The sequence below is a fragment of the Carya illinoinensis genome, chromosome 5, assembly GCF_018687715.1.
Source record: "Carya illinoinensis cultivar Pawnee chromosome 5, C.illinoinensisPawnee_v1, whole genome shotgun sequence".
NCBI classification, from domain to species: domain Eukaryota; kingdom Viridiplantae; phylum Streptophyta; class Magnoliopsida; order Fagales; family Juglandaceae; genus Carya; species Carya illinoinensis.
The window spans coordinates 48410725-48482813 of record NC_056756.1 but is presented as its reverse complement, the minus strand read 5'-3'; the positions used below and the strand labels follow the sequence as shown (position 1 = coordinate 48482813).

Here is a 72089-nt window from a genome sequence, read left to right as displayed (position 1 = left end):
ATGGCAAATGGTCCTACATAATATGAATTTAATGCTTGTGTATGATCAATAGAAAAGTAAAGAATATAAATGCAAAAAATTCAAAATATGGTAAATTAATACAAATTATGAACAATGTAGGATTTATTTCTCTTGCTTACTAGACTATTTCAATTATTTCAAACTAATATATTTTTAAAAGAACGCAACTGTACACCACATTATGGACATAAAAAATGTGATTAATTTTTTAATAAGTTTTTTATTCAAATTAATTCTTTAATTAGTAGAAGTGTTTGCTTAATTATGAGATAAATTATTGTCAGCTTCATGAGTATTTTTGATGAGTAGTATAGAGAGAGTAAGTTAGTTTTCACTCTTGTCCATTTTATTGCCTGTTTCTTTTCAACAATCAATAGTATTATTTCAATTAAGTTTTACCTATTAGACTTAACTTGTTTTAAATTTATTGGATTTCTCATTGAATTTACTTTATGATTTTTAAGTTATGAAATTTATTTTGATGTGTTTTCTTGGCATTAATTATTATTTTATATTTAAATTGCTCTTTACTTTAAATTAATTTAATATTAGACTTTAATTATTTTATTTTATTAATATTGAGTTTTAATGTTTTTATCTGGATCTTATTTATTTATTTTTATTGTGCATTTTTTTTTGTTAGACTCTTATATTTTTGGACTGAGCCTGTTTGAGTGTACTTTATTTTTCTTTTGGGCCTTGCCCCCCTAACCCAACCCGCGAGCCTTCAACCCAGCCCACTAAATCCCCCAAACGTCATCGTTTGGTCCAGCCCTTAGGCCTTTTTCATCCCTTCTTTTCTTCTCCTTCTTTCTTCTGTGCGCCGTTGCTTCTCCATCTCCTTTCCATTTTAGTTTTCATTCCCTTTTTCAATCTATGCAGCTGCTGCTTCTCTTCTTCTTCTTCTTCTTCATTTTATTTCATTTCTTTCCTCTATTTTTTATTGGTTTGCCGTCTGCTACATTCCTTCTTCCTCTTTATTTTATTTTTGGTTCTTCCCCTCTGCAACTCAACGAATGCCGCCACTCATTCCTCCATTTTTGGCTGGCAATGGTTCCATTTCCGTCTCTTTAATTTTCGGTTTCTCTTTTGCTATAAAACCGTGTAGATCTCTTCCTCTTTAGCATTTATTTTTGATATATTTTTCTCTCCATTTTCAGGTTTGTCCGTGAGCGTCCATTGTTGTTCTTTCTCTTAATTTTTTCTTACTAATTTCGTGGCTCATGCTTGTAATTTATTCCCATTGCATTTCCTTTTGTTTGGTCTTTCATTGCCCTATTTGTCGTGCCTTGTTTTGCCCTTATGTGCAGCCGCTTCTCTCCCTCTCCGACTCCACTCCACCACCATATCCTCACTCCTCCCTCAAATGATAGCACTGTGGCTAGCAGTCGTCGCCGCAGTATTGACGGCATCTTCCCACAATGAATTGAAGAGAGAACTTGGAAGAAAGGGAAAGCAGAAAGAGAGGATTTGTGTTCTAAAAGTAAAGAATTGGGATAAAAAAGGAAACAAATAATGAAAAACAAACGGATTAATAGAAGGAAAAATAAGAAAATTGAACGAAAAATAAGAATGGTAGTTACATAGCCACTTATATAATATAATAGAGATATATATATATATATATATATTTATATGATAGAGATTGATATATTTGTGGGTGTGTTTTAAGTCGGATAACGATCTCAGATCTAAAACGTCTTAGGGTAGCCTCTACTACCACATGTGACATGTTCGAATTCAATCAAAATTTGACACGAAATGATTGTTGGCAGTAAACAGCACCTCCAGTTGTGTGGAGACTTGGAACTGTGGCTAAACGCATTTTTTCAGGTGGAAAATTACTGGCTGTCTTTTTTCGGTTATAGACAGCAGCTGTCAAGCTGATATTGCTGGAGGCAGATGATGATCTTCAACAATTTCAGCTTCTTTATCAGGAGATTGGATCCAATCTTCCAGAGATTTTGGCCTTGGTAGTGGTGTTCATAGCGGATTAACGCAAAATCCAAATCAGTTTAATTACAAAGGATCTATATTAGCTTGAACCATATATATTAGCTGCTGAGAGTTTCGTTAATGGCGGTTTCAATATTGAAGATTGTTGCATGCAGTCAGCTGCGTGCTGGATCGATCTCTGCATATTGTTTCAAATTTTCAATAAATGGTGCTAGCTACTCGATCTCAACAGTTAAGGCAGCAGTTTTTTAATTCTTTATAATTTATTTAATGTATTACATATTCATGATGTTATTATATGAGAGATTATTTCCCTACGAGAATCTATATGAAGCTGATCTGCCCTAGCTAGCACGATAAATTTTTATCTCCAATATCATGATCAGATTCTACATACATAATACGTTTCTTGGCTTCCATTTGATCTCGTAAATATTCCCTAAACTCAAGATGAGATTAAGAAGAGACAGAAGAAAGAGAGCTCACCATTCCGGATAATTAGTAAGAAAAGGTAATTAATCAAAAGGTCCCCATATGTTTGAGACATTCCTGCAGCATGGCGTGGGGCCAAAGCGCGTAAACAGCGACCAATTAACAACTCTCATCTCAATGGTCTCCATCACCGGCAGAGTCTAGAGACAGCTAATTCAAATTTTTGTTTTGTATGGGAGGAATGCCAATAATGGCATTCAAGGCACATTTTTCTGGTACAATTTTGCTATTGAAATGGACATCTCCATGCCACATCTACATGTGCCTTTGGATTTCTATTGTTAATGAAGAAGCATGCATGCATCTTACATGAATAGCCTCTCTCTTTCTCTCTCTCTCTCTCTCAAACGCCGAGCAAACTACAGACAAATTTGGACATCGATCATCAACTGGTTTACATGGTCGACCAAAAAGGGTTTACAGACAGAAAAAATCAAAAGGTATTCTTTGTTCTGCCTCTAATATTGTGCCATAAAGGTGCATGAAGGGAAAAGCAACTTCCCATTTGTCTGATCTACTCTCTACATTGCCCTGAAATTTGGATTGATGATGGAAGTCCAACTCCAAACATACGTCCTTCCTAGCTTCCTGTTTAATTCCCTCTGTAACAAAGCAATATCTCTCGCCTAGCTGGTATATATATATATATATATATTGGTAGTTGCATTGCAGTTAGGCTATAAATTAGTTTGTTGAAAGTTCATTATATTCATGCAAAAGAATATTATATTTTTTTGAATCCGAGCGCACATCATTATATTATATGATACGTGTTTTTTTAATATATGATCGATACGTGTGTGTTGAAGCCAATGCATTATATACAAGTTACCGGCCCATTACTTTTCTGATCTCTGATATCTATATATATATATATATATATATGATGAATGAGCCCAATTATTATATATACTATATTGCGATTGATCTCGACCAAAACTCAATCTCTTGTTGTTTTGAAATTAAAGATATAGAAACATGCAATAATTAATCTACCGAAATGACGTTGTACATGATGTTCCTCCATGTATAGAGTACAAACATCATGTACATTATAATGATAAAATAATACTAATAATTAAAACAAGTCTAAGTCATATATATAAAGAAAACAATTAACGAAGGATTGAGCAACTTCGGATTTTAAATTATTAATAATAGTGACAATTAGCTTGACACCAACGATTGAGAGGGATCGGACAGAAGTGGGACGGGACGGGCCGGATGGGGACGTGACCTCCCAAATAGGGCATGGAAATCTAAAATGTAATCAAGCCCGTAGGACCTACATATTTTCTGATGAAATGGGGTCTCCTATACACAGTGTGTATAGAGAGAGAGAGAGAGAGAGAGAGATTAAATGAGTGCAGTTGTATGGTAGGTTAAATCATGTGGTAGGAGCAGCAGCAGCAGTAATTATTAAGTAATAATGTTTTGCTCATACATTTCGTGGGTGATATTGAATGATGTTTTTTCCCGAACCCCAATGCAATAAAAACTACTGAAGCCTACTCTTTGTTTTAAAATTTTGTCCCACATTCCCTCATTCATATAGAATAAGGGCCATACTAGAAAATCAGAAAGAATTTAATGTAGCTATGACAAAGATGCTGAGTGACTTTATCTCTCTAGAGCTGCGTAACTCTATCATCATAACTAGGCTCAGAAACAGAATGTGAAACTCTTTTGGAAGCCGTATATGGATACATGACATGCTTCTACCACTACTGCATGTATTTGCCAGCCTTTTTGGTTTGGGGTTGGAACCTCTTCCAGCTTCCTTATTATAATTTACTTGCACTTCTCATGAAGTTACAGTACTAGTTCTTTTACAGTAGTAAAAGAAGCAAAGTCGTACGAGAGTGCTCTGATCAGCTGATAAAAACAGCGATTATATATGTAAATATTTGTATACAATTACTACTTCATTCATCATTTAGTTACCGGAAACATTGTAGGCACTGAGATGCCATACCTGTGCATTGAAAGCCCACCATAATAATAACACTAGTATCATCCTGCATGCAATAAAATATACACAAGTTGCTGATTTTGCCAAAAGCCCTAGTCGTCATCGCCACTTTACGCGTGCCTTGTCCCATTTATTTCCTCTCTCTCCTAATAAACACTTACAGTACATGTCCATTTTGTCTTCCTCCCTAGGGTAACACAGCCATTTTGTATAGGAGACAGACATGTTTAATAACGTGATTTTTGTAATTGTTCCCTACCACTGATCTCTAGTCATTTTCGAAACCCAACGAAGAAAAGCTAGCTGCAATGGCTCCGTCTATCGTGAGCTAGCTGAAGTCGAACTCAATCCCCATGGACCATGACCTTTGTCGGCGGTAAAATCTTTAATAAGTTAGTACATGATTTTTTCCCAAAATACTAAATAGTTACAGCTTTATAGTCAGACAAAATACTTTACCAAATCACTATTGCATATATAGTACGCATGATAGATTAGAGGTAAAAGCTGAACCTTTCCTGAAGGCTGCCGGAGTCAGAGTAGATCGGCATTCTTCAAAAAGCTCCTCATCCGTTGTTGAGTTTTACCATGGAATAAATATTTAACGGAGGAAAAAGAACCTTTTTCTGGAAGAGCAAACTCAACTGCCACAATATGCTTGACAGTCTTCTTATAAGTTTGTTTAAAAATGCTTGGACGAGACTTTCCTAACTAAAGTCAAATTGTTGTACGGCTGAGGTTTTCGGTAGAAATTAACATTCTTCAGTACTTGTGACCTTGCAGCGTGATGATGTTAGGGTATATAATGAAACCGCCTTTTCGCAAATAATTCGCTGGTTATCATCAAGCTGCCCTAATGCATGCCTTCTCTTATATGAAACTTACACATGATGATTTTTTCCTTCACCAAGCTGTATACTTTTAGGGTATATAATGAACTAATGCAAACCATGACATAATTTTTTTTATTATGAAATAAATATAATTGTAACATCCTGGATTGAGCGCCTGCATGTAGGAGAGGATGGTAATCTAGATGATCCATTCCTTAGCCAAAAATATGGGACTCGAATCGAGCCAAGTTTCGAGCTAGTCATGCTATCTCACCGTATTGGATGCTTATATATATGGGGGAGCAATGAATGAAAGATCGATCTGTGAATGAGATATTGGGAGGAAGAAGTTCTCGCATGGGGTTTATAAATGATTTTAGGAAAGTTCCATAAAACGTTCCACCATTTCAGGGATCAAAAAACTTTGCTTCAACGGCACTGACGCTTGTGATTCAACCATCATCATGTACGCGGTTCGTTTCTTATACAAATATGGGCCGGTCGACGACTTGCCAGTTGCATTAGTTCTATGCTGTACGTACCGACATGTAGTCGTCTGAAAACTGACACTAAGAGCATTCAAAATCCACGACGCTGGCCTGTCCTAACTAGCGGACCATGATATATGCTATTCAAAATCAGAATCCGAGCTTCACTTGATCATAATTCTAAAGTACTTATACACACACACACACTACCCAAAATCGAGCACCATGTATAAGGGAAGAAGCGCTCACGTTGAACAGTTCAATCGATCTACTTTACATGATCATGTTGCCCTGAGACTCACATGATTACGCTTTCTAGATTAAACCCATACAATGTCATGATATAGGGACCACGATCCATGATTCATCAAGAGCATGCATACGGCGGCATGCCTAGCTGATCAAGTGAAACAATATCGACCCAACGTACGTACGGTACGTACATTAGCAGCTCGAACGTCCTACAATGTCCTGATCATATATAGTCAGGCCAAAAGCAAATTATAAAGAACACGAGAAAGATTATATCATAAATCAATCCATTAAATTTCATCATGTCCATATCAAATAACATCTTGTCATGTTGCCCTGCATTCACCCAGAGTGCATGCATAAAATTATACGTAAATAAATAAATAGTATTCGTGAATATATAAATTAAAGCACAAATTTGATCATATGGTTTCTAATTAGCAGCCCATTCTAATAGACAAATGCATTCAGGAGAAGATCCGCATCATTCAATGCACATCTCCTCAGTTAATAGACCAAATCAGAAACGTAGCTTTTACATTTATATCTTACCTAATTAGCAGAAGAAACTGGAGCTGACGTGTTATTGGCACACCCTAGAAAATATCGAAAGTCGTAAAAAAATTCCAATCCAATCAGCACCTTAATTTGTTCAACGACACTTCGCATGGCTCTATATAACCCTCTTTCTTCTTTCCCTCTCTCTCAGCAACGGTTCTCTTTCTATTTGCTCTAACCTGTTTCTTGTTTTTGGTTTTTAAATTTCCATTTTCTCGGGATTCTGTGAGCTCCACTGCCTCCCTGATTTCCCGTGAGATTCCCTCAGCATCTAACGGCCTTAAACGACGAAGCAAATTTCATACACCGGGTCCAGCTATCAAAGAGTTGATGATGGCGATGTTTAGTCTCTTTCACCCCAGCCTGAGCTCTCCCATTTACACCTTTTAGCATTCTTTTTTTCTCTTGATCTTGACAATCTTAAACCTGCACTACTTCTCCATCTGGTCCTTTTCCCTTTAAAGTCTCCTCCACTCCTCTATCCCCACCAAGCCCATCCGGGAGTACACTTTTTAAAATTTAGAGGTTTTCAGGAAGGAAAAACCAAAAGGAAAAAAAAAAGGAGAGCTGAAAATGGGCGATATTCTGTCTGATTTTTTTCAAGAACATGAATTAGGAGATACCAATCTGGCCGAAGATGATCTTTTCAACATCTTTGAGAGCTTAGAACGTGTGGCGGAGTTCCCTCCGAATGATCATGAAGTTGTGGTTAAGGCCTCGAAAGAAGGTGAAGAGACGGGAAGACTGGTCTCTCAGAAGTCTACTTCCTCCAGTGCCTTCCAGGAGTCGGAGAGCGAGCTTGAACCATCACCAAAGAGCAAGAGACTGAAACTTGCGGGGATGACTTCTTCGGAGGAAGCTAACCCGGAAGGGCAAACAAGGAGTACTTCCCATATTACTGTGGAGCGCAACCGGAGGAAGCAAATGAACGAGCATTTGTCTGTGTTGAGGGCACTTATGCCTTGCTTCTATGTCAAAAGAGTAAGTTATATATATATATATATATATATATATATATATATATATATATATGCATGCCTCTATTACTTCAGACTACGCTTCTCAAATTCACTTCTTTTTGGTTATAATCTGGTTTTGCATGCTTCAGTAACCTCAGTACTCTTAATTACCAAGAAACTGTACGTCTGCATTTGGCTTTTGCACGCTAGTCCAGGCTACTAAACTTGATCTAGAATTCATTAAGCTTTTGAATTATGTAGCTCTAGAGTCTAGAGGTCATTGCACTATGGTTGCAGCTTGCAGAGAAAGAAAGACTTCCATGGAATATATGGTAGACATGCAGTAGGATGTGGTTTTGAGTGGACTATTCCTCAGCATTCAGCAAAAGATCTTTCCAAATTATAAATGACAGTGTTAGGACCAAATATTAGAAGTTAAAAGATCCTATATATATATATATGTATGTAGTTGCTTTTCTACACCAAAATGACTAGGAACTAAAATACCCTATAACCCGTCATTATTTCATTATTTCTTTCAACTTGCAGCCTACACGCTGACCATCTTGTATATATATATATATATATATATCTCCAGCATCATTCAGGAGTAAGTTAATTTCTGCCTTTATGGTACGTACAGGGAGATCAAGCATCCATAATTGGAGGAGTGGTCGATTACATCAAGGAGTTGCAGCAAGTTCTTCAGTCGCTTGAGTCCAAGAAGCAACGAAAAGTTTACAGTGAAGTCCTCAGCCCTAGGCTAGTTTCAAGTCCAAGACCCTCAGCACTTAGCCCTAGAAAGCCACCTCTAAGCCCTAGACTAAACTTACCCATCAGCCCAAGAACCCCACAACCAAGTAGCCCCTACAGGTCAAAGTTGCAGCAAGGTTACCTCTCTCCAACTATGGCTAGCTCAATTGAACCATCTCCAACATCTTCATCTACTACTTCAATCACAGATAATGTGATCAATGAACTCGTTGCAAATGTGAAGTCTCCGATTGCAGACGTGGAGGTGAAGTTTTCGGGTCCAAATCTTCTTTTGAAGACAGTATCCCCTCGGATCCCAGGGCAAGCCATGAAAATAATTTCTGCACTTGAAGACCTCTCCCTCGAAATTCTCCACGTAAGCATCAACACTGCTGACGAAACCATGCGTAACTCCTTCACCATTAAGGTAAAACTCTACATATCTTGAACCCCACGCCCATTTTTCTCTCCAGATTTTAGTTCAGAATATTTATGTCGACATTTTAAAGTTAACTTGCATTGAAAAGAATACAGATATAACCAAAGTCTCACTATTATTCTGGAAAAATGCACAAATTAATATAGCGTGGAGCTCTACAGGCAGTTGAGATTTGTGACAAGTGCTCCTCATGCTACCTTTTTTGCTACCTTTTTGTCTGTAGTGCGTTTTGACCTCTCTCTCTCTCTCTCTCTCTCTCTCTCTCTCTCACACACACACACTTATGCTTCACAGTATATCTTCAGAACCTATATAACGCATCTCTCTCATTATCCACGGCATGTTTCTAAAAAATCTAAGATTAAATATTTAAATTGGTTAGTTACTACTCTATTCTTGAACGTATTATTCATTATCTTATTTGTACGTACAAAATCCTGAAAACCAAAGGTAATTAAATACTGAGTTATACTAAAAATGATTTACGAGCATATTGTGATCACCTTAATATTAAGAATATTAAGAACGCTATATATATATATATGCATATTTATTATATGGTACGTACTGTAACTTGATACCAATCGATCTGTGGAAACTGACGTTGTTGTGCTGTCCTAGTACTGCTGACTGTCAAGTTTAATGCATGTCTTTGGGAACCACGATGCATTGCATGCGCTGAAAACAATGGTACCTAGCTAGTGCGCAGCGACATGTCCTCATTAATTTGGTTGGAATTTATTGACGAATTGTTATGTGACACTCATGCTTTGATTTAATTAAATTTATTGAACCTAATGATTGAATGTGTTTGTTGATAGATTGGAATTGAATGCCAACTTAGCGCAGAGGAACTCGCACACCAAATTCAGCAAACATTCTGCTAAGCTCACTGATCAAGATTATAAATGGTTTCACCATGAGCAGTCTCAACCCTAACAAGATCTCTTTCTTTCTTTCTCAACTGAAGTGCATGCACTAATAAACGAGAATGTAGGGATTGGCATTTGCCGACATTCCTTTTTAACTATAAATGTAACTTTAATCTGCCATGGCCTCATGTGTTAGGTAGTCATCATGTGTAACTCTCTCTATCTGTACTGAGCTTTTTCAAATTTGAAGTTGCATGGTCGTCTATGATGAATTTCAATTTTCATTATCAAGCTATATATATGTACTTGATGAATGATGAATTAATTTTCTTTACCTAACTTCTGATCATGTGGGGGCCCTTTCATGCATGTTGTAATATAGATCATCATGTTCAAAGCAAGGTAAGATGTGTTATCAACAAAAAACTTACACTCAAAACTAACCAAAGCTGACAATTTATTTAGGTTAATTATAAAATAAAATAAAAATGATATTCTGATGTATAGAACACATTTAGTAAAGTGCTTGCAATATGACATAATTTAATTTAGAAAATAAATTTTAAAATTTAAATCTTACAATTCAAATCTTATTATGGAAGTGAAAGGATAGTGAGCTTTATACCCCAACTTGATAGTAAAATAACTCATATTACAATTATAGAATAAAATCAAACTTGGATTTTGCAATAAGCATTAATTACTTTTTACGAATGGATCGAACTTTAAAATTTGCAAAACTGTGTCCAAGTCCATACCAAAATCATCTACAATGTATTGATGCATGAGATCTCTTGTCTATCCATTTTCAAAGAGCCTCTCACTGATTTTGGGAGATTCCAAAAACTAGAATAGTCCTGGGTAAGCCGGCCTCTTGGACATACCTTTGTTAACCAAAAACTCAGGCAGCTTGATCGGATTAGCTTCTGATAAAAGCATTTCCCACATGGATAGATCATCACTCATCAGCAACTGAAGTGCAATTACCACTCTGATCTTTCAATTAATTCATCGCAACAAGGGAACAGTCGAACTCCAGTACTTAACTCAACCTGATCTCCTATATAAATTTAACATCGTATATATATACATATATATACACAAAGTTAGCCCATCTAACGCGTGCAGCTCATCTTACATCATTGAACATATTTAAACTCCTCCATAGTAAGCAGAAAACGCCACTACAAACTGGCCTTTCTTAATTCGTCACCCCTCCGGCCAAGACCCCACCATCATTTACGTCCACACCAATCCAGTTTCCATAACTAGCTAAGTACTAATACGTACCATCAATGTCAATTTTAATTAAACCTCCTTGAGACCAACCTCTTCCTCTTCACCCTTCGCATCCTAGCTTGGTATCTTAACGCAAGGGATCAGACATATATCTGATTCGAATAACCCAATCCCGCTTCCGCATTGAATATTTCAATATTTTTTTTCTTTTGGTTTTTAGACGTTGACGTATTACGATTCTTAGCTTCTTTGTATAAGTGACTGGACCATAAAGGGAATATAGTAAGATTTGACTAGGATGGGGAAATAGGGCAATTTTGGACCATTGATCATTCATTAACTCGATATATACTGCCCGCAGTTTAATGTCATGAAAAAGCCAATCTAGTTGATAGATATATAAATCAATAGATGGAATTTTCAAAGCTCTTTAAAAGTTGACTCTATTTAGATATTAAAAATATCTCAAATGATTTATAAATAGTAATAAAATTATAATAAATAATAGTAAATAATTTATGAATATCTGAAAACAATTATGTTACTAAACAGGTTGGTGTTACCAGCCTACTCTAAAATATATTAAGACGACATATATATATGATCGAGTTCTATAAATAATTGAGCTACTAAGTACCCTAGCTAACATTAATCTTTAAGAAGTTTCTAGTGAGAGACTCTCCATCTTCTCTCTAGGCAAAAGCTTTTGAAAATCGTCCGAGGTAGGTAGGAGTACCTACCTCCCTCCCCCAACCCTTTCCTTTCTATTTTTTCGTTTTCTTTGTTTTTAAAAATAAGATCTGTGTCCTATGGCCTCCACCAGAGGCTGTGTCCCGTCCTGGAGGCCTCTTCTTCATTTTTTACACCCAGCTGGGCGGAGTTTGATTCTTTTTGGGGGTGGAGGTTCTCAGTTCCGTTTTGGGTGATGTTCCTGACTGTTGTGGTATAGTCTTCTGTGGGGATTGCTCAGAGGGTTACGATGTGAGTTGTTTCGGGTGTTTTGCTCCTGGAGATGATTTTTTTTGCATGTTGGTTTGGGGTGCTTCCCGTGGGATAAAGGATCTCTGTTTTAACCATGGAAAACAGAGGGTTGTTTTCGGGTTGTAAGCCGAGCTGCATGGAGGTTTTAAAGGGGTTTTGGGGTGGAGTCCGGGTGCAACTCGTGGTGGTCACTCCTTTGGTTGGTGGCGGAAACTGGGTGTCGTAGTGTTTAGATGATTTCTTAGTTCTTCTTTGATTTCGTTTTGGTTGTTTAGATCTGGCTAGATCTTGTTTTTTTGGTTGGGTGTTTGGAATAAGCCTCGGTTTCGTCTCTGTTTTGGTTTTGGTTTTTGTCTCTATTTCCGTTTAGTCTAGCCGAAGTGGAGTATGGGTGTTTCTGGTGGTTGTGGGCTAGCGACGGTGACGGGGATGAAACCATTAAACCTGTAGGGATGAAGGGCTGAGCAGGAGCAGGGCGGGGGAAGGATGCAGAAGCTTGTAGGGATGAAGACGGGCGGCGGCGGCTTTGTGATGAGATGAAACCCTAATCGGGTTGGGCCCCCATGTTCCTACGGGTTGGACCTTTAGCTTGGGCAGGGCCTTTAGCTCAAGCTGGGCTCATTTGTTTTTCTAGCCCTTTATTTTTGTTTTGTAGTTAATCTGTTTTAGTTTTTTAAAAATAATAAAAATAGGCTACTGTCTCACTCCTCTTTTGGAGGAATGTGGATGTTTGTCCTACTCCTCTTTTGGAGGAAAGTAGGTGTTAGTACTCTTCCTCCTTGGGAGGAGAGAGTGTGGTTGTATTACTCCTCTTTGGAAGGATGGAGCGTGTGTGTACCTCTCTTCTTTGGAAGGAATGTTGTTTTAGCTCTGATTTGACAGAGTACTTTCTCTTTTGACTGCTATCAGGAGAGAAGCTATAGAAGTTTAGACAATGTCCGTCACAAAGAAATTTGTTAGCGGGGAAGCTTCTGAGCAGTTGTGTTAGTTGATTTATAGTCTAGTTCTCCTATATTGATAAGTCACAGTTATAACTTCGTTTATGAATAAATGCAATGAAGTATATTTCCATTTAAAAAAAAAAAAAAAAGGTACCCTAGCTATATATACAATGCAATATTCGTATTGCCTCTCTAACCTAGCTAATAGTAGAAACCCTAGCTATAGCTAGGTATCGATTGGCATTAATTCCTTCATTATTGTCTCCCCACCTAAAATTCAGAGTACTGTTAGAGAGCTATCTAAGCTTTTCTTGGAATCTTATGATGACATATTCATTTTTTATGTTATATCATCAATATTTTTCTATCCCTTTCGCTAGCTACACTCCCAGGCCACCACCTTTTCTGATCTGGTGGTCTATTCTAATACCTTCCAAGAATCCAAAAGTCCGCCCAATCACTTAAAAAAAAAAAAAAGAATTTTTGTGATTAAAATTTTGCAACTAAAATAATTATTTTTGATAAAAATGATTACGTTTTCATAGAAAATAATCATTTTGATAGTAAAATTTTACAACTAAAATAATTAGTTTCAATGAAAATGATTACATTTTCATAAAAAATAATCATTTTGATCGTAAAATTTTAATTGTAAAACTTCGTTTATATTGTAGTGAATATAGTATTAATAATTACCTGCATGCACCATGAATTTGTATTTGATCTGAACTACTGAATATTAATGCAGAATTAGCAATATTTTTTAAAATTAAGTTCCACATAATTTTATGAAATTAACATACCTAGCTAATTACTTAAATATCCTTGTATAATTAGGTTAGCATGCACGCATATTATAATATATTCTTTAAAGTTGTAAGAGGTACATTAATATATTTATATATACTGACCCCTCTTGCATGTACAGCTCATGCATTACATTAATAGTGGAAGATCGATCAAATCATGAACAGCTCATTACTTGTTAAGTGAATCGATGCTCCATGGTTATCGACTTTTTTTCCCTTAATTATTAAAGAAAGGATTATTAATAAATTTATATATATTTAAAAATATTTAAAGATTTTAAAAAAATTAAAATTAAAATTAAAAACACAAACTCTAATAATTATCGGTCTTGGTACCGATTATCAGTAGATATAGCATGACTCTTTTCTTTATCCTCCGGTACGAAACATTCATCTATATATATATATATATATATTGAGTGTACTTGGGTGCCTGCAGCCAACAATAAAACTTGGTGTACTTTGGGTAGTTATGAAATTGAAAATATTTAATAACTTTATGTAGTATCCGTACAGATATAGGCTATGCCATGCATTAGCATCCTTCCCCCACCACCTCCTAGCCGTTGTCATGTTATATATTTATATAACACCTACAAGGTATAAATCTTGCGAAGATAGCCATTACGTTGATGCATAAGTGGGCCAAATTAAAAGACTTGACAGAGGGATGTTTGGACATAAACATAACAGATATGAAATTATCAAAACTTTTCAATTTTTATTTTTAAATATTACTCAAATATAAAATATTTTTTATCAGTTTCAAATCTTCATTTTCAAATATAAAAATTAATACAACTTTTTACAAATATCAAAATATAACACAAAAATCAATATAATTTTTTCAAACTTTAAAATAAAAAAATTATATTCAAATCGTTTTTTAACTTTATAATATTTTTATTTAACTTTTTTTCTCATCTTTCCCAAAATCTAATAAATTAACATTTTAACTCAAGCTATTTCACCAATATTAACAGAATTTTGAAATACTTTAAGTGTCCAAATGAACTCTAAGTCCTCTTATATATTGATCTATGTTGATGTGAACCTGCATAAAGTTAGCATGTTTGAGTGAATGAGACATCAATAATGGAGCACTGTTCTGGTACAGTCTTGAAGTGTAATATTATATATAGTTATTGAATGTACAGTTCCCACATACTTCCACGACAAGAAAAATAATTTTTTGGGACGAAATGGAAATCGTCCCAAAAAGTAAGATTTTAGAACGAAATTTGAATTTCATTCCAAAATAACGACGAAATGTCAGACCGTTCAAACGCGTTCGAACGCTATTCTTAGGGACGAAATTTTTTGTCCCAAATAAGTTAACCATTCAACTGTTAATGATTAATAATTCGAACGTTTAATTGTTACCGTTTGAACGTAATATTGGCGCGATAGGCAAAATTATTTTGGAGGGAAATTGACAAACCGTTCGAACGGTAAATTATAAACGTTCAAATGATGCATATTCACTGTTCAAACTTTATTTGAAGCAGTCGAACGGTGACCAGGATTTTAATTTTTTAAGTTTTTTGCCAAATTATATTTAGATTAACTAGTAATTATAAAAAATTGGTTAATTAAATAATATAAATAATCTAAATTAAGAATTAATTTAGAAAATATAAAACAATACTATTTCATACTTAAATACTGAATTTACAAAACACAAAATGTTGTCCATACAAAAAACAGTAAATAAATAAATAAAATATATCATAAAGTAATTAAGACCCCAAGTCTTTGCGCACTTCCTCAACTGCAGCTATACGGTTCTGATCTATTTGTGTCAGTCGAGTACTGATAGTGACCTGAGTTGCAGGCATGGCAGCAAAGTCTGTGCGAAGCTTAGACACAGCATAATGAATCTCCATACGCATTGCATCGATCACTGTTGATGTCTACTCGCTGATCGCTGTACGCACTATTTCAGCCATCTCCTCACGAGTAACACTGTGGACTGATTCCTCAGCCCGTGTAGATGTCTCAGCAGCTGCAACTGAGACTCCATGATCTCCCGGCTGTGCGTCTCTGTGAGGATCAACTGGTTCTGGAACATGTGCACGAAAAAACAGTCTCAAGTGTCCATTGCTGCGTGAGAGGGTGGTGCTATTTATCGTTCCCATCGGCTCCCGTTTACGCTCGGCAACATCTGGCACAACATCAGCACATAGTAGATATCGGGTGATCAGGACTCTGAATGGTAGTATATCCATCGAAATGTACCGAGACTCTGATCGAATCCTATTGAATATATACCCCACCAAGTCGATAGGAATGCCACGAGCGACCTATATCATAAATTTCGTCCGATCAATGCCAACTTCTGTCTTGTGCTGCCGAGGGTCAATGTTATTGGCAATTATCAAATTTAATATCTTAAAGAAATAAGATAAATCTGCCTGTTTGATGCTCTTCGTCCTGTCATACGGTGGAGCATCTGGACCGACAACCAAATCCCTCACCTCGTGATCAGCAAGGGTATCGACCTCATCAGTATAAACTGATGCCTCCTCCTCAGCTGAAGGATCAGACTCTCTAGGCACCACATTCGGATATGCATCTGGCAGTTTAGGAATACCGAGATGCTCAGCAAGTCCATCCCGTGAAAATACAACAGGTACTCATCGGACAGTGATCCTGTAGGCCCCAAAATCATCTGCGCTGGCACTGCCGAGTTCTCTATAGAACTCAACAACAATGTCAATGTAGGAGACTGGCTCCCATGCTTCCTCCCGCTCATCCAAGATAGGTCCCCAACTACGATCACTGAATACTGAGGGCAATGAATGACCCTCCCAGAGAAGGCCCTGGAAATCAGAAATCTTCACTAGTCGCTCCAGTGAAACTGTCCTCTCCCGAACTGGACCAATACTACTCTCACCAAGATTGCGTCGCTTACGTGCCGGTCTAGAAGTAGACATTATAATCAACCTGAAATTTATAATTAAAAATTAGATATATAACATTAACAAGAAAAATACAATAAAGAACTATTTACAGTAGTTTGAAACAAATAGCAATTTAATAATATTTGATATTATGAACAACATTATTTTTAATAAATATATCTCTTAATATCAATATTAATTAGATAAATATTAATAGAAATATGTTGAACCCAATGTTTTAAGTTTTGTGTAATTATATATCTACACATGAATTTTAATTATAACAAATGAATTCAAAGAATAAAGAAGTCTCAAGTTCAAGTTGTCTACACAATGGAGTCAAGCACATCAAGGAAACAAGCATGAGCAAGAAGGGAACAAATTCACATTAAAGTTATAGAGTAGTGTTGTAAATCTCTTCAAAATTCAAAATTAGAATTAATGCTCAAAATTAATATTTTATCATAAAGCATTAAAATACATTTTCCACATGTGCATGAATATTTTTGAAACTTAAATTTAAAAATTTTGAAACATGATTGATTGTCATCTTTTACATGTGTATGCCTTAATTAAAGGGTTAAATTTTGAAAATATTAAAGATGATTGATTGTCATCTTTTACACGTGCATGCCTTGATTAAAGGGTTGAACTTTGAAAATATTAAAGATGATTGATTGTCATCTTTCACATGTGCATAAACTTGATTGATTGTCATCTTTCATCACATGTGCATTTTGTGATGAAAATTGTTTTGTGCATAATTTTTTCTGCTCCTCGAACTTCTCAACAAAATGGAGTAGTAGAGAGAAAAATAGATCTCTTCAAGAGATGGTAAGAACAATGCTCAATGAGAACAACTTGCCTAGTTATTTTTGGGCCGAAGCGGTAAGTACAACATGTTATATTATAAATAGAGTTATGCTAAGGTCTAAATTAGATAAAACCCCCTATGAGCTTTGGAATGAGAAAAAGCCCAACATTAGTTACTTTCATGTATTTGGATGCAAATGTTTTATTTTGAATGACAAAAATAATTTAGGCAAGTTTGATGCAAAATCTGATGAAGGTATTTTTCTCGGGTATTCTACTAATAGTAAACCTTATAGAGTATTCAATAAAAAGACTTTGACTGTACAAGAATCTATGCATGTAGTATTTAATGAATCTAATTCTTCACTCTCCAAGAAATCTATTGATGAAGAAACATGAGGTATAAATAACACGGAAAGTCTCAATCTCAACAAAGAGAACACAATAGAAGAAGTTCAACATGGAACCATCAGGAAATATCGTCAAAATTTAATACAAGATGCAATCAAATAGTGAAAATTTGTGAAAGATCATCCAGTGGAACAAATTTTGGGAGAACCTTCACGAGGTGTAAGTACTCAATCATTTCTTAGAAATATTTGCAATCATGCTGCTTTTCTATCTCAAATTGAACCCAAAAATATTGATGACGCACTTCTTGATGAATCTTGGATTCTAGCTATGCAAGAAGAGTTGAATAAAGAAATGATGTTTGGATACTTGTTTCTAGACCCAAAAATCATACTATTATTGGAACAAAATGGGTTTTTAGAAACAAGAAAGATGAGTCCGGATTCATTACTATAAATAAGACTCGACTTGTAATACAAGGTTTTAATCAAGAAGAAGGAATCGATTATGATGAGACATATGCACCAGTCGCAAAATTAGAAACTATTTCGAATGCTACTTGCATATGTTTGTTATAAAAATTTCAAACTTTTTCAAATGGATGTTAAAAGTACTTTCTTAAATGGTTTTATAAATGAAAAGGTATATGTTGAGCAACCTCCAGGTTTTAAAAATCATATTTCCCCAAATCATGTTTTCAAACTCACAAAAGCACTATATGGACTTAAACAAGCTCCTAGAGCTTGATACAAGAGACTTAGTGGTTTCTTGATTGAAAAAGGTTTTTCAAGAGGAAAAATTAACACAACTCTTTTCATTAAATATGAAAATGATGATATTCTTTTGATTCAAATTTATGTTGATGATATAATATTCGGTACTACTAATGCAAATATGTGTCAAGTTTTTGCTAAGACTATGCAGGAAGAATCTGAGATGAGCATGATGGGAGAACTTACATTCTTTCTCGGATTGCAAATTAAGCAAGAAAAAAGTGGGACATTCATCAATCAATCAAAATATATTAAGGAATTACTGAAGAAGTTTGGGATGGAAAATACTAAGGAAATTGAAACACCAATGAGCCCATCAACTAAACTTGATAAAGATGAATCCGGTAAGCCAGGTGACTCGAAGATATATCGAGGTATGATTGGTAGCTTATTATATTTAATAGCCAGTAGACCAGATATTATGTTTAGTGTGTGCTTATGTGCACGCTTTCAATCATTTCCAAAAGAATCACATTTAATTGCAGTTAACCTAGGGTTATGGTACCCTAAGCACATTCTTAGATATTTTAGTGGTACAATTAACATAGGGTTATGGTACTCTAAGCACACATCTTTCGATCTAATCAGCTACACAGATGCAAATTATGCTTGCTGTAAAATAGATCGAAAAAGCACTAGTGGAGCATGCAATTTCTTAGGTCATGCACTAGTTTCCTGGTTTAGTAAAAAATAAAATTCTGTTGCACTATCTACTGCTGAGGCAGAATATGTTGTTGCGGGTAGTTGTTGTGCTCAAGTTCTCTGCATGAAGCAACACCTTGAAGATTTTAAACTCATGTATAATCACATTTCAATCAAATGTGATAATACAAGTGCTATAAATCTTTCAAAGAACCCAATACAACATTCTAGAACTAAGCATATTGAAATAAGATATCATTTTCTTCGAAATCATGTGCAGAAAGGCGATATAGTATTAGAGTTCACAAACACACACGATCAGTTAGCAGATATTTTCACAAAGTCTTTATTAGAAGATAGATTATGTATGATCAGAAAAGAAATATGTATGATGCATGCTATGAATATCTCTCAAAAGATAAACCAGAGATAGATTTTTTTAAATATTTTTACATAAACTTGATATTCTTATCCTCATGTTTGAGACGCTCATTCTCTTCATACAATATCATGTCATTCTTATCCATGGGAACCGGCAAGGGGAATGAAGAATTTAATAAAGATTTCAACTATTTATTCTTCTGCTGAATGATTCATTCCCTTGTGTGAGACTCTTGAACAATTCGTTGAAGTACAACAATTTGTTCTTTGAGCTTTTCAACGTCATGATTTTTGACTTGTAGCCTATGAGAAAAATCAACAATAGAGGAAGAGTAGCGAGTCCTAAGACTCACCAAGTCATAAATAGCATCAGAATCTGACTTATTAGTCAGATTATTATTTTCTTACTGCAACATGGCACCAATGGCAGCTGCAGAAAGGACAGGAGGTTGAGATGCAGAATACCTCATGGATGGATCTAGAGAAATGTTAGAAGAATGAGCTATTGAGAAAAGAATATAAGGCTTAAAACGAGAATGTTGAAAGAATGCAAATGAGTTATAGAGATGAGAAGAAAACTTGATGCGGATTGGATGAACTTCAGGACTAATTTTATAGAGATAGCATAAAGAATAAGACAAACTATTGTCTCTTCAAATCTTATTTAGTCAAAAGAATACAAGATATGCTGGACACACATTGTCAAAAGTTTTCTTACTAAGTCAGCGAGATTAACAGTAGATTGTCCCTATTTTTCTAATAAACAATGAACCTCTGCTGTTATCTGCCGATGTTGACCTTGTATCTGAACCCTTTCTCGTTCCAGCTCCTCTATTCGTGGTTGCAGATCATGAGCATACCAATCTGCAAATTTTTTCAACTCTTGGTTTTCTTGTTTTAGCCTTTTATTCTCACTATCCTTATTAGCAAGCTTCTGTCGTAACTCAGATATTTGCATGTTAAGATGATCAATCTCACTCACCCTCGCCATTAACCTCCGAGACATGATCGTAACAGAGGCAGCATATTGACTACTGAGCATTCTTGATTCTGCAATAATCTCAGAATCAGCCTTATTAGAAAAACGATTCTCTGCTCCTATCATGGTATTGACGGCCTCAGCAGAGAAGATTGATGATTGATGCGTCAAGGGTTCCTAATTCAAGTCTGGAACATTAGTGGAAGAGAATTGCTCAGTCATTCTATCGTTGTGGAAAAACAGAACTCAGATCAAGAAGCGATATATTTTTTTGGCATCCGATAGATGACAATGATCATTTTTTTTATAGGAACTCAGAGCCTTCAATCACGTTTGTCAACAACATCAGACGATTATTTAAATCTCCAGCCGTACTAAATTCATAGAGTTAGGCCTCGAGACTTTGCAGCATTTGTCGGGTCACGGACGACTCCTTTTTCAACTATCTACAGTGACTATTAAATGCATCATTTTTTTTAGTCCATTTACTTGCTGCCGATCCTTTTTAATGATGCCAAAATGGGGAGAAGTTTTAGACTAGAACATTAACATTATTTAAATTGTTAAACTTGTTATATATGCTTAGAATTATATTTATACTTTTGCTTGAAAAACTAACGCACATTTTCAGGGGGAGCTTAAGTATCAATACGGGCTTCAGGTTTTATCAAGTATTTGTCATCATAAAAAAGGGGGAGATTGTTGAACCCAATGTTTCAAGTTTTGTGTAATTATATATCTACACATGAATTTTGATGATAACAAATGAATTCAAAGAATAAAGAAGTCTCAAGCTCAAGTTGTCTACACAATGGAGTCAAGCACATCAAGGAAACAAGCATGAGTAAGAAGAGAACAAGTTCACATTAAAGTTATAGAGTAATGTTGTAAATCTCTTCAAAATTCGAAATTAGGATTAATGCTCAAAATTAATATTTTATCATAAAGCATTAAAATACATTTTCCACATGTGCATGAATATTTTTGAAAATTAAATTTGAAAATTTTGAAAGATGATTGATTGTCATATTTTACATGTGCATGCCTTGATTAAATGGTTGAACTTTAAAAATATTATAGATGATTGATTGTCATCTTTTACATGTACATGCCTGAGTTGAACTTTTAAAATATTAAAGATGATTGGTTGTAATATTTCACATGTGTATGTTTTATTTGAATATTTTCAAAATTGATTGATACTTTTTTAGACTTATACAAAATATAGATGATTTTATTTGAATTTTTTGAAAAGTAAAGTGTGCTCCTTTTGTCATATACAAAAAAGTAAAAGATTAAATTTGAATTTTTTGAAAAAGAAAGTGTGCTCCTTTTGTCATATGCAAAAAGTAAAAGATTAGGTTTGAATTTTTTGAAAAGGAAAGTGTGCTCCTTTTGTCATATGGCAAAAGTAAAAGATTAGGTTTGATTTTTTTGAAAAAGTGAATGATGTTGTCTTTGACATGTGAATCTTTTTAAATTTGAATATGAAGTCTCATATGCCTGTAAATAGATCATTTGAGAGCTTCACATTCACAACCCCAAGAGCATCCAACATTCATTCAAAGCTTTCATTCTCTCTTTTCTAAGCATTGAGTCTTAATCCTTATTCATTTTGAGAGATATAGTTTGCACTGTATTGTTCTTATTTCAGTCATTGAGGAGTGTTTTCTGATAACCTACCCACTATCAGCTCTTGTATCAGAAAAAATGTGTGTATAACCCTTGTGGGTGTAGAAAGTATTCTACACGAAGAATAGTTGAATCACCACGTGTAAGGTGATTGCAAGTGTAGAGGGTGTTCTACACGGATCCTTTGTAGCAGTGTTGTTCAAAGGTGTAATAGGTTTCTATCTCCACCTAAACGAGGTTGAATAGTAAATTTGGGAATCCTCAAGGGGTAGCTTGAGGCGAGGACGTAGGCAGTGGGGCCAAACCTCGTTAACATACTGAGTTTGCTTCTCTCTTACCCTTACATTTTATATTTATTGTTATTTCATATTTTGTTTATATTTTATATTATATATTTGATTTATAATTGTTATTTTTTTAATACAACTCAATTCACCCTCCTCTTGTGTTAGTCATCTGGGCAACAAAATATAATATTAAAAAAATACTGGAAAATATTAGATTTCTAATATTACTGTATTGGAAAATAGGCTGACCGTTTGACCGTATGAATAACCGTTCAAACGATTCGTGTAACGGTCGAACGGTAACAGACCGACCGTTCGACCGTTACGTTATATCGTTCGACCGTTAATGCATAACGTTTGAATGCTACTTATAGCGTTCGAACGATATTCGTGTCGATCAGGATTCTAGGCCGAGTCGACTCGGCCATTGAAATCCATGGAATCCTTTGATTCCATGGATTTTACACTAAAATAAATGCAATAGAAACCTAAATAAATATTCATAACATGAATTTATGCAAATCTACCGATTATTTTGATGTATAAATCGGTTTATCTTGAACAATTAATCTATCAAAAACCTAAATTTAAACGGCAAAATGCTTTAAAAATGAAAAATACCGGTAGTTAGAGGTAGAGGTTTTGAGTGAGCACTGTTGACGGCGGCGAAGACGGCGTTCAACGGAGAAGATTGACGGTTTGGAAGCTTAGAACGGAGGAAATGCAGACGTAAACTTTCGTGAAAATAACGTCGGGATGACCTTATATATGCAGTACCGTTCGAACGGTAAGTTAATAACGTTCAAACATATTAACTGAAAATTAATACCCTTCTCTAATTAATCCAAATTTCATGATAATAAATGTTATTTAAATGCAATATTCAGTATTAATTATATTAAATATAATAATTAATTCAATTATAATATATTTTAACTGTTAAATATATTAAATGCAATATATTTAATGCACTTATATATTATTAAAGTACACTATATATTATATTTATAATTTTTTATATATATAGTATATATTATATTATATTTAATTAAAATATATTATACTATTGAATATTATATAGTATATAGTATAAGTTATATTATATAGTATAATTAATATAATATAGACTACTATATACATGAAACTATGTTCATGTATTTATATAACATATATATTATATGTGATATTAACTAATATATATATATATATATATATTTAATAGTATATGTATTACATGACTTGTTTAGTATATTTTTCATATTATATTGCAGTTATAGGCTAATTAGATGACACTCTCTATTCTAGCACTATAAATGACACTATATATACTCAATTTTAACTTTTGTATCAATATAATACACTCTAATTGCTAGTAGTATTTATGACACTATATATAATAGTAGATATCCTATTATTAAATAATATTATAATAATAATATAATATAATAAACACTATATATATGCATGTGATACATATAACCCTATGCTATGATACCATATATATGTTATATATAATAGGTTAATATATGTACTTGACTATAATACTAGATGTAATATGATATTTTATACTATATATGTTACTAAACTATATAATATATGTTTGATTATATATTATATAGTTATATTACTATGTCTCTAAACTATAGTATATTTACAAGTTATTATATTTAAAGGTATAGTGTAAAAAAAATACAATAAGCAACATTTTAATTTGACGTTTGAACGGTTTAAAATAATCGTTCAAACATATAAGAAAACGTTCGAACGGTCATTTTCACGTTTGAATGTTTAATTAGCAGGGGAAAATTTTCCCGCTAATCTATTTGACGTTCGAACGTTCATTAAATAACCGTTCGAACGTCAATGTTCTACATTTACACGATAGAACCTCACAATCTCGCACTCGTTCCAGTCGACTTCCAGTTGCTCCCACACTCATTTTCTTCCAACCAACGCCATTATTCTTCAATCGAACCCTCAAATATTACTAACTTCTATCAATCTCTTATATTTTTGGATTAAGAGGTTGTTTTTACCGTTTGGTGAAGAGTATTTAAGTTTTAGGCATTGGGTAAGGGTGAATTTTCCGGTTTATCTCTCCAAATCAGGTATTCTCCTTAAATATATTCTCATTTTAGTTTTTATATAAGTGTTTTCGTTTGCTATAATGAGTTTGTCATATAGTTTGCTGTCTTTTGATATAATTTGGACTGTAAATGTTGAGGTTTTCGGAGGTTGAAGACGACTGTAATCTGGAATTAATCCATTCGAACGGTATTCGTGTGCTGTTCAAACGTATGTCCTTAGATCGAACAGTGACTAGCACCGTTTGAACGTTATGTTGGTCAGTGTTAAAATAATTAACATTTTAAATGCAGGAATTGAATTAAAAATTAATTATTTATAATCTACATTTAATAATACTTAAATATTTAAAAGATTAAAGTAATCAAATGAGAATGAATTAAATTACAAATTATCTAAGATTTAATAATACTTAAATATTTAATAGTTGAATTATTCAACTATAGGTTAATACAAATAGTTTTGTTTTAATAACACAAAAATACTTAATTTTTGAATTAATAAAATGAATTTTAAATAAAATACAAATAATCTAGATTTAATAATACTTAAATACTTAAAATTTAAAAGTAATCAAATGAATTTGAATTAAAATATAAATTCCGAATTATAATTGATAAAATGAATGTTAATTACAATACAAATAGTTATAATTATTAACTAGAATGTTAATTACAATACAAATAGTTATAATTATTAACTAGAATGTTAATTAAAATACAAATAGTTAGAATTAATAAAATATTTTGAAAGATATAAAACAACTATCTAATTATTTAATAATATAAATACTTAATTAACATATATTGCATTGTTTGTTTGATACATGTTAAATATTGGTATATTTTATATTGCTTGTTCATCAAAATTAGCCTTAGACCCATTCGAGAGTTATCAATCCGCCTTAATTGAAAAATTGATAACTCTTGAATTGTCCAGAGTGGACAGTTTGGAATTGTAAGATCATTCTCGCAAACTATCGATCTATATCTGTTATACGTCCAGCATTAAGATTTTGGCAGATTTATCCCTTGTTCTCCGGATATGCAGTTTCGGTGATGTTGTATTGACGATTAACAAGTCGGTGCACACAACCAGACGAGCATATTTGGAGAACTATGGGAAGATACTGCTGAAATTTTGTTGGACATGACAGATTATAGAGATTAGGCTTGCAACTATGATCTTATAATTCCAGTGATCATATTAACATGCTCAAGGAACTAGGAGTAAATGATATAAATTTATTAATTAAAGTTATAATAGAAAATTGATTACAATGTTATATATCATGATGACTTCACAGTACAATCTCGTCAAGGTCGAGGCACTACTAGAGGCGTGACGTTGGAAAAATATCGTAAGGTGGATAAGATCAAAGTTAACATTCTTGATGAACATATCGGAGGCGAAGGACAACCAGCAACTTGGCTTGCATCGCATGTGGGTGCTCTTACACGAACTTATGCACCTTTGGCAACAAGTTCATGGAAGAAAGTCCCCCAAGATGTTAAGGAACTTATCAAGAAGCGTTGTTTGGTAATGTTTAATAAACGAAATTTAATTGGTAAATGATTTTATTTTACTTTAAAGTTAGAATATTATAAATGATAATATCTTTGTCTAAATTTTTTTATGTAAGGATGATTTCGAATTAAATTTTGGTCAGAGAGAGGAACGTAAAACTGTGGAAGAGCTTATGAGTAATGCATTCCGCAAGTATAAGACAAGGTGTCATGAGCATTATAATAAGTTTGAGAATAGTGAAGAAGCACGCCAACATTCTTTTCAAGACGTGCAACCTTTTGATTGAGAAAAATTTTGTGACATGTTTGAGGATCCATCATATAAGGTATAATTAATTTAATTATTTTAGTCGTCCTATTTTTAATTTTTCTTTCTAATATTTTCAATTCTTATGTAAGAGCGAAGTTCTATAAACAAAACAAATAGATCAAAATTGAAGATTACTCATCATGCAGGTTCAAGATCTTTCCACCGCCTCTCTAAGAAATTGGTATTGCTATTCTTTTATTTGTATATAGTTAACTGAATATATGAATCATAATGACTTTATATCTTAACAAATCTTTATTATAGCAAGATTCAGATGCCAATTATGATCTGACAAAATTATATGCTTCATTACATACTAATCGTAATGGAGAGTGGAGTCATCCTGATGCCCGTGAAAATTATGTAAGTATTATAATTTGTTTTAAATAAATATATTTGAATATTTATGATGATATTAACTCTTTATCTTATGTGTAGGATAAAATGGTTGCCCTGCGTGCTGAATCTACGTCAAATCAAAATTTCTCAAATAATGATGTTGAGATTTTTACACAAGTTCTGGTTGAACGTTCAGGATATTTGAGGGGTTTGGATCGCTGTGTAAAACCTTCTCCCTCTTCCTCTTCTTCTGGGTCTGCCTCTATAGCGCAAGAGAATGCGAATCGCAGAATTGAAGAATTGGTTGCAAAACAACAAGAGTTAGAGGCTCAATTGGCGAGACAATGAGACATGGAGATGCGCCTCAAACAACATGAAGAAGAACAAGCAGAGTTCAGGAGAGATATGCAACTCCAAATGCAACAGCTTATGCAACAGTACATGCCTCCAACCAACTGATGGTTTTTTACGTCTAGCTTATAACATTATCTAATTATGTATGAACAATGCTAGTCTCATGGTTATTTATTTCTTTGCACTTATTATAAAACTTTTGTGAGTAATTAAACAGTTCCTAATTTATGTTTTTCAAATATTATGGATGTCTATTTAGTTTTTTTTTTTTTTTATAATTATTGATTTTAATAAAAATAATATCCGTTCGAACGACCGTGTCACGTTCGAACATTAATGGGTAGGTCGTTCAAACGATAATGTACCGTTCAAATATTAATGACCAAACCGTTCGAACGATACCAGATGCTCAAAAAAACATTCAAACGCAGGTCATTACCATAGCGTTCGAACATTGATCAGCACCGTTCAATCTCTTCTACCGTTCGATCTGTTCCTTTAACATTCGAATGTAATTCTATTGATCGTTTGAACGTATCTTGATAACCGTTCAAAATATACATTAACGTTCGAACGGTAACTGAGAAGCATTCGAACGCCATTTTGGAATTAATTTTAACCGTGACAAAAAATATCATCGTTCGAACGGTATCGAACGGTCAATTTCAAAATCGTTCCAAAAGATATATTTTGGGACGAAATTGTGATTTTCGTCTCAATATATCTTCTGGGACAGTGATGTTGGGACGACTTTGGGATGAAATTTTTTCGTCCCAAAAAATCTTTCAGAATGAAATCTATATATTTTGAGACGAAAATTTTCATCTCAAAAAATATTTTTTGTTGTAGTGTTCCTTTGAAAAAAAGATGGGACGCTATATTCTATATATTATGGGTAATTTTATTAATAAACTTTTCCTGCTAAAACAGAACGAACAATTGAAAAAAAGTATAAAAAATAATATTTTATTAATATAACCCACATTTTTATAAAGAGTTTGTATAGATCATGTCTATTCAAAATTTGTGACTAGCATTACTCTTTTGTTATTGGGCAGGATACTGGTGGGCACAACAGGATATAGCGTGTGGGTCAAAGGGTTCATGAGCTAGCCTACCCAAAGCCTTTCAGTCTAGCCCATTGTTGAGGGTCCAGTACTATTTTATCGGTAAACTCCTGAAACTTCGGTCCCAAAACTATCTTTGAATGGTCTTGCATGTGCATTGAATAATTCAAGTTGAATTTAATTGGTAGTTCGATCGTCTAATTCTTGTGCTGATCCGAACCTATCATTCAATTTTAAATGATAAAATTTAATTTATAAGATTTAAATTTTAAAATTTATTTTCTAAATCAAATTATACCATGTGTCCCAAAATATCATCACCATCCCATCAAAGACAAAGCTCTGAGTGCCTATTAATTTTAGTCAAAACTTGATCATTCCAAATTAATCAGATCACTTATAATTTGAATCAAATTGAGAGATTAAATAGGGGCTGCAGGTATTTTATGAACTTATTTCCTAGCTAATTCACAGCTTCTAGTTCCTATATTGGATTGGATTACTGCATTATGTGCCTAGCTACTTGTATGCATGCCTCGCTTTAGAGTACATTAAATACGTTTTGTAACATATAATTTCCTCAGCTACATACAACCTATAATACTTGATTGATGTTTGTAAATATGAACTCCATGTTGGATTTTACATTTAGATAGTTTAGTACTTTTTTAAGTCTTGGTTAATTTTCTGGAGACTTTTGTGATCCATATCACTACAAGAAAATTACTTATTTGCGATCAGTTAATCCAAGCGAAATGATTATTTCCTATTAAAATTGGTAGCAAATAGTCTTTGAAAGTGAGGACTATCAGTAAAATTAGATACTTTATCTCTTCTCTAAAAAGTAATCGAATTAAGAGAGTGTGAAGTGAGGTTTTCCTTCATACTTATAAATTGACCACCACCCCTTCTACAATCGATGTGAGTCAAGCCCAACAGAGAGATGATTTATACTGGTATTACAAGCTTTCCAACTTATCCTGATCACATGATCATGCACCTTTTTTTACCCCACAATTAAAAGCTAGCTAGCTACTACATGCATGGTTACATGATTACATCTTGTAAGACGTATGAGTTTTTATTTTTTTGGAGAAAAAGCTAAAAAATATTTTTTTCAAACTAGAAAAATAAGTACTTTACCTGATCACATCTAATGCTATATTGATCAGTTTATAATTTCTCTCAGCGAAGTATGAATTAAACTAGGAAAAGAATCCTGGGTTGTCTAATGTGAAGGTGGCATCGAATTCAGGAGTGCCAAATGGAAAACCCAACCCAACCGTGGGAGAATTTGTAGCTGAGGTTGCAACTGATGATATCTGATCATGAGTAAGCTCAGACTGATCGCAGCCTTGAAAATGCTGACGCCGGCCTAGTCCAAAGCTATCCATACTCATCCCACTCGGGGACATGACTGAGAAATAATTTGTTGCAGATGTTGCAGGAGACATGAACGATGGAGAATAGCTTCCCACAAAGTTGTTATCTATCAGTACAGAGTCCGGAAAGTACTTTTGTGTTTCAGCCTCAATATTCGAAGTAGAAGGGAAGTCAAACATGCTGGGAAACGATCGGCCGTCGTGGGCGTCTAAGTTCTCGGTTTCAACTTTGAGGCTTGCCTGGAAATTCCAGAGCATTTCTTGTGATCCATGTAGTTGCTGAATTTGCTGTGGTTGGCGGTTATGAGGCTGAAGATCGAGCATGCTGTGGTTGGGTTCTTGATTTTCAGGTGATGGTGGGGAAGGTATTATTATGTTGGAGGCTTGGGCACACGTATGCCTTCCTCGATAAGTGATTGCAAACATCGTCGGGTCTTCACCAGAACGTTGAACTTGCTTTGTTGCCAAGCAACCGTGGACACTTCGATGAGTGCACCTGTAATAGCCTCTGCAAGTTCAAACAATATCAATCCATTAATTATGTTGATGGAGATCGAACATAGCATGCATATCATGTAAATTAAGCATGTTCATGAAGTTGTATTAATTTGGGCAAAATAAGATTCACATAAATGCAATGTAATTCATAGATCATCCTAAATTACGTACAATTGACTGGCCTAGGTAAAGAAGGATGTCATGTATATATATATGCGCATGATGAAAGGATAGGAGTCTTCAGAACTATTATCATTCTTAATTAGGGTCATGTGTCCAACTTTATAACGCAATTATATATATAATATATATAAGCTATAAAATATACAAGCATATATAAATGTAGACAACCGAAGTAATATTTTTCACAATGTGTTTATTCTGCAGTAACTGGGTCAAAATAGGCAAACCTAGCTAGCTAGCTATGGACAATTGCAAAAAGGCTTCCGTTTAAAAATATGCATGATCTTCCACAATATCTATCACTTGGATCAGGAGTGAGTGATCTCATGATCAGTTAATTAAATGCTATCCGAGGCATGCATATATAAAAGCGCTAGCAGCTAGCATGCATATGTGCAAAAGTATATGATCCATTGCCTAAATTCATTTAGATCAGGACGATCAAAAAAGGGTTAATTCGAACCTTATATTAGTAAAGAGTGGCTAATTAATTATATATATATGCTTGATCTGTAGCCACATATATATTATATCCAGCTTCATATCAATATTATGATCTTGTTAATGTTCACAGCCTGGGGATGGTAATATTTGTTCAAAAGCCATGCACAAATTAATAATAAACAAAATGATCAGTAATGTTATACATCACATTCATGTCTCACTTTTATTTCACTACATAAGATGTGGCACACGGTGTGGGATGGAAATAGAATGGTAGTCTTATAGAATTTTCCTAGATCATGTGCAAATTATAAGTTGCTGATCGTTGTTATCCAGAAAACCACTTTGAAATCAAACTGTATATATATCAACCAAATTAAATATATAGATTGTTGTACAATGTCGTAGTACGTACGAGTATATACCTTGGGTATCTGGCATTAAGAATTTCTTTCTGCCCATATTTCCTCCAACTAAAGCCATCATTAAGACGCCCTTGATCGAGTCCCATCCCTGGGCTAACTCTTACTCGTTGTGTCCACATTGGTAAAGCCTTTCTGAAAATACATATAATTAAGAACGCAACATTATTAATTAAGTAATTCAGCTGAAGAAATATTTCTAGCTAGCTAGCTTGAACTTACCTCTTTCTAGAGGCCATATCCCTGTGCTCCGGTTTCTTAAGGTCCCGATCTGAATCTAAGCTCCGCGGACTGCCAACTAGAGAAGGTGGGGATTCCGACGTTTGAATTGCACCCCTTAACGGCTGTGGCAGATCTGAGCTGCTCCATCGAAGCATGGAGAGTGCCGCTTCATATGAAGCCAAGATCTTTTGGACTAAGATTTCGCGGCTCTCCTGAGACGAAGATGGCGCATTGAGATGGCTTTTGAGCTGCCTCGCTAGGTCTCTCCCTTGTGTTAGCTCGTTTATAAGATTCTTCTGCTCCCAATCTCCCATGTTCTCCTTTTCTAAACCTCGGAAAGAGTTGAAGGATATGGACAAATTACCTTCGTTCAGATGATACAGCCCATAAAAGAAAAAGACCCCGGTTTGACTTTAAATTCGCTACAGCTAGCTAATGTCAGATCCGAAGCCTGAGATCAGATCGGAACAGAACAATCTTATGCCAAAGATATGCTACTACAACAAGCTTAAAAGGCACGGAAGTTAGCCAAAAATAAGAGTTGGGTTTTGAGAACTGATGCCAAAAACTGGCAAGCTGTGCTTTTTTGATTTTTAACGACAAAACTGCCAAACTAGGTCGACGTTAATGAAAAGGTTTTGCAAACGGATCTCATGGAAAAGGCAAAACCATTAGTTCTCTTAGACGAACAAAACAAGCCAAGACTTGGAAAAATATTGTAAAGGGAATGCAGAACTGCTACTGAGTTTATGGTGCCTTTTGAACCGTATAAAAAAGGAAGAATCTGTGAAGCTGAGGAAATAAAAGCGAAAGCCCTGAAGAAGGAGCGTGTGAGGATCGATACAAGGAAGCCACAAGATTTTCAATTTAGAAAGAGGGTAGAAGAGCAGAATTGACTAAGATGGTATATCCGGCAAGCGGATTTTTGTCATTTAAAGACTGGTCTTTGGAGTAGTGCAGAAAAAGAAAGAGGAAAAGAAAGTCAGAGATGGAGCATTTGGAGTAGTGTTGGAAAGGAGACCATAGAATCTTCAAACCAAGCTCCGCGTTTTACTGTTATGAATTAAATAATGATGACATGTGGCTGACGATAACTTGGGACCTTTTGCTTACGTTGTTTAATGCTTCGGAGGGAGGACTCTTCGTTTGGGAACATGAACAAACAAGACAAGCGTATTTTGTGGCGCCTACACGCCCTTCGATTGAACGTATCATGAACCATGAATCATTCACGGTGGATATATACTGAACAGTACTATATTTTTTTTTATACAAAATTGATAATATTGCGATGTTATATTTCATTTATAATTATATATCTTTCACATTTACCAATAATCATTTGTAGTTTTGTTTTTCTCGTTCGGGTTGTTTAAAAATTTAAACACGGCAGTAAAAGGATAGATGTCACAGTATTCAACCTCGGTAGTTGAAACTTTCATATGCACGATCGAGAAAAAACTAGAATTTTGGACCAATTCAATAATATTTTCAATGAATGACTGGATCGAAGAGTTTGAAAGTGAAGCACAAAGCTGCAAAGTAGTCTCTCCGAAAGGAGGAATTTCTGGGTCATCGAGAGTAAAGTCGGTCTTTAAATTTGTAGCCGAAATATTAATTGATTTTTTAAAGGATAATGCTTTGCTAGCAGCTCGTATGACCAATTCTGCATGCATGCGATCCAAAGGCTAATTAACCGAGTGGATCGAAGCTAGCTGTACGTACGAACCTCGCAACAGGAAGTCATTAGCTAGGACGTTAGGTAACAACTAATTAAAGCTATGTAAGATTATTTTATTTATTTTTAAATGTTGGGTCGTGGTAATAAATAATGAATATTTAATGCTAAAAAGATATGATATGAAAATTATGTGTAAGTAATGTGATGACATTTGAGTACTACTCCCTATTTTATGAAAAATGTTTTGACTCTCCCTGGTTTATAAAATAGAAATTTATGGGATTTTGACCACTTTCTTGATGTTTTTGTATGTTTTTTCTTTGTTTGAAAGGAATACTTTTATTCAGTACTTCCCTTAGAGGAAGGAAACAATAGTATATGAAGGACACTATATCCACTATTACATCAGATACTACTAATACAGATTTAGCTAAAGTAGTACGTATGAGCTACAAGATTAGCTTCCCTTCACACATGATGAGTAGACCATCTTGAAAACTCAATAGCTTTGGCTTGATGTCACTAATCACCATCCCATAGATTACCATCCTCCTTGGAGATGTTGTTGATCGCTTGAAGTGAATCACATTCAAGAGTTATATCCTACAAACCCATCTCCAAACTAAACAGAGTAGCATGTAGAGATCCCATAGCTTTTACCAATAAAGGATCAAAAGCAAATGATCTATTCAATCTCATACTAGCTAAAACTAGCCCTTTACTATCTTTGATTACAACTCCAATCCCAATAATACCTTTGCTCCTATCTGTCGCAATATCCAAATTAACCTTAAAAGAATTCAAAGGGGAAGGTTCCCACTTTGGAACCAAATTGCTAGAGCATGTAGAAGTGATGACCTTCTTTGAGTGAGCATCCTGCAACTCCTTTCAAACCTCTTTAGATTGTTGAGCTACCACATTTGGATGCTTGAAATCACTTTGAAAAACATAATGGTTCCTTCTCTATCATGCTGATCTCCTTGCTATCATTGCTATCTCTTCCACAACTGCTGACTCGAAGCCTGTGCAGAGTCCTTAGAGAGTTTAAGAAATGTCTTCTTCTAGCAAGCACTCTTCTGAATTTATTTGGAACATTGGCTCCAAACATCTTGTGCATGACCATAAAGCATGAAGCACAAACTCCTCTTCAAAGCAAATAGGACAGTTTGGACTTTCCATAACTTTCTTCTTATAAAGGTTTAGATTAGTGGGAAGACCATCTAAGAAAGCTCTTCACAGAAAGATCATATTAGCTAGATGGATGTTCAGCTTTCAAATAACTGACCACATTGCACTTCAAGTGTTGGAGCATGAAGGTGGACCCTTTGATAGTTCTATCAATTCTTTGTGAAAATGGTATGCACTTGTTACTGTAAGCTAACCATTAGAAGAACCATTCCATATCAATTTGTTTGGTTTATTGGTATAGCTTATAGAAATCTTCATAATAATCTTAGCTTCCTCCCTTGAGAAAATCCCTTTAATTAGAGTACCTCTCCAATGATTAGTGTCTGGATCAATAAGCTTGTGAACTTAAGCATTTCCATCAAGATCCTTTATTGCACTTTGAATTCTAAGAGTAGTGGGTTTAGGAATCCACTAATCCTTCCATATGTGGAGCTCTCTTCCATTTCCAATTCTCCATGAAGTGTCATTCTCAAGTATCGATTGAGAAGCAAGGATGCTTCTCCAAATATAGTTTGGTTTTCCACCCAGTTTAGCTTGACAAAAATAGGCATTTGGGAAGTATTTTAGTTTTAATACTTGGGAAGTTAATGAATTAGGGTTTGGGAAAAGCCCCCACCCTTGTTTTGCTAACATGGCGAAGTTAAAACTTTCCAACTCTCTAAAACCCACCCCTCCCATTGCCTTAGACTTCCCCATTGTGTTCCATGAGATCCAATGAATTTTCTGCTCCTTATTTTACTGCCCCATTAGAAATTCTGCATCACCTTATTGATCTCTCTAAGCAGGTTATGAGAGAGTTTAAAAACTACCATACTATAAGTAGACAAAGCTTGTACAACAACTTTGAGAAGAATTTATTTGGTTGCATGTGAGAGAGACTTGACTTTAAAGTTTCTAATTATGTTTTTGGCTTTGTCCGAGATATTTCCAAAAGATTTAGATCGAGCTCTTCCAACCATGGCTGGCAAGCCCATGTATCTCTTATAGGCCATACTTGATCTAATTACTGCAATGCTCAAGATAATATCTTGCGTTTCTCTTGAAGTATTCTTGCTGAATTGGATAAAAGCCTTCTCCTTATTAAGTCTTTGCCCAGAAGCTTTTTTATAAATTTTTAGCAAAAAGACCAACCTATTCCACTCAAAAGAATTAACTGTGCAAAAGAGTAAACTGTCATCTACGAAAAGAGAAATGATTAATGTGAAGTTTGCCTCTCACAAGAGGGACTCCAGTGAAAGAACCTGTCTTCTCTGCATTATTTAGAAGGGAACTCAAGATTTCAGCACAAAGGATAAAAAACTAATCTCTCTAGAAGGTTTGAAAACAGGTTGTGGAAGACCATTAATCAAGATAGAGTAAGATATTAAATCAACACACTTCATCACTAAGTCAATCCACTTCTATGCAAAGCTCATCTTGCTCATCACAGCTCTTAGGAAATCACATTCAACACGATCACAGGTCTACTCATGTCTAGTTTCAAGGCCATAAAACCAGATTTACCTGATAATCTGGTATTTATGGTATGCATGGCTTTGTAGGCTATAATGATATTATCCGAGATTAGTCTTCTAGTGACAAAAGTCAACTGGCTTGAAGAAATAGTCTCTAGTAAGATCATTTTCAGCCTATTTGCAATGGTTTTTGAAATGATCTTATATAGAATATTGTAGAGACTAATTGGCCTAAAATCAGACACCTTGGTGGGGGATTAGGCAATAAGTTCCATTCCTTCCCTACTAAAGGATGTGTTACTTTTAAAGAGATATGACTCTTGGTGTAAGATTTAAAACCCACTACATTATCCCCAATCCACAGAAAAGAAATACCTCCACTAAGACATTTACTGTCAATCACAAAACTATGATCAAAGACTAACCTTGTTCTCACTGTTTCAACTTTTTCTCTAGTAAGTATCAATTAGGAACAAGAAACTTGAGCTCTTAATTTTCACCAAAAGGTAAAGTTTTCGAACTGTCCAAGGGTTCCCCAACCCTCGGCAGTTCCAACTAAGACACATCATTGTTGTCTGTAGAGCTACCTAGCAGCCTCCACCAATCCTTCCTGATTTAAGCTCTCTCCAAGTAAAAGCACTATTTTTGACTTCTTAGTAACTCCACTACCTTCCTTTCCCTCTTCAGACAGCCTGCACCCCCTCTTGTTTAAACCATATTTATTAGAGTGCACATTATGAACATTAGAAGAATCATAAAAATGAAAAAATTGAAGAAAGGAATGTAATTTTATTATATTTTTATTTCACCTCAATTGAATCATGATTGTACAAGAGGATTTATAATGGTTTGCAAGCTATAAACAACCTAAAAGGAAAGGATAAATACATGAAAGAAACAAATATTGGTTGCTTTATTTGGAACTCATTATGGAAGGTTTTCTTATTGTTGGTCAGCTCTTAGTATTGCCGTAATGATGTCTTCAATATTTGTAAAGTTACCATTGTTTGCATTGACTTACTTTGTTTCTTTCTTTTGTAAAGATGGAGTAATTTTTGTCGTGATAATGTTATTGATGACTTGCCCTATTTTTTCTTTTACATTGGTGGAAGAGTCATAATCAATTGTATGTTTAATAAAATTTTATTGCCGGCTCTTATCTTCCAACTTGCCTATTTTTTGGACTTGCTAACACTTGAATCTGATTAGTAATGAAGTGATCCAATGAGCTAACCTGATCCGAGATAGACGGCTCCTTAATAATACAGGGTTAGCTAATTCTTTCTAGCTCATGCCTTCATGATCAGATTCCATTAGATCCTCCTCTATAGAGTCAAATTTCCCCTCCAAGGTTTGTTTCTCATTTCCTAAACCACCATCAATTAAGAAAAGACATTCAACACCTGGTAATGATATCTCCTTCAAATTTCCCTCTTTTTTTTTTAAAAAAATGAACTTTATAGAATTAGGAACCTTACCAAATACAATGTGATTCTCCTGAAATTTCGCGTGTTCCTTTACTGGTTCCTTAGATGGACCATGTGATTCAATGCTAACAGTTTCACTTTCCTTATTGGGTTTCTTGTCGGAATTCCATTGCTGCTGATTGTGTTGAGGCTGCGAACACCATCTCCGCCATACTTCTTGACTGTATCACCAACAGACTTTGTAGGGGCTGCACGAATCCATTATCAATAATGAGGTTTCTTTTCCTTTGACGAACTCATACTTTGACCAGCCAAAGGATAGACTCTCTTGGCATCTTTGATTAAACCATAATGAAAATAGAAAAAATGGAGTTTCTCGTATTTGAAAGGAAGCCATATTTGTTTACTATCAATAGACAAGAATCTACCTCGAATCAAAGGTTGTGTTATGTCTATCTCCAATTTTATTAGCAGGAACTGTCCCCAACCAAATACATTCCTAGACCATTCCCTATTTGAATGCCTACTTCTCTTGTCATGCTAGCAAGAGGCATGTTATGAACCCGGATCCAAAAAACTTCAATCTAGAAAGTGATATCTTTTGGAGGTATATTCCCATCAAACTAGTGTAGACACACTAGAAGCCTATCAAAATTTCAAGGCCTCCACAACAGCACTCTGGCCTTGTCTTGTTCCTGCTGAAACTCCAAAAAAACTCTATTATCCCCTACTTTCTTCAGACGAATCCAACTCTAAGGTTTCCAACTTCAAACATGGTAGACCTGAAAGCCTTCTTGTTCACACTTTTGTCAGCAATTACCAATGCAAAAGGACAAAATTTTTCTTTTGACATTGACTCATGATGAATAGTTAAAAGGTGACAGAAGTCACAGAACTACTTTCCGCTTCTCCTTGTCAGTCAGTCTAAAAGCTGCCCATATCTTTTCTAACTCGTCCTCCATTACAATCTCTACGGACCAATGTGTAAGAGACATGACTTTGCCTGTGCAAAGATAGAAAAAAACCTCACCATCTAATGTTTTGTATGTTGATTAGCAAAAGTTTTTCAATGTCATAATGCCCACCTAATTAATTGCTACGTCCTTTCAACGCGGGTACATAATTGCATATATTCCATTGAGGAAAAAGCAGTAAATTAAGTTCAACCAATATTTAAAGGAAATAAACAGCCATCGCTCGCGGGGAAGCTAGCTAGCTAGCTATAGATCAATCTCCCATTTAATTTCATCCTATTATTATATTAACGTAATACCATCTATAAATCTTTAGATATTCAACTTAATTTAATAAAAAAATTAATTAATTCTTGATAAGTAGTATCACGCCAACATTTAACGGATTGAAAGTAAGATTGAAGTACTATAATTTGTTCTAATTAATCTATGTCAATATTTTACTTATTAACATTATTAACTCCTCCAGAAGACATTGTTTCAATATATTATATCAAGACATAACATGAAAATTCTAAAAACATTTGAAAAAGTATGAAATGGCACATGATTACATGTGGATAACGCAACATCAAACATATCTAAGATGAGGAAGATACTAAATTATTATTGAGAAAGTGCCCTGCCAAAAAAACAAAGCGATAGTGAAGCCGGATGCTTGAAGCCATTTTAGAGACGGCAAGACAGCTTAGGAAGAGTAGAAAGTTGCCACAACCTAGGGGGTTTGCTAGGAAGCCCAAAAATGTGAGCCTTTTTACAAACTTCTAAAAGGGGGAAGAGTGCCGGGACAACATCAAGGGGAACGCCATTCCCTCGGTTTTATTTTTGAACGAATGACCCGTCCTATAGGGGTCATTCGGTGATGAAAAACTGAGGGACACATTCGGGGGTGAAAGTCCATCAAAGTCGTTTTTAATAGTCTGGGGAAGGAGGTAGATTCTGAAGGTGATGAAAAGGAAGACAAGAGAGCTAGTGCGAATATGATCACGAACCAAAAAAAGAAGGCTAGAAGGTTGAGTCTTGGTAAAAGGATTGCATTGAAAAAGAACAAGGAAGATGATGTGATTGCTGCAAAATGGAAAAGAAAAGATATTATGGATGAAAGTGCGGTGATTGAGAACCTTGTGAGGACGTATTCTGCTTCAACGGATTTGGTTAGTTTCGACTGGAAAAAGATGAAGATACCTCCAGTTCTTCTTTGGAGGATGCTTGGTTGTTCAAGTTGATGCAACCCATGATGGTGGACATTTTAATTCCAATTTGGAAATGACAATTTCCATATTCTTCGTATTTTTATGGGTTTTCTTCTTCTTCTTATTCTTCTTCTTCTTCTTCTTCTTCTTTTTTTTTTTTTTTTTTTTTTTTTTTTTTTAAAGCACTCCTGTTGGTTATGCAGAAATACTGCAAAATGTTTCTTCAAAACTGATGTGGCATTCAGATGCATTGATGTTTGACGGATTCTAGTATGTAGTAAGATGCAAATGGGGTATGAAATCCGCATTCTTGATGTTTCTTTGTCTGACAACAACCAGACTTATCTTCCTATCTTCATTTAAACAACATTGTAGAGGTCTTCTCTTGGTAATTTTAAGAAATGTTCTCGAGGATACACATTTACATATGACAGCAAGAAAATGCACATTCGAAAAGAGCCTGTAAAAAGTCAAAAGATATGCTCTGAAATTGGTATCCTTCTAAGATTGGTGGCTTTAATATTTGGTGCATATGGAATTTATTGTAAGTCACAATTATAACATTTGACTTCCACTCCAAATGAAATCAGCTACTACAGGCACATTTTAGTGTCTTGTCTGGGTGATGATACAAAGAACACACTGCACGTTTTATTACTATCCTGTTCTGTTCTATTCCTCTGTATTATTTTTGGCTTCTGTATACTTTGGATCAAGGAGAGGCTGATTGTATTGTCTGTAAATATTAATGAGCGAATTTCGAAATAACTTTGGTTGCGGCACAATATGTGTCTTGTTTTGTTTGTTATCAACAAGTATTTTCAAGACTTCACAAATGGCCCAAGATTCCAAGACCTTTGTCATGCCGGAGTGAAGGGACTTATTACAGCCATAGATACTTTTAACCGAAAAGGAGATTCCGGCTCTCCATTTATAGTTATTTTTTGGATCAAGCATGCCGCTATACATTCCATGACCCTCTCAAACTTTACTCATGTTTCATTTGGCCTTAAATCGGTATGCATTCTTCCTCACCGGATTTCTATTCTTCTTTTTGTTTATAGTAGCATATTGATTTACATGAGCCCTGTAACTGGTAGTTTGGGCTGGATGGAAGATTTTGATCATTTAGAAGTTATATGTTGTTGGAAATGAAGAAAATTGTTGGAGTTAAGGAGGTGCCATCGTAGAAAACAGGGCAACTGAGGCGTCTGAACTCTGAAGCAGTTATTTGTGGGCTAATGCCTTGAGCAACAATGAAGTATCGAAATAGTGAGACAATTACCACGGAAAGTAGGCTGGAAATGCATGCAGTCGCTTTGTTTTATTCAGATTAATTTCTGAACTCTTTTATCATGCCATATATTGCTGAACGAACCTTAGTCTTTAGAACGTTGTAAGATATATTAGGGTCATCCAGACCTGAATGAAACTACATATTCCAAAATGATAAAGCTTGTCAAAATAGATTCGATGGACATATAATGGATGCCTTAAATGAATAGATCAGGCCTATAATAACATTTCATGCTTACGTTTATGCAGGTCAGGCTAGAAACTCAGCAAGCCAAACTTGAGCTGTTGTTTGAGCTGCGAAGATTACTGACGGAAGAAGATATAATAAAGAAAGTTGGGATCTCCCCCATGAGAGGTATCATGAAGTTTTGAAAGCCTAAAACCTGTTCTCTCTCTACATTCACAATAAGAGTGCATTAATGGAATCACTGATGTTGATGGTTGTGGAGCTGCTAACTGGAGGCAATTAAGCATTATAACAAGCTAGTAGCTTCAATATCATAAGGCAATTAAGGCTCTCATGAAGCTCAAGCATCGAGCTCGAGTGGATTATCTTCACCAACGTTTTAAGTGTAAACGAAACAGCAGCGAATGCATCTGTAATACAACTCCTCCCTCAAATGGTTTCTGTTACCGAGTCCCGATGAGTACTAATGATCCGTATTATAGTCTTTTACGACCCAAACATTGTCTGAACAAAAGATGAAAATTAGTAGCCGCAGCAGCATCTAGATGAACATATGCAGACGTCCAACCCTACTAAATTGAATTTTCAGACCCAACGACACTGCATATAATCATGTATACAAGTTTCCCACAAGTAGCTAGCTGAGTTTTTCAGTAATAGATTTATCGTGTTGTGTGTTTTTTGTTTTTACTTCCATCATACTACATGTTATGAGAAACCCCAACACAGTCCAATCTTGGCAGCTAGGATAATGTTAGAGCAGAAACGGACCATGGTGACAGCAACGAAGACAAAAAAATGCTGCTATTTTTCGAAAGATGAAGCATTTTCGCCCTGCTACACTGCAAAACCCTTCGAATATTCCAAAGTTTGATTATTACATATCTATGCTAGCGCCTGTTACTATTTGTTTTCGCAATATATATGGTCCATTGGCCAATGCATGCAAAAAGAGGAAGGTTCCGGGAGATTGTTCATAATTATCCAATATCCATTCGATCAGAGTTTCGAGAATAAATAAAAAGAAATAAATAAAAACTGGTACTAAAGTTAATAATTAATTAAAGATCGACGACAAAACAATTACTCAAAGTGCAAACAGTACTGATCTGGGACTGTCTTTCTTGTGCAATTTTCTTCGACCAGCTGCTACCCCTTCCCAATTTCTCATGATCCAAAATCTCTCTATTTCTTCAGGTTTTCTGCCTGGAATCCGGCCAGCTATTAAATCCCACCTGAAGGAATTCGTAAGCGTTATAAATTAAGGAAGTATCTGACAATCACTTGAAATGGGATCGATATTGAAAATCACTACTACTAATATAATACAAATTAAGTTATGCTTGCACATGCTATCATATATAATAGCTATAAGAATTTGCTGAATTTTGAAGCCATCCACCATTCCATATATTAAATATATTTGTGAAAATATATACAATCATGAAAAGTACTACAACCATATAGAGTTTCTACAAAAATAAATCTATAAACTGAACTAGTTTCATACGATATATTAAATTTACTTTATAATAAAAATACTATATAGTTTTACAATCTAACATCGTACCATATCAAGTCATGTGAATTTGTAAATTTATTTTTATAAAATCTTTTTTTAGGTAAAACATTTCTTTATAATCATGTATAACTCAAAAAGTTTACATTCCTTAGGTACATGTCTTAAGATCATTATTTGAGGTTGGATAAAAGATGGGCACCATTCATATACACAGTGTGTTCTCATCAACACGCATCACTGTGCATGCATGTTAGGCTCAAAAGAGAAAATGCTCTTTTTTTTTTTTTTTTGAAAAGAAGAATCTATATTCATATTCATCTTAAAGCATTGAAGCTTGGATACAAGAAGGGATTCCTCCCATTACAATGCTCTCCTCAGAGAGTTTGAGTGCATCCTTGGCTAATAAATGTGCTATAGTATTAATGTTTCTTGGTATAAACTGCACAGACCAGTCCTTCATCGAGCTAAGCTTGTTCTTTATGTCTTCTATGATCATCCCACCTGAATTCCATTTGACTTCTGCACAGTTTATTTCTTCTACCACTGCTTTAGCATCCCCCTCTAGAATGATTTTATCTATGAGTAGTTGTTGACACAAGGAAACTGCTTTTAGAGCCCCTAATGCCTCAGCCAAACCCGGGTCTGGAGAAAACGCCCTTTGATGCCTGAGAGTAGCTACAACCTTTCCATTCCAGTCTCTAATGATCACCCCTATGCCGATTCTGCTCTTGACCCTGTCCACTGCTGCATCCCAATTTGCCTTTAGGTATTGATCAGGAGGGGCAGACCAGTGGGACTGATGTAAAGGAGTGACCATCCTTTTGCCCCCTAATGATTGGTTTGCTTCCTTAAAATCCTCCACTCTCTGATTTGCAGCCTTCACTAGTTCATTCGGGTCCATGAACTTGTTTTCAAACACAAAACTGTTCCTCCTTCTCCAAATCATATGAGCTGTTGCAGCAAAAATAGCAGTCTTGTGTTCATCTAGAGCAGCAAACAGATCTGTACATAACTCTTTGAAAGACACATCCCTCACCTTCATCTTCTGAAAACAATTCAGGTTATATCCCCAAACATCTTGAACAGCACAGCAGGACCAAAGGGCATGAGATATGGATTCTAGTTCTGCCTTACAGATAGGACACAGTGGGGATACTAGGATTTTCCTCTGCACTAGCTTCTGATTAGTTGGCAAGGAGTCATGACATGCCCTCCAAATGAACATACGTGTGGCACTCGGTACCATTAATTTCCATATCTTAAACCATAAGTCACACTTCTGTTTGGCTAGTGAGGATTGCCCTTTCTGATCAGCTAACATCTCCCCTGCCAAGTGGTAAGCACTTCTAACCGTGAATCTTCCATCTTTTGCACACCTCCATATCAACTTGTCTTGGATATTGCTCACACTAACAGGAATTCTACATATTACTTCCACTTCCTCATTCATAAAAATCTCTCTTAACAACACCATATTCCATGTCCCTGAGCTTGGATCAATAAGGGCAGACACCTTGCTGGCAGCATATTCTGCTTTAATGGGAGATTGCACCTTGAATGAAGTTGGTCTAGTAATCCACCTGTCTCCCCATATATTCACTGTTTCCCCATTCCCGATTCTCCATAAGAGACCCTCCTGCAGGATTGTTCTTGCCTCCAGAAAACTTCTCCAAAGGAAAGAAGCATTGCTTCCAACTTTAGCCTTTAGGAAATCTGATCTGAAAAAATACTTTGCTTTGAGAACTCTAGCTGCTAGGGAAGAAGGATTTTGAATGATCCTCCACCCTTGCTTTGCAAGGAGAGCCAAATTAAAATCTTCAAAGTCCCTGTAACCCAATCCTCCCTCCCTTTTCGATTTTCCCATTTGTTTCCATGGAATCCATTGAGTCTTTGTCTTCTCTTCCCTGCTGCCCCACCAGAATTTCTTCATGGACTTGTTGATAGCATTTAATACAGCCTTGGGAAGCTTGAAAATGCTCATACAGTAAGTAGGTATTGCCTGAACTATGGACTTCAACAACACTTCCTTACCAGCCTGAGATAGGAATTTCACCTTCCAGTTGCCCATTTTATTCCTTATAGATTCCAATATTGGTCTGAAAGTTGCCACCTTCTGTCTTCCAACATATGAGGGTAGACCAAGGTATTTCTCATAGGAACTAGCTTCACTCAGCCTTACACCTGACAGGATAGCATCCTTGGCTTCACTTCTTGTGTTCCTGCTGAAATATACTGCAGTTTTCTCCAGGTTTAACCTTTGGCCAGATGCTTTCTCGTACTGAGCCAGTAAGTTGTAGAGCCTGCTCCATTCCAATGCATTAGCCTTGCAGAAGAGCAGACTGTCATCTGCAAAAAAAAGGTGGTTGACCAATAATGAGCCTCGAGCAAAGGGAAAACCAGAGATGAGGCCCTTCTCCTCAGCTTTGTTCAACATCCTGCCAAGTATTTCTGTGCAAAGGATAAAAAGATAAGGGGATAGAGGATCCCCTTGTCTTAAGCCTCTTGAAGGGTGAAAAGGTTTCTGAGGGATTCTGTTGATCATCAATGAATAACTCACTGTTTCCACACAAGCCTTGATCAAATCAACCCATTTCTCTACAAATCCCATCCTTTTTAGAACTGCAGTCAAAAAATCCCACTCAATACGATCATAAGCCTTGCTCATGTCCAATTTAACTGCCATATACCCTTCTTTCTTACCCCTCATTCTGTGTTGCATGGAGTGCATAGTCTCATATGCAACAATTATGTTATCTGAAATTAGTCTTCCAGGTACAAAAGCACTTTGGGAGGGTGATATCAACAAGGGAAGTATGTTTTTCAGTCTGTTGGCCAGCACCTTAGAAACAATTTTGTAAAGAACATTACATAGGCTAATAGGTCTGTACTCAGAGACAAATACTGGTTTTTTCTTCTTTGGGATTAAAACCACAAATGTTTCATTAATTCTGTCCAAACCACAGCTTCCAGATAGGACTTCCTTAACAGCCAAAAAGACAGCCTCTCCTACACATTGCCAGTTGTCTTGATAAAACCCTGCTGAAAAACCATCAGGGCCTGGGGCACTCATGGGGTTCATCTCAAAAACTGCTTTCCTCACCTCTTCAAAGCTGCAAACCTTCACTAGTTGCCTATTCATTTCCTCTGATACACCTGGAACTATATCCCTCAGGGTTTCCTCAATATTTTGGGGATTTGAGGACTCAAAAAGATTCTGGTAGTAATCCTGAAACAGCAGGCTAATTTCCTCTTGATTTTTTGCTACCTTTCCACTTGCATCTTTAATTAGTTTAATCTCATTCCACTGCCTTCTTTGAGTAGTACATTTATGGAAATATTTGGAGTTTCTATCCCCATCTTTTAACCACAATTGCTTAGACCTCTGCCTCCATCGGATCTCTTCTTCCTCCAGCATATCATTTATCTCTTTCTGGAGCCCTTTTATCCTGTTGTTTAGTTCCCCTTTATTGATTTCTTGCAGCTCATTTAGCATTTTCCTCTTCTGCTGTAACATTCTTTTCTGCCCCCTTCCTTTTAACTTGGCCCAGTCTTGTAAACTAGATTTGCATGTCAACAGGCTATCCTGAATCCTAAGAATAGGATCCTTGTTTCCCAAGTTTGATGCCCAAGCTCTTTCTACTACTACCTTGCAGTCTTCCTGTTTGGACCAACTAGCCTCATATCGAAAAATCTTGCCAGTTTTATTACTCACACTATCACTGCTGTCACACGAAATCAGCAGAGGGAAATGGTCAGATTGGAGAGCTGGAAGAACCTGCACTCTAGTCTGAAAGAAAGCCATTTGCCATTGATGGTTGCCAAAAGCCCTATCCAACCTTTCTTTGATGAACTCAGAACCTTCTCTCTTATTGCTCCACGTGAATTTAGATCCTTCATAGCCTAGATCACTAAATTCACATTCATCAATTGCTTCTCTAAACTTTTCCATTTGATAAAAGGATCTATTGACTCCCCCATACTGTTCTTCATTTGTGAGTAGCTCATTAAAGTCACCACAACATAGCCAAGCCATGTTTCCTGTCGGTTTTAAGCATCTAAGCAGCCACCAGCTCTCCTTTCTTTTTTCCACCACTGGGTTGCCATAAAATCCAGTAACCATCACCTTCTGATCCCCATTATCCTTGCTTACAATCAATGAAATGTGACTCTGTGAGTATGAGAATAACTCCACTTGATCCTCATCTTTCCAAAGCATTGCTAAACCACCACTTCTCCCTACACTATCCACCACAAAACTACATTCGAAACCCAAACCATTTCTTACACCCTCCACTCTTTCTCTCCTACACTTTGTTTCTGACAGAAAAATGATCCTTGGGCCCTTCTCCTTCACCATGAGGCGAAGTTCTCGAACTGTCCGAGGGTTCCCAAGCCCTCGGCAGTTCCAGCTCAAGAGTATCATGGCAATTGGCAGGGCTGCTCAGCAGCCACTGCCATGAAGAAATCATCACCCTCCTCATCTATGAGAGTAAGTTTACCTTTCTTTTCCACTCCACCTCCAGGTGTATCCAGAGCTTTCCTTTTGCTAGTATGGGTGAGTTTAGACCCTACACTGTCTCCCTCTACTCCTTGGTTTGTTTGAGAAGGTCTGGCCTCACGTGCTCTTCTTTTCCATCTCTTACCTTTGTATGGTAACTTCCTTCCCTTTTTAGAATCCTCCACTACTGCTGGGCCCAGCTGGTCCTGAGATTCTTCTAACAGAATTGTTTGTCTCTGTCCCCCATGTAGTGCTGCTCCCACATCCTTCATAACTGATTCCACTACCTCGACAGTTGTCCTGCTAGCACTGGCAGATGCAGTCTCCTCATCCGTGAGGTGTGATTGGCTGCCTTCCTTCTGTCTAACTGCCTCTGCATTTTTCCGGTGATGGTCATCTTCTTTATTAGCCTCATCTGAGGGTGCCCTCCGACCACTCTCTGATGATCCACCGTCGTGATTCAACTTCCCCACCTTGTCTATCGACTGAGAGAGCTTTTTATTGCTGGCCCTCAACCACGCTCCGTATTGCTGCCCGATACTATCCCCCACATGCAAGCCCATCTCTAGCCTTTCGCATATTCCATTGCCATGCTTAATGGCTCCACAATGATAGCAGAAATTGGTCATCCTTTCATATCTAAACGGAATCCAGAACTTCTCACCATCCTGAGAGATAAACCTGCCTCTTGCCAGGGGTTTTGTTATGTCTAGCATTACCTTCACACGTAGAAACCTACCCCAGCAGGTTTCACTCCCGTCCGTGTCCACCATCAGCACCTTCCCCAGGGAGCTTCCCAGTTTCTGCCCCATGCTCGCCGTCATGCCAGCAAATGGCATGTCATGGCATTGAACCCAGAATGGCTCAAGGCAGAATTGCATTTCCTTACTAGACTTGGCACCTTCATAGTCCTGGATGCACAGGAGGCACTTGTCAAATGACCATGGGCGACCATTCAACACTCTTGTTTTGTCCAATCTCGAATTGAATTCCACTAAGAACTTGTTTCTCCCAACCTCTTTAATTGCAGTTTTCCCTTCTACATTCCAAATTTTTGGCAGCGTATTCATTAGAGCTCCTCTATTAGTTTCCTTATCAGAAATCAAGCATATCATTATGCAGAGCTTGCTTTTAGAGGCTGATAACGATATTTCTTCCGAGCTAACCTCTATCTCTTGCTTCTCTTCATCTGTTAATTTTAAGCCTTCATAGAGAGACGATATATCCCCCTCCACCATCTCTACAGACCTGAGCCCGAGATAAAAATCTCAAAGAATTCCACAAAGGAACCTTGAGAGAAAAACCTTACTCTCACCAGGTGAAAGAAGGACTCGAAAAGAGAAAATGCTCTTGAAGTTAGGAAAGTTTGTTGGCTGAGAACGAAAAAAATAATAATATTTTTACAATTATATATGTTATAATATAAATTTACCGTTCTAACCTCTTGGGTAGGTGTTTATGTGAGCATCGTTTTCTGAAAAATTAAAAACATAACGAATATTTGAAATGACTAATTAATGAACTTACCTTTCTCCAACAAGTCTATACATTCTATAGAAGAGATCCTCTTCTTGTTCAGTCATGTTTATAACCTCCCATTCAATGCTACTAACCTCTGTCAGACAGAAAAACAGAACAAGTACGTAATGGTTGGAAAAGGTTTCATCTGGAAGGAGAAAATTAAGGATACATAGGAAAAACTAAACCCATAAGTACTCAAAACAAACATTAATTAATTAAATGCTTGTTCCTGGCTAGGTTACTGACCTTCAGACTCAAAAGTTGAGATCTTGGCTCGTTTCCGGCGACATCGGTCCATATGTGGCTTCTTTTGAGAGAGGGGTACGCACGTACATGAGAGAGCAGGCCAAGAGAAGAATTCTTGAGAGAATGAGAGAAAAGTAGCCTGCAGAAAATTGCTTGGGAGAGCTTATATATATATATTTATATAATATATTAGAAGATGATGCTGATGATGTTGATATGTCTGGAAATTGAAAGAAGGAAAGAAAAGTCTGGAATATAAATGTAAATTATGTCGGTGATAGTACAGCCCAACGAACTTAGAAGATATGTGCATGGTCTTTGACTCGTAGGCTTGTATACCTTAGCTAGCTAGCTAGCTAGCGGCCTGCGTTGCAGAATTGCAGTTAACAGATCACAGTGTCAGGATGACACATTGATCCTAAAGTAGATATATAGAATAAAACGAGGGTGGCTTTACCGCCAGGCAGTTTCCGTTAGTTGATTTTGTGTGAATTGTTTTTTATATGTATTTTTTAAATATTCTAAAATATTTTTTTTTTTTAAATCTCAATATTATTAAAAAAAATATTTACTTAATAATTAAGTAAAAAAATAAAAATAAAAGGTAGTCCTCAGCGAGAGCTACCAGAATCTCCCCATGACATTTTCCACAAAACAAAGATCAAGATATATATGGCTAAAGCTTTTAATTAAAATGCAATCAAGAGCCTGATAGTGTATAGCATACAGCGCTTCTTCAAATGAAAATTTTAGTTTCGAAATCTCCCATTCTTGATGTATTAAAAATAAAAAATATAGTCGTCTGATCTCTATCAATATTATCATTTCATGATAAATATATATATATATATATATATATATATATATATATATATATATATATATATATTTTGAGAAATTATATATACAATTTCAAATATACATTTATAAAATACTTTGTACAACACAGCTTAGATCTATCATAGCCATTAATCCTGCCACGGATCGAGCATGCCCACCATTCATTCATCATTATATATATATATATATATATATATATATATATATATGCATGCTTTTAGCAGCAGATCCAAGGATGATCAACTTTTATGTGGTGACTTTAATTCACTGTTTCAAGTGTTGTCCATATATACGTGGAAGACAGGCCATTCCAAATTACATGAACCGAAAAATGACATTAAATATTAGTACCTATAAATCTTTATATATATATATATATATATTTCTCCCATGGAAGACGACAAGTAATAAAAGCCAGCTTGTTTGATTATGCGACGAAAGTAGCTGCTAGGAAATTCCCAATAAGTTGTCTGACTCTGAAGCCGATAGCATTCTATTAAATGAAAATCTTATCCCAAGTCTGATGATATCTGCGTCGTTGATCAGTCGTGCATGTACAAAAAGAATAATAATCTCGATAATTAGATTCAAACTATATATAAAAGAAGAATTTTCTCATGACGTTGAAGTTTCCAGCTTATAAAGATCAATTTTCTTTGAGTATTTCTTATCAGCTTCTTCCATCTTGACATCATGACTTAGGAGGGAGAGGCACAGGAAAGAGACCTGAATTACAGCTCAGGAACCAACACAGAGAGAGACAGAGAGAGAGAGACAGAGAGAGTTTGAAAGTTCGGTGGAGACCGTGGGGTTGAATATCACGTCTCATGTGTGTACGTAAAAAACCCGTTAATAATTAGAGAATAGAGGTCATTAATAACTAGGGTATAATATCAAGACTCAAAAAGTATATAACTGTTGTTGAAAATTTTTTATTACAGGATCAGAATGCCAATGAGTGCATCACTCTGAGAGAAAGTTTTCGGTGAAACTGGCCTCGATCACGAGGCAAAACACTATTTCGGTGAGGTTAATTTTTCAAAAAAAATCTAGAGTTTTGCTACATACAAGCACAGTTGTGCACTAATCTGTGTACCAACACCGATTTATTCATACTTAAAATTTAAATTAACACTGTTTTCAATAAAATCTACTTTTTGACCAATCACATCACATTGGTGCACAGATTAGTGCACAACTATGCTTGCAACTATATTTTTCCAAAAATCTATTCCTCGGATCTATTTTCTCCTCATTCTTTTATCATTTAATAATATAATATTATATAATTAAAAATTATTTATTATATTTTATTTATAAATATATTATCTAATACTATATCATAAAATGATGAAAGAATAATAATAATTAAAATATTGAGTAACATTACTTTTTAATATTTACTTTTCTTAGATATTCGGTTCTCAAAACTAACTCAAATGGAAAAAGTTTTTAAGGAGTCAAGAATCTGGTAGAATATTATGTTACTAAATTATTTCATTTAAGTTGTGTAGAGGTGTAAAAAAAAACCGGAAAACCGGACCGGACCAAACCGGACCGGACCGGTTGTGTCGGTTTTGGGCCGGTCCGGTCCGGTCCGGAACCGGTTTTTATAACTAGGAAACCGGCCGGTTCCGGTCCGGGTCTGGTTTCACTTAATAGTGGACCGGCCCGGACCGGACCGGACCGGTACTGTTTATATATATATATATTAATATTATATATAATATGTTTTATATTATATAGACTTTTTATATAAAATAATATAAATTATAATTATATATAAGATAATGGACTTATAATTTATAAAATAAATGTTTAATCTTGAACATAAAAATTTAATTCATCATATGCTTTTAATATATAATATTATAAATATATATTATTAATAACATTTTATCATACTAATAGTCTAATATAGACTTATAGACTTATAGTATTAATACTATATTGCATTGTTATATTCTTTAATTTATTATGTATAACCATGTAGTCTATTATATATATATATATAGTCTATTATATTAATACAATTTAAATTGTATGACCTAATACTAAATACTAATAATCTAAAACTATATTACTATTAGTATTATACTTTAAGTCTATGTACAATTTTATAATCATATATAAAATAATGATATAATAACACTAATACTAAATTAATATACTAATACTATCAATATAGTCTATCAGTAATATAGTTGAGGATAAGGAACGCTCCCCAGAAAGTTTTAGAGACTTTTTCTTTCACACTTTGTTGTTGTGGGCCTCTTCTATAATATGGAATGGAATGAGCCTAAACGATTTGTATGCTACAATCAATAGCACGTAGTTTAGTAATTAGGCTCTTCTTCGTATATCTCTTATGTACTCGGGCTTTGCCTATTTACGTGGACCAATAAAACTTCTTTTACCTATAAAAAAAAATATAGTTATAATAAAACAAACTCACTATAACAATTAACAAATATTAATATCATTATATGGTAGTTATAATCACTATAATGAATACTAATATTTGTAATGATACTAATAGTCTAATATAGACTAAGTTATACTCATACTGATATAGTTATACTAAATCACTGATTCACCATAAGGTCCATAACTAATACTAATATATAGCTATACTAATAGCTTACCATTAATACTATTATATTGTCTAATATATTATATAACTATAACTAATACTAATATAGTAATATATATATACTAATACTAATAGTCTAATATAGACTTATAGTATTAAATATTAATACTAATGGTTTATTATACATATATATATACTAATACTAATAGTCATTAATAATTATATTCTTTAATGTATAACTATATAGTCTATATATAGACTTATATGTAGTAGTAACACTAATACTATAATAGTCTTAGTTATTGTTTTATATTTAATAATATAATTGTTATAGTGTTTTTAATTGTTTTGTATTTATTTTATTGTACCATTTTTATTTTATTGGACCCTCTATTTTTTTACTGGGCTTATTTTGGCCATTTAAGTGTGTTTTTTCTCTGTTTTGGGCCTAGCCCATTCACTGCCACTACAGCCCAGCCTGAGAAGAGATCTTAACTATACGGTGCGTTTTGTGAAAATTAGGTTTACAGAACATTTTTTTTCCTTCTCTCCTCATACCTGCTGCCCTGCGCCGACTCCCAATCTCCTCTCTCTAGTCTCTTCTTCTTCTTCTTGAATCTTCACTCTTCAGACTTCGGTTTCTTCCTCACAGTCACTGTCGTGCCTCACTGCCCTGGTGCATCTCGGTGGGTCTTCCACGCACAGCCCTCGTCAACGCCGTGAACCTCCCCTCACGCAGCCCCTCTCACGGACCCATGGTAATTTTTAGGATGTTTCTCTTTCATCCCATCCCTCTTTGGTCTGCAGCAATTTTTGTTAGTTTGTTACTATACTAATTTTAGTCTATTAATAAATATAGTTATAATAATCACTAATATTTATAATCACTATAATTAATATTAATATTTATATTAAGCCGTTAACCTCTCTCTCTCTCTCTCTCTCTCTCTCTCTCTCTTTAACAAAATCGGTGGCACTCTGTTTTAGACCAGACAACTCTGATCCGCATGATTTTTATAGGTCTTCTGTAGTTGTCAGGCGCCGCATAGCTATGACACTACTTTGTTCTTGTCTCTTGTACAGAAATGCTTCACGAGAGATGATTCGTCATAATTTTCTCTATAAAAGAATTATTCAGTTCATCTTCTTTCGCATCTCATCTTCTTCACTTTTCTGAAATTAGTCTGCATTCTTACTCTACAATCTCTTTTTGCTTTCTCATTTTGCAATGGCTTAGCAATCTTCTCATTACCAATACATGAGGTATTCTGCACCTCGTTACCAATCTTCTTCCGTAGGTGCTATTATGCAATCAAATAATGATCTGACTAATAAGTCAGAAAATGAACTTATCTACGAGTTTGTGAGTCTCGGTACTCGATACTCATCAGCCATTTTCGCATATTCTCAGCGACTGCAATCCAGGACTGGTGGGGTTGACCAACTCCACGAGAAAATTTCTATCCTTCAGAGGCTTCTTATGGAATCCAACATGAAGATAGAAGCAGTAAAGCGAGAGAACAGAGATTTAAAATCTTTGCTTAACTCTTCTTTTCGAGTGGCTACTCCTTTAGATAGGAGAGGCATGCAGATTTTTGAAGAGCAAGAACGTTTAAAGATTGAGGCAAAGAGCCTCAAATTTCTGTAATTTTGCTTTATGATAATAAAATAATACTTCACAAATATTTATATTTGTGTTTCTATCTTCTGGTATATGTTTTATGTACTCCATTTTATTTCTTTCAGGGATTTTCATATATATGACATGATCCAATCACTCATAGAAATATGCATTTAATCATGTATATCCAAGCACTACCACAATTAGGTGTCATGATCTCACACAATATAGACTAAGTTATATTTTAAATCTATGTTCTTAAGATATTTTTCAAATGTGTATTTTGCTTAGGTGTCATGATCTCACACCTTATAAAATATATATATATATATATAGACTAACTTAACTGCTAGTTCACATATATATATATATATATATTTTTTAATTTATTTATTTGATGAATATTATTTTGGTAATAACCGTAGTATATTCTTGGTTAGTGAAAAAAGAAATCTATTGGAGTTTAACACGATCCGGCAATGTGATATATTTTTTCTTTGTTAGTTTATTTATTTGATGAACATTATTTTAGTAATTTGCTAAATTACTACTTGTACGTGCATGTGGCTTAAATAATATTAATATGTTTTTTAAATTGCTTGGTCTATTATTTTATAAAGCGTGTGATTGCTAAATTGTTTGGTCTATTATTTTATAAAGTATGTGATTGTAATCTAATATTAATGCTATTTGGACTTGTAATTTGTTGGACTTTTAGACTTGTAATTTGTTAGACTTTTTTATTTGTATTTTAGACTTTTGGTATTTGGATTTGTAATTTGTTAGACCTTTGGATTTGTAATTTAGACATTTGGAATTTGGACTTGTAATTTATTGGACTTTTGGACTTGTAATTTTGGACTTATTTTATTTCATAGCAGAATTTTTTTTTATTGTAGATTTTATTTTCTTGTAGCAGTTTTATTTAAAGGCTTATAAGCTTAGAACATATTTTTTTTACACTAGATTTCATATTTCAGTTTTTGTGTTGTAACAGTTTTTTATATAGTAGAATTTTGTTTAGATAGCATATTAACAATTTATAAGGCAGATTTTTTGTAACAGATTTTTTTTACATAACAGATTTTTTTATAAAGCAGATTTTTTATAGCAGATTATTTTTACATAGCAGATTTTTAAAACAGAATTTTTAAATCAGTTTTTTTTTTTAAACAGAATTTTTTAATGACAAATTTATATTTTATTAAAACCGGAAAACCGGACCAAACCGGACCGAAAACCGGTAAAACCGGAATACCGGTTTATAAGGAAAATAGGTGCGTAATCGGTTTTGAAAAATACAAAACCGGTACCTACCGGTTCGGTCCTAGATTTTGTCCAAAACCGGACCAAACCAGACCGGTTACACCCCTAAAGTTGTGTTTAGATGTTGAGATAGGTTGAATTCTTTATAAATATAAATGAGCTGAGATAATGGAATGAGTTTTGTATGACCCACTTAAAATGAATTTATATATATTTTTTATAAGTTGAAAAGGGTTATGGGTCTTGTGCGCAAAGAGATGTTGAGTTGAATGATTTTAATTATTTGAGAGTTATGTGTTTGAATGTTGGGAGCTACTTCCGTATTTTATAGGTTTGGATAGTGAGATGAGAATTTAGAATTTTAAATAAAATTTTAAAATATTATTTTTTAATATTATTATTATTTTGAGATTTAAAGAAGTTAAATTATTTATTATATTTTATGTAGAAATTTAAAAAAATTATAATAATATGAAAATTTTATTTCTCATCCCATTTGTTAAACCTGCCAATCGTAGCCCGCTGGTATTAATATTGATGGATTCCGTATCTATGTTATGTCAATGGTGTACTGGTATCATCATGCTGTATCTAGATTTTTTTTTTTTTTTTGAAAAGAAACTATATTCAATGATCATTGATGAATACAATTGATTTCACTTTCTACAGTTTTCTTAATACAATCAAGTATACTATCGATCAATACCAAACCAGTCTGTAAAGAAAGACTTTCCTTAGCTAATAAATGGGCCACTTCATTGTTTGACCTGTGTGTATGCTGAACTAACCAACTAGACCTTTGTTTTAGCAAAATTTTCATATTCTCAATTAAGTTGCCATGAAATGAGAGGTCCTCTGTAGTCGAATTAACTGCATTAACAACAACTAAAGCATCCCCTTCAAGTTGCACCTTTTCCAGCCGCAGTTCTCTGCAGATTTCCATAGCCCTCTATAGTGCATGAGCCTCTGCTATCACTGGTTGATCAACGTGATGCTTCTGTTCTTCCACTGCCACTAAAAAATCCCCATCTTCATCTCTCATCACAACCCCTATCCCCACCTTCTTTTCCGAAATTCTAACTGTTGCATCCCAGTTAACTTTTCGCATAACCCGAGCTTGGTTTTTCCCACCCTTGAGCTCTTCTGCACGCACTCCCAATACTACTACTCTGGACTGTGATCATCTGTTGTGCCTGCTGAAATTCGAGTATGTCATACTTTGCTGTTCTTAGAACTTGGCTCGGGGTTTTGAATTTTCCTTCAAAAAAGCTTTCATTCCTCCTCAACCATAACCCCCTCATAACAGCAATAGTCACTTCTAGCTCAGACTCATTCATTAAAACCCTTAGTTTGTCCCATAAAGCTAGTAGCTCTACTTCATTAGTCTTCATTTTCTGCACCTTCTTCGAAGATTCTGGCCATACATCACAAGCTGCTGGGCAATGCCATAAAACGTGCATCATGGTTTCCTCTTCCCATTCAACCATTCCAGCACTGAGTTACAGACTCCATCTCCAATAAGGTACCAGTATTTCTGGTAAAAATAAGCCCCAAAACCATCTGGTCCAGGTGGCTTGTATGGTGCCATGTACCTGACAGCTATCTCAACTTCTTCTCGGGTGAATGCTTTTGACAACTGTTCATTCATTCTACTAGTAACTGAAGGTTCCAGATTTTTTAAGCAATTCTCAACCTCACCAAATCCAGGATTTGATGAAGAAAACAGTCTCTCAAAATAGGCTTTGAAGAACCCTGCCAGCTCTTCTGGTTTATTATATATATTGTGCTCTTCATCAAAAACTTCTTGAATCCTATTCACCTTCCTTGTAACAGCCCGCTAGAAATTTAATTGTGAAATTTCTATTAACTTTAGGAACCTCGTGAAAACCTCATAAGTTTTCACGAATCCATTAATCGTATAGGTTTTTGTCTAACTATATAGTTAGTGTTATTATTTACTATGGTATCATAAGTGTATTTTTGATTATTGGAGATAGTTAGAAGTGTCAAAATGTATTATGGTTTGTGCCATTAGACTCGGAGGATTATTTAAAGTCTTATGGCGCAATAACATTTTTTCATATTTTCGGACAAAACGTCTGTTCAAAACTGTAGATATTATTGGATAAAAAGAAATATCTTGAGGTAAATTTCGTGAATATTATTGGGTAAAAATATTTTGAGTTGATAGATATTATTAGATAAAAATATCTTAAGTTGATGTTTTTTTAGATATTATTGGATAGAATATTATAAGATAATCATTTATAGATTTTTTTTGGGTAGGAGAAAACTACACTCAACTCTCAAGTCCAGCCTCATCTCTTCCATATCTTATCCACAAATATCTCCAGCCATCCCTCCCCACGAAATTACTTCATTTATGCTTTCCATTGAAAGAATACCAAACACTCTCTCTCAGACAGCTTTTAGGAGTTCTTTTGCACACCCATTTCGAAGCTTTTGTAAGTGTTTTATCATAAAGTCTCCTTCATATAAGTTGTTCCTCTTTGAGTCTAGTTTCCGTAGATATATTTTTCGTATCATTCCATGGTCATTTGGTCGGTCAAAAGTATTTTTAACCATAGAAAGGTCATTCTGGGCGTGAATCTGGAGAGTATGTTATAGTTTGGAGTTTTTGACCAAGCTAATGGATAGATATTGGTCCGAAATTTTTATGGAGTATTGTTAACATGTATATATGACTATTGGTTGAGGATTTTTGCATGATTAAAGGTTTTGATGAAAGATTTTCTTAGATTTAGAAACTTAGAAACTGGAAGAGGAAAAACAGTTTCTGTTTTGAGAAAGTTTAACTCTTTGGTGGTCTAAACCTATTCTAATGACTTTGATAATTTTATTGGAGGATCCTAAACATCTTATATACATGTTATATTATTATTTTGAAGATATTTGATGTTAGTTTTAAAGATATGAAATTTTATGCAAAGAGATATTCAGATAAGCCAAAGTGTGGATATTCTTGGCTAAATTTATGTTTTGGTTAATTTCTAACCATGTGATCTTGAATTAGAAGCTTGTATATGTTTTAGGACATCTTTTTAAACCATGTAATGGTTTGGTTTGAAGATCATATATTTATAAGTCATAGATCAAGAGATTTATCAAAACTAGTTGAGGAAAAAGTTTCTGTTTTTGGACTAAGTGTAAAACCAAAAACTCCAAATATTATTTTGTGATTTTGGTGACTTTAGTTTGATGATTTAAAAGCATGGTTTATGTTAGGATGATATTATGAATATGTTAGAAGTAAGATTTGATTTTTGAAATTCTTGGAGATGTTTTGATTTAAGGTCAAAACTTGTGATTCAAGTGCTTGGATCTTTTTACAAAAAAGTTTGGTGTTGATTATTAGCTTTTTCTAAATGGATGTTTTAAGTATGGTTTTGAACTTAGGATTGGAAGATGTTTGTTGTAAAATTTTGGTTTAAGCATGAGTTTTGAAGTTGGAAGGAATTGCAACAAAAATAAAGGGAAATGACCTGTGGATGTTTCGACCATAGTGTGTTCTTCATAGTTGTGTTTTATTTTAAATTTTTCTGAGTTGATATTTAAGTTTAGGACAAGATTTACATGAGGAATGTAAATTTTGGAAACTTTTGGAGTTAGTATGCAAAATCCTTAAGTTATGGGTAAAACGGTCATTTTCCCACATGTAGAGAGTAAAATGAAAATTTTACTCTTTAAGTTAGTATTTTCCATATTTCAAATTATTAGTGATTTAGTTCTAACTTTTAGAATCACTAATTACAGTTCCTCGTGATTGCACTTGAAGTTTTATAAGAAACGCGGAGATCGAGGTAAGTTAGCTTTTAACTTACTAGCAGTCTACTGTGTATGTGTGCTAAGTAAAAGAACTATAGTGTATGTATGTGTGTTATCATATATGTCATGCCACGCCAAGTTATCACGTAATTGTTTATTATACAGAATTTATTCTGTCATCAATTTTTATCTGTTATATAATATATTCTGTTATGTATTACTGTACATTACAAGTACGTCATGCTAAGTATGTCATCTATTACATGTATGTCAAGTCATGTAATATTCACTGTTGCAAGTATGTCATGTTAAATATGTTGTCTATTATATGTTATGCCATGTTACGAAATGTTTCTATCTCAAGTTGGTCATGTATTTCAAGTTATGTTCAAGTCACGTTTCATCTTGAGTACATTATGTTTGTGTAGAATACATGGGGCCACAACAACTGTGGAGTATGTATTTTACTACAATTGTGATACGTAGAATACATGGGGCCACAACAACTGTGGAGTATGTATTTACACGTAGAATACATGGGGCCACAACAACTGTGGAGTGTGTATTTTTCATGTTAAGTCAAGTTTGTGTAGAATACATGGGGCCACAACAACTGTGGAGTATGTATTTACACGTAGAATACATGGGGCCACAACAACTGTGGAGTATGTATTTTTCATGTTAAGTCAAGTTTATGTAGAATACATGGGGCCACAACAACTGCGGAGTATGTATTTAACTGCATAGTGATGTGTAGAATACATGGGGCCACAACAACTGTGGAGTATGTATTTTTAATGTTAAGTCAAGTTTGTGTAGAATACATGGGGCCACAACAACTGTGGAGTATGTATTTACACGTAGAATACATGGGGCCACAACAACTGTGGAGTATGTATTTTTCATGTTAATTCAAGTTTCACAGCAAGTTCATGCTAAGTCAAGTTCAGTTCATGATTCAATTTAAGCTATGTCAATTATGTTATGTTGTACGCTAAGTTATGCTTTAATTACTTATGAATTTGATTATGCATTTATGCTTTTACTGTCATACATGCATCATTAGTCTGTATGGAAGTTTTTTGTTAACTTGTTGAGATTTGTAATCAAATCTCACTGTGGTAGTCCCAACTACCATTCCCCCCGAATGGTAGATCTTGTTACAGGACCTGAAGGAGGATCAGGAGCTGACCAACTAGACACAGTCGACTGAACGACGGTGCGTCGTTAATGTTAATATAGTAGTTAAATTACTACTTGTACGATGGAGTTGCATCTCCAGTACTATTGGATCATAACTATTTTGGAATAGTGCTGTGATCTTAGTTATTCAATGGATCTTTATGTATGAAGTATGTTTCAAGTATTGGGATATTTTCAGTTTGGTGCATAGTATTGCTAAAGAAAAAAATTATCCGCTGCGAATATTGCATAATGTTAGATGCATGTTAGGATTATTGCATCTTATATGTCATGAACGGGGGCAGGTAACCTTGTGTTGCATGTCTCGACGCTTCAAATGTTCGTCCGATCCCAAACGGAATTTGGGGGCGTCACATTCCTTCTCTGATTGGCACAACAGTGGAAGAACTTTGTGTTCTTGTCCCCATGTTGATACCAGTTCACCTTGGCTCTTTGCCTCCACCTCAAGTCCTCCTTAGTCAACAATATCCCCAGTTCCTTTTGAAGGTTTTTGATAGCTGCAGAATTGTGACTTCCTTCCTTTTTTTGTAGCTCTCTCAATTGTTCAGTTTTCTCTGTTAGGATTTTTTTCTGATCATAAGCCAATTGTGTACTCCACCTCATAAGAGCACCTTCAGTCTTTGACAACTTATAAGGAAGTTCCATTGTAGAGATCCCTACCTCAGTATACTCATTCCAAGCTATTTTAACAATGTCTTCACAATTACCATCTAGAGCCCGGCTTGCCTCAAATCTAAACAGCCTCTTCTTCCTACCCCCCCAAACCTCATTTCGGACTCTTATTCAGTAGTATGGGTCTATGGTCTGAAGACCTAGCCACCAGCACCTCCACCCACCCCTCGGCATGAGTGTCCATCCATTTTGAGTTGGCTACTACCCTGTCTAACCTCTCTTTTGTAAAAGTCTCATCCTCGTGCTTATTACTCCATGTGAATTTGTCCCCTTTTCAGCCCAAGTCATACAAACCTCCCATTTCCAGCACCCTTTTGAATCTTTCCATCTGCTTCTCAGGTCTTTGTTTACCCCCATACTTCTCATCATTTGCTAGGAACATATATCTTGGTGAATTAAATCTTTGTACTTGTCATCTATTTCTCCCCCATTTTGGAAGTAAAGTCGTGCCATATTTTTGGTTTTGTGTTGGAAAACTTGTTTTATTCATCCCGAATGAATGAGGACTCATTTGGTTTTACAGATGGTTACAATTCATCTTATCCAATTTTATCTCATTATCAACATCTAAATACTATTAAACACAAGAGGGAGATTAAAGAAAATCCCTCTCTCTACACTCAGAGTGGAGGTTTTTTTTCTCATCTGAGTACGAGGGTTTACGAGGGTTGTCTATGAATGGAGGACGATTTGGAGACACTGTATGCTGTGCTTACTATCACTGAGAAGGAGAATGAGGAGGTTGTGGTGGAAATTAGTAAAGTTGAGGACGTTCTTGCTCGTGGAGAGCACTGCTTAGTTATGAAATTGGTTACACGAAAGCATTATAACCATGAAGCTTTTAAGTAGACCATGCGCAAGGTGTGGCATCCAGTAAAGGGGATTAAATTTCGTGATCTGAATTCTGCTTTTACTATGGTTGAATTTGATGATGTTGGGGACAAACTGAAAGTGTTAAGGGAGGGACCTTGGTCTTTCGACAAACAATTGGTCCTCCTGCAGCCGTTCGAAGGTCACATACAGACTCATTCCCTACAGATTGTCCATGCGGCATTTTGGGTTTGAATTTTCGATCTTCCTCTTATGGCTCGTAATGGCTATGTGAGGAATCTTGTTGAGAGTATGCTGGGGGAAGTATTAGAAGTGGATTTGGACATGAGCGAAGTTGAGTGGGGGGAGTATATGCGGGTTCGAGTTCAAATCAATATTACTCAACCGCTCCAACGTTGAAAACATCTGAGGTTTGGTGAAGGTGCCTCGTATTGGGTTCGTCTAGCGTATGAACGCTTGCCAGATTTATGTCACTTTTGTGGGATTATTGGGCATACACAGAGAGAATGTGAGGCTTGTCCCCCGTCGAAGTTGTATTCTGGTAACTTACCGTACGGGGTTTGTTTGCGATCTGGGTTTTCATCAACCTGGAGGGGTGTTTCTGGCATGCACTCTACGACACGTCCTACACAGCAGTCAAAGGAGGTAGTTACACTGTCAACCGCTGCCGATTCTACCATAGAGAAAGGGAAACAATTGATGACGGGTAGAGGGGACGAAGTAACTGATAGCGGTTTATCTTTGACACAGTTGGAACCGACACTGAATAAGGCAGAGCTCCCAGTAACTGCAGGTCAACCGGTATCTGAGGAGGTTCCAGCAAAATTTAGGGTGCCTAGTTTGGCCGAAGCCATTGATATAGGGGGAGGGAGGCGATTGCAAATGGAGGAGGGTATTTCAAACTTTTCACAAAGGGTAGATATCGGTTTGGTGGATAAGCCGGTCATGGTTTGTGGGGAGGAGATTTTGGGCTCCACTGGGCCCAAGCCAAAGGAACTTGAACTCATTGCCTCTCATCAGGAGCCCACAGCTAGCTCCTATCCTCTATCTCCTAACCCGGTCATGGATTGTGGAGAGGGGATGTTGGGCTCGACAAGGCCCAAGCCCAAGGATATTGAATCGGATGCCTCTCAAACGGAGCCCACAGCTAGCTTTCATCTGCTTTCTCCGAACCCGATTGAGTCCTTAGGGTTTTCTATAGTTGGCGGCGTATCTTCACTGAGTCCTGAGAGTGGGACAAAACGGAAATCTGCACTTGCTCTGTGGGATGCTATCACCAGAAGCAAGAAACGACATGGGCTAGGACCCATCTCCCAACGATATCGGCGGACGCTGTTGAGCAGCCCAGCCGAATCTCATGAAAACTTTTAGCTGGAATCCCTGTGGGCTTGGGAACCCACGGGGTATTCGAACTCTTCGTGCTCTATTGGCGAAGGAAGCTCCCGATGTGGTGTTCTTACAAGAGACTCGGTTGAATGCTCGGCAGTGGAGTACCTGTAAGTATAAACTTGGTTTTCAAACTGCTTTATTGTTGATGATGTTGGACGTAGTGGTGGTTTGGCTACGTTATAGAAAGATGAACTTGTTTTAAATATTTTGAATTATTTTGTCAATCGTATGCATGCTGAGATCGAAATACCTAGTGTGGATGGGGGAAAGTGCTTAATCACAGGGGTGTATGGTCACCCCCAAGTTGACCGTAGAGAGGAAGTATGGTCTTTGCTTAAACATTTGAGTCTCAATGTGTATTGTCCTTGGTTAGTATTTGGCGATTTTAATGAAATTCTCTTCCAATCTGAAAAAAATGGGGGTAATGTGCGAAGTGAAGGGCAGTTACGTGGATTTCATGCTGTGTTGGAACAAGGGGGCTGTGTGATCTTGGATTTTCTAGAGCCCCATTTACCTGGTGTAATAAAAGGGAAGGGGATGGGATTATTTCTGAAAGGTTGGATCGGTTCTTGGGTAGCCTGGCTTGGATTGATTCTTTTCCTAATTTACGGGTTCAATATGGTGTCGTAGCCTATTCTGACCATATTCCCTTATGGCTTGATACAAATGGGGGTTGCATTCAAAATAAATGACTCAAACCGTTTAGATTTGAGGCAATGTGGATGGGTGACCGAGAGTGCACGACACTTGTGAAGAAAGCGTGGAGTGCAGGGGAAGGGATTCAATCTTTGAGTCAAGTAATGTCCTGTATATCTCACCGTTCTTCAGATTAATCTCGCTGGAATAGGACCTCATTTGGTCATGTTCAGGAGAAGTTGGCTGCTACGCAAAAGAAGCTGCAAGATCTTCAGTCATCTGATCCTACTTTTCAACAAGGGTTATCTCATAAATTGGCTAGGAAGGAGGTCCAGAAATGGCTTGAGTGGGATGAGATTATGTGAAAACAACGATCACGAGTGTCATGGCTTCTAGAAAGAGATAGCAATTCTCGATTTTTTCACAGCAAGGCTATTATTAGAAGGCGTAAAAATAGAATTTATCATTTGAAAGATGAAAGTGGAATATGGAGAGAGGGGGTTCCGATGGAAACTCTGATTATTAATTATTTCCAAAATTTATTCTCAATAACATATTCGGGTGATATGGATATCTGGGGTTGAGGGTAAGGTCACTAAACAGATGAATGTGCTGTTGACTAGGCCTTATGTGGCTGAAGAAGTGGAAGCCGCAGTTAAGCAAATGCATTCATCTAAGGCCCCGGGACCAGATGGTATGTCACCTGTTTTTTTTTTCATAAATACTGGAATGTTATTGGTAGATCGGTGGTTCTTTTTGTTTTAACGGCATTGAATTCTGGTTCTTTTCCACAAAACTTGAATCATACTTTCATCACTTTAATCCCTAAGAAAAATGACCCCTCTACTGTGGTTGACTTTCGTCCCATTAGTCTTTGCAATTTATTATATAAGATTCTTTCAAAATGTATTGCCAATCGACTTAAGAAAATTCTGCCGTTGGTAATTTCTGAATCTCAATGTGCTTTTGTTCCGGATAGGCATATTACGGATAATGTTTTAGTTGCTTATGAGCTATTACATTATCTTCGGTCTAAGAAAACCGAGAAAAAAGTATTTATGTCTATTAAACTTGATATGAGTAAAGCTTATGATTAGGTGGACTGAGGTTCTTTAGCAAAGATTATGCAAGCGCTTGGTTTTTCTCATAAGCTGGTTGATCTCATTATGAAGTGTGTCTCTACGGTGTCTTTTTCAGTCCTTATCAATGGAAGCCCAAAGGGCCAAATAGTTCCTACTCGTGGTCTTAGGCAAGGAGACCCATTTTCTCCTTACTTGTTTCTGTTTTGTATGGAAGGCTTAATTAGTTTACTAAGACAACACGTTAGTCCAGATTTAGTAGAGGGAGTGAAAATTTGTATAGGGGCCCCACGTGTGAACCATTTATTGTTTGCTGATGATAGTGCTATTTTCTACAAAGCAACTGTCTCTACAAACATGCACATTCAGACCCTCTTGAGCAAGTATGAGAAGGCCTCTGGTCAGTGTATTAATAAAGAAAAGACGTCCATGGTGTTTAGTAAGAACGTGGAGGAAACTGTGAGGGCTGACATTATGTCTCTGTGGGGTGGGAGTAATGTTCAGCAGTATGAGAAGTATTTAGGCCTCCCACTTATGGTTGGGAGATCAAAACAGAAAGCTTTTTCAAAAATTAAGCAGAAATTATGGCAAAAGTTGTAAGGGTGGAAAGGGACTTTTTTATCACAAGGAGGAATGGAGGTTCTCTTAAAAGTAGTGGCAAGTCTATCCCGACTTACGCTATGAGTTGTTTCTTATTCCCTCAACAATTATGACATGAGATGGAGATGAAGATGGCTCGGTTTTGGTGGGGAAATTAGTCTCAAGGGAGGAAAATTCATTGGGTAAGTTGGGCAAGGCTACGTGATTCTAAGTTTAGGGGTGGTACGGGTTTTAAAAATTTTCATGATTTTAATTTGGCTCTTCTTGCCAAACAAGGGTGGCATTTGTTAACTAAAGAGTCATCTCTTCTTCATAAGATTTTTAAAGCTCGTTATTTCCCTAAGACCTTTTTCTTTGAAGCCAAAATTGGTTTTAACCCCTCTTATGTATGGAGAGGTATTTTCAACTCAATGGGATTACTAAAATATGGTTGTATGTGGAGAGTTGGCAATGGGGAAAAGGTAATGGTGTTTCATGATCCTTAGATTCCGGGTATTCAAAGGAAGGCAATTCAAGAAGCTATGCCAAGTGTTTCTTCTTTGAATCAAACTGTTAATACTCTGATTGATATGGATATTGGCTGGTGGAATATTGGTGCTTTGAGAGCTCTTTTCAATCCAAGATTAATAAATTAAATTCTGAAATTGCAGGTGTTAGTGTCTCAACCAGATTCTTGGTATTGGATGTCTGAAAAAAGTGGGTTTTATACTGTGAGAAGTGGGTATAAGTAGCTTCAAATTGTCAAGACTCAACTAGCAGGTGAGGAGTATCGTGCCTCTCAGATCTCCTCTTTCTGGATAGGGTTTTGGCATTTGAAAATTCTCCATAAATTGAAGGTGTTCGGTTGGAGGGCTTGTAATGAACATTTGCCTACTTTTAATAACCTAGTCAAGAAAGGTATTGATGTGGTAGATTGTTGTGTATTTTGTAAGAAGCTCAATGAAGATGCAGCCCATGCTTTATTCTTTTGTTCAGCTATCCAAAATATTTGCTTACAATATGTGCCTGTACTGAATTCTTTACTGCCTGATATGTCCTTTTGGGATTTAGCATTGTTGGTTAAAGCACAAGGGGGAGATGGAAGTCTTCTTACTTTTATTACTATGGCTTGGGGAGTGTGGTATAGAAGAAACCACTTTATTTATGAAAAATCTGCACTTAGTGTTAGTCATGTGATTGATAGAGCTTTGTCTATGATTTCTGATTTTAGACAAGTGCAGATTTTTTAGGGCCATAGACAAGTAATGCATAAAGTCTTAAGTTGGTCCTCTCCACCCCCAGATTATATTAAGATGAATGTTGATGGCGCCAACTTTTTTAATTTTCAAAAAGCAGGTGTTGGAGTTGTGGTAAGGGACTGTCATGGGGATGTGCTTGCTGCTTTTAGTAAACTTGAAAATGAGGTCTCCTCTCCGGAATTTATTGAAGTCATTGCGGTATTAAGGGGTCTACAACTCTATTTTCACTGGGGTATTCAAAAGCTGATGGTGGAAACGGATTGCCTCTTTCTTGTGAAAATATTGAATTCAGATGAGCATATTTTAACAGACTTTGTTTTCATCATTGAGAATATTAAAAGATTAATTCAGGGCTTCTAAGAGGTGAAATTTCTGCATGTTAGTAGGCAAGAGAATTCTGTGGCTCATCTTTTGGCAAGAAATGCTTGTAATTTTTCAGATTTGGTTTTATGGACCGATTGTCCTTCTTTTGCTTCTCAAGTTATTTGGCTTGATAAACAATCTATTGTAAGGACTTGATTTTAATGGAATGTGATGTTGTTTATCAAAAGATAAATAAATAAATACTATTAAACACAAATACTTTTCAATTTTAAATTTTTAAATTTTTAATTTTTTTATCTAATCATTATTTAATTATCACAACTTTTTGAAACTTCTAAACAAAACACAAAAAAAAATAATTCAACTTTTTAAATTTTAAAATAAAAATAATATTAAAAATTATATTTTAACAATATTTTAACTTAATAATATTTTTATTCTACTTTTTCTGTCTCTTTTTCTAAAATCTTATAAAATACTTTAACTCAAACTATTTTATTATTATTTATAAATTATTTTTCTACTATTTACATATTTCTCATTTATTAAATTTGTATACCTAAATGAGGATTAATTAAGTTAGCCCTCTCAGTAGGGCTTTAATTTCTCTATGCGATCTAAAGCTGGCTGCACGCACATGTCGAAACAAAAATAACAAATAAAAAAACAAGAGAAATAATAGAATTATAACTCTATAACAATCTGTTTATAATTATGTAATAGAGTAATATTATTTTAATTTTTGATTTTTATTTTAACTTTTACTTTTAATTTGATGGGTTTAAATAAATAAATAAATATATATATATTATATTTAAAATTACATATAAATCGTGAATAGGTGCTAAACCTAGCTATCAATACTCAAAAAACAAAGAGGAAAACAGCTGGATTGCATGGCCCAAACTTGACTTTGCAAAATGGTATTCATGCTATTTTCCGGTTCATGGATTGACTTGCATGTCCCGAGGGAACAGCGTCTATCTCTCATTTTCAACTTCGTAAACATGGGAAAAATGTTAAAGAGGGAGGGATTACAAACAAACAGTTGTCTCGAACTGATATCACTGTTTACAATTCTGCTAGGTGTAGCCCATTTTACGCACACTTTGCGCACCCTCGCTGAAGTGGTGGGGAAATTTTATAAAAAAAAATAAAAAAATCGTGTAAATAGTTGACGGACACCCACGAAAAAGCTTTCATTTTTGCCCATTGCCCATGAAAAAGCTCTCGTCTCCGCATGGAGTTTGACTGGATTTGATTTTGATTTGGCCGACAAGGAGGTGGAACTAGAGATAGCTGTGTGGAAAGAGTTGTGCCATCTCCATTAATGGCTAAGGTGATATTGTTGGTGAGATCCGAGAACATAAATCCTTCCTCGTTACCTATAAAATAAAAATACAATCTTGGAATCAAAATCACATGCAAGTGAGTGGTATTTATTGATCATGAAGACCTACTAACTCTATACGAGCTTGGCTCTTCCTTTTCCGCTGTTGATAGCTTCCTATTTCCTGTTACCGGGCTTTAACCCTTATATTTCTTGATTTGCTTAGCTAGAAACTCTTTCAGGCTTTCTAACGGGGGTTTCTCTGTGGGCCTAGGCCTCTGCATGACATAAACTGGAGTATGATTGATTCTTTTCGAATGGGCTTATTGATGCATGCATACCTATAGGCTATGTATGGCCCACAATTAATAGGATTAGGTAATTCGGTGACATTCAATTCCACTGACTTGAGGCCAAGAGAAAAATAAATAAATTTATTGAACAGCTAGATAGAGAGCTAAATCGAATTCGTCTTATTTCCTTGCAATAAAAAAGAAAGCCACAAATTGAAGCCGATAATACATAAATTTATTTGAGCGATAAGCAACATCTTCAAGTATTAATGCTTTCCAAACCAAATTCTGGATAGAGAGAAATAGTTCTCATTCTCTCTACAAAGCTCCATTTCAGTGAAAGCCAATATCAGAGAGGCTTCTCCTTTTTATTTTTGCATTGTGTATATATTTTAAAGATAGTATTTTTTTCCTTCTCCCTCTAACGGTTCGATTTTAGTTAAATCTGTTGCTCTTTGGCCCTCATCTGCCTACACGCATCATACCACCCAATCCTATAGTCACAGTATACTAAGACGAAACGAAGTCGCACCAAAATGATCATCGCGTTGACCTTGCCGCACATGGCCTTCAAGCACGGTACCAGCAACTTCATCTCACCGAAATCTTCCAGATCTGGGCCACCCCATCTCCATTCAATTGGCGCATGACTGCCTCGCACCATCACAAGAGTGCGTGAATGCTGATAATCACTAGCTGCAAATCAGTCCACTTGATGTTGTGCTTTCTACTATGTTATCGTTCTTCCTAACTGGTGATTTCAAAGAAGGGACTGTGGATCTATCCAAAAATCATCTCAAAATAACCAATAATAGTACACCTGCCACTCTCACCACTTTCAGCGGTGGTTCCATCTCAAAACTCTAGATAGTTTGTGCCTCTCTTATTTTTGGTATTTTTTAAGGCATATATATCCTAGAATAATACTATTATACCCTCTATTTTGCCTACTCATAATTTATGGGTGAAAACTAACTCATTCAGCATGGTCTTTGGGCAAAACTAATGCTAACTGATGCTTAATTTTTGGGAGAAAAAATCAGCCGAAACCGATCGATGGGGAGGAGAAAAACCGGCCAAAACCGATGCTTCATTTCTCTAGCTGTTCACTGTTAGTTCTCAGACCAAGCTTCATCTGAGAGAGTAGAGAGAGAGAGAGGATGAGAACTGAGAATCTGAGATTGAGGAAGAAAACGCAAGGAGAAAAATGACTTTATTTTGAAACAATATCGTTTAAACCAAACGGCATCGTTTTACTTAAATTTTTTTTAATATGTTATGAATTAAACAATAACATAAATGGTGTCGTTTTAGTTGTATTTAAAACACAATTATAGGCTTAAAATGACGTCGTTTCATTTAAACTTAAGTAGAACAACATCGTTTTGAGTACAGAATATATAAAAAATAATAATAATTTCTTTAGTCGGCCGATTAAGGGGTTTGAACCGATGCCGAATCGGTCGATATCGGTTTTCTCTATTTGCTGCCGCATGCCTACTGGTTCTTCATTGGTTTCAATCTGAGTCGGTCTAGGTCGGTTTCTCAGTTTGTTGTACAACCCTAATTCATATATCCTATCGCACACCTAACCCACGTACACTTAAAAAAGCAAGCAACATTGCGTTGTTCATAATGCTGGCTAGACGCTCGAATAATTTTGTTGCGCCAGATGAGCATCTTTTGATTTTGAGAAAGAAATCACGATATTGCTTATCATATCCTCTGGAATATGAATTGAATACCATCTTTTTCACGATTTTTCTCGAGTTTCGCGCTTTTGTTGCCAAGGAAATAATCAGAAAAGAATATGATACATAAGAGCTTCAAACACTAACCACAAGTCATGTCGCCTTCTTCCTCCCCCTTCTTATTCCCCTCTCAAAACAAACCAGATATTTTAGAATTGACACAAGCCCTGGTAGCTAATTCTTCCCAAAAAAAAAAAAAAAAGGTTACCATTTTTTCGATTGGAAATTCCCTATGTCTTCACTCTGAAGAGAAGTTTGTAGGATGAGCTTCATTGGCATGCTTGTTTCAGTAAGAAACAGAGAAGCTAAGCATAGTCTTAATAATATTACCAGCCAAAGAAGGTGGAATTAAACGCCCATTTTGATCTCATCTTCGCTCACAAGGACATCTTTGTTCTATATCTAAATAAGTTTCCCTTTTGCCAGAAGTTTTAGATTGCAGGGAATAATATGAAAACCACACTTCATCAAAAAGATGAGGGCAGATCAGGCTTGAGATTGCCCTGTTGTTTTAGTGTTGATTGGAACCAATCATCAAATGAAAAGAATTTTCTGATATTCATATAACCATTTTGAAGGTTATGGTAATTGTTCAACAATTCTTTGAGTTTCGAGGTTCTTGTGAAGTGCATGGGCACATGTATATTATACCAAGTGCAGGGTATTAAGGTGATTCTATTCTTGACATTACAAACAAAATGCACTTTCTTTGTTTCTTTACCTGGGAACATATTCTTTATACTATCATTCGCTTGTAAACACCAAGAATGGTGCTTCTATTAAGTATCAATCACCTTCTAGGCAACAGAAATTCCATACACTTGGCGCAACTAGTGTTAAAACCTGCGCAATCTGAGCAGTACATGATGAATCCAAATCAACAAGTGGGAATTGACTCCACCTACCAAAAAGTGTACCAGGTTCATGAAGAGACCCTCTTGTTAACTTATAAGGCAGATCACCATCCAAATACAAAGTTAGTCATAATATTGACGATTTGATGAAGGAAAATAAATACATTTCCAAAAGTATATTAACCACAAATTTACTAAAATTATATAAGTATAGTCGCATAACAGAAGAACATTCGAGCACTTGAAACCATGACACAATTAAGCATCAGAACCCCACTGTTTGATTTGAAGAGATAGGATTTTAAAATTGTCAAAGCAAAATAAATGGAGGACAGCCAAAAGCTTCTCCATTGACAGAAAAAGACTGATATTATTTTGCTAAATTGTTACTCTGAGAAATTTTGTGACTGTAAACGTTCTGCTTCTTTCCAAAATGCAAAGGTTTGAAAATTATGAAACCTCAATGAGTCTACAATGCATTTTTACATTAAGTACCGAGTCTTAATGAAATTGCAGGAAGCCACATCATCAGTAGTTAAAACAGGACTAGTACTGCTATTAATAATGTATTCTAACAAATTGCTAGCAAATAAAAATGCTCCGGAAACAAGAAGCAGAAAGGACTTCTCATACCAAATATTCCCTATAATTTATTATCAAATAACACCTTAATATTACTGTCAACAGAATAGTGGGAATCTGATGACATCTGCCAGTCACGAGAGAACCAAAACAGTTAGCAATTCCCTTCTTGTTGTCTCTCTGTATGTAAGTGTGTGTAACAACAACAGGAGTCTACGTGAAGCTTTTGTTATTAAAGAAACTGAAACAAAAGCTCCCCATTAGAACAAGTTGTTTCCATCCACAAGTTTACAAAGACGTTGAAAGCACTTCTAATTCTTTCAATTTTTATCATTCTCTTCTCTGTCTCTCCATTATATATATTCCCTGAAGAGCGTTAAACAGTCGACCAAGTAGTCTTAAGTATTTGTTTTAGAGAACCTTGCTGTTGGGACAATTTGTTTATCTCAAGACCCTCTTTCCAGGCCTAATATGGGAGACAGGTTGCGCTTGGCAGTCGGGGTCATTGGTATTTTCTTCTCTGTTTATCTTCCCAATTCCCAAGCATTACTGATGACCAAATATCACTAAAAGTTCACCTAATATTTATATTGGCACGATGTTTATTGCAGGCAATGCTGCTTCTTTGTTACTCTATGCAGCTCCCATGTAATGTCAACATGCTAATATACTGCATCACTTACTTCATCTTATAATTCAATTCCAGTGAGTAATACTTGATAGATTAAATCATTTGACGAACGTAATTAACCCTTTTTATTATGGTTATACTATATTTTCAGATTAACTTTTTCAAGAGTCATAAGGAAGAAAAGCACAGAGGAGTTTTCTTGTGCTCCATATATCATTGCACTAT

The 72089-nt window shown here is 35.4% G+C and overlaps 4 protein-coding genes and 1 pseudogene across 4 annotated transcripts in view; 3 read left to right on the top strand and 2 right to left on the bottom strand.

Annotated features, from left to right (window-relative positions):
* The first annotated feature begins 6713 nt into the window (after positions 1–6713).
* On the top strand, positions 6714–9944 carry LOC122309455 (transcription factor SPEECHLESS). Its single transcript, XM_043122952.1, has 3 exons — positions 6714–7553; positions 8175–8711; positions 9545–9944. Exons 1-3 carry the CDS (start codon positions 7146–7148, stop codon positions 9608–9610), a joined length of 1011 nt encoding a protein of 336 aa, XP_042978886.1. The 5' UTR covers positions 6714–7145; the 3' UTR covers positions 9611–9944.
* An 18896-nt stretch (positions 9945–28840) lies between these two features.
* On the bottom strand, positions 28841–32144 carry LOC122309592 (probable WRKY transcription factor 53). The gene is made up of 3 exons (XM_043123118.1): positions 31159–32144; positions 30940–31071; positions 28841–29897 (listed from the first exon to the last, which is right to left on the bottom strand). Exons 1-3 carry the CDS (start codon positions 31470–31472, stop codon positions 29213–29215), a joined length of 1131 nt encoding a protein of 376 aa, XP_042979052.1. The 5' UTR covers positions 31473–32144; the 3' UTR covers positions 28841–29212.
* Positions 32145–38862: 6718 nt separating this feature from the next.
* Positions 38863–41077, top strand: LOC122310443 (annotated as a pseudogene).
* Positions 41078–41502: 425 nt separating this feature from the next.
* On the bottom strand, positions 41503–48647 carry LOC122309522 (transcription factor TRY). Its single transcript, XM_043123031.1, has 3 exons — positions 48346–48647; positions 48106–48193; positions 41503–41793 (listed from the first exon to the last, which is right to left on the bottom strand). The coding sequence occupies exons 1-3, from the start codon at positions 48395–48397 to the stop codon at positions 41646–41648; spliced, it is 288 nt and encodes a 95-aa protein (XP_042978965.1). The 5' UTR covers positions 48398–48647; the 3' UTR covers positions 41503–41645.
* Positions 48648–71509: 22862 nt separating this feature from the next.
* LOC122311201 (bidirectional sugar transporter SWEET3) overlaps positions 71510–72089 on the top strand; it is a 1915-nt gene continuing 1335 nt past the window's right edge. The window contains exons 1-3 of the mRNA XM_043125642.1: positions 71510–71741; positions 71845–71881; positions 72016–72089. The exon at positions 72016–72089 is cut by the window's right edge and continues 149 nt beyond it. Coding sequence (XP_042981576.1) covers positions 71705–71741; positions 71845–71881; positions 72016–72089 — 148 coding nt within the window. The 5' untranslated portion in view covers positions 71510–71704. The remainder of the gene's footprint in view (positions 71742–71844; positions 71882–72015) is intronic.

Coding starts and splice junctions, on each gene's coding strand:
- LOC122309455 (XM_043122952.1), top strand. CDS start 7,146: ATGGGCGATATTCTGTCTGATTTTTTTCAAGAACATGAATTAGGAGAT. Junction 7,554..8,174: donor CTTGCTTCTATGTCAAAAGA/GTAAGTTATATA, acceptor TGGTACGTACAG/GGAGATCAAGCATCCATAAT. Junction 8,712..9,544: donor GTAACTCCTTCACCATTAAG/GTAAAACTCTAC, acceptor GTTTGTTGATAG/ATTGGAATTGAATGCCAACT.
- LOC122309592 (XM_043123118.1), bottom strand. CDS start 31,472: ATGGGAGATTGGGAGCAGAAGAATCTTATAAACGAGCTAACACAAGGG. Junction 31,072..31,158: donor GATATGGCCTCTAGAAAGAG/GTAAGTTCAAGC, acceptor ATGTATTTTCAG/AAAGGCTTTACCAATGTGGA. Junction 29,898..30,939: donor CTTAATGCCAGATACCCAAG/GTATATACTCGT, acceptor TTGAACTTGCAG/AGGCTATTACAGGTGCACTC.
- LOC122309522 (XM_043123031.1), bottom strand. CDS start 48,397: ATGGACCGATGTCGCCGGAAACGAGCCAAGATCTCAACTTTTGAGTCT. Junction 48,194..48,345: donor CTCAACTTTTGAGTCTGAAG/GTCAGTAACCTA, acceptor TCTGTCTGACAG/AGGTTAGTAGCATTGAATGG. Junction 41,794..48,105: donor TATAGACTTGTTGGAGAAAG/GTAAGTTCATTA, acceptor GAATTCCTTCAG/GTGGGATTTAATAGCTGGCC.